This window comes from Misgurnus anguillicaudatus, chromosome 7, assembly GCF_027580225.2.
Source record: "Misgurnus anguillicaudatus chromosome 7, ASM2758022v2, whole genome shotgun sequence".
In the NCBI taxonomy this organism is placed as follows: domain Eukaryota; kingdom Metazoa; phylum Chordata; class Actinopteri; order Cypriniformes; family Cobitidae; genus Misgurnus; species Misgurnus anguillicaudatus.
Window position 1 is genome coordinate 15,330,288 of NC_073343.2, and position 71,589 is coordinate 15,401,876.

Consider the following 71,589-nt stretch of genomic DNA (forward strand, 5'->3'; position numbering starts at 1 on the left):
TTATGTGGTCATACTTCTTAGATCGAGTAAGTACCCTTGCAGAAACGTTTTGAACTAGCTGAAGCTTGTTTACCTGATTTGCATGGCATCCCCTGAGTAGCGAGTTACAATAGTCTATTCTAGAGGTCATAAAAGCATGGATAAGCTTCTCTGCGTCAGATGTAGACAGTATATGGCGTATTTTTGAGATATTTCTAAGATGGAAGAATGCTGTGCGGCAGACATTGGCGATATGACTATCGAAGGATAAGTTGCTGTCGAACATCACACCTAAGTTCCTAACCGTGGAAGATGGCACCACAGTGCAGCCATCTATGTGCAACTTGTAATCTGACATATTATGTTTGTAGCGATTCAGTTCAATAATAAGTATCTCTGTCTTATTGGAGTTGAGCTTATGAAAGTTATGTGCCATCCAGTCACTAACATCACTAATGCAGTCTGTTAGCTTAGAAAACGTGTGTGTTTCGATGGGATGTGAGGAGATGTAAAGCTGGGTATCATCCGCATAGCAGTGAAAACTTATGTTTTCTGATAATGTCTCCTAGGGGTAACATATATAACAAGAGGACCTAAAACTGATCCCTGCGGTACACCGTATTTAACCAGGGAGTGATATGACTCTTCCTCGTTTACATAAACAAAGTGATAGCGATTGGTTAGATACGACCTAAACCAGGCTAGCGCCTGACCACTGATACCAACATAGTTTTCTAGTCTATTGAGTAAGATTGTGTGATCTATTGTGTCAAAGGCTGCACTAAGGTCTAGTAATATAAGGATTGAGATTTCACCACGATCGGATGTTAATAGGAGGTAATTTGTAACTCTAAGCAGCGCTGTCTCTGTGCTATGGTGGGGCCTGAATCCTGATTGGAACTTTTCATATGTACTATTATTTGTCAAGAATGTGCTTGCCACTACCTTTTCTAATATTTTCGAAAGAAAAGGGAGATTTGAGATTGGTCTAAAGTTATTAAGCTCTCCCTGATCAAGCTGTGGTTTTTTAATCAGCGGTTGAATAACTGCTAGTTTGAAAGCTGTTGGAACGTATCCTATTTCTAGCGATGAGTTAAAGATATTTAGTACCGGGGTTGACACTACAGGGAATACCTCTTTAAGTAGTTTTGTGGGAACGGGGTCTAATATACAGGACGATGATTTGGATGATGTGACTTAGTGATGGTCAACCCGGATCTTTTTAAGGATTCGGGTTATTCTGAGTCACTCACTAATATGATCCGGGTTGTGCGAGTCACTTGAGTCACTTGAATCACTTGGTCAAAATCTCCCAGTTCCAATCGCTAATACTAATGCAACTCAGATCACGCATGCAGCTACGAGTCTACGACTCCTCTGCTCGCAAAAAAGGGCTCATGTGACCTGAGGAACTTGTAAAAAAACATGCATGTCCATGGTAACATTATCAATAACATAATTGTAAAAGTTCGGTGTGTGTGTTTAGTTTACTTTCATAACGACAAATATATCAACACCACGTTTAAAAGATGTGAGGCTTTGTTGAATTGGGACGTGAGAGGAACGTGTCCTGTTTCAGATTGACTTACAAGATCCGCAATAGGCTTCGGTTAATGCAGCCACACAGTCACTCATCCGCGCAAGAACATGATCTTGTGAGTGAGTCCCAGACAGAGCCGCTCGCCCGCTCCTGCACGGGTCCTGTGAGTGAACCACTCACGTCACTCTGAGTGACTCAGTCAACAAGAGGAGCCGTGTACGTCTGTCAGTGGTGGATCTTTACAGCAGCACTGCTGCAACAGTCCTCGTATTTAACATTTTTAAACATTTGCAGCTTCTACCCAAAACATTGTGCCAGTCAAATATTGCAACAGATTAGCCTACATGAGCCAGTGGTTTAATAACACGAGCAAGGCTCGTTTCTCCTAGTCCAGGATTCAAGCTCTATGAGTTGAGTCATTCTCTGTGTGAATCCCCGAGCCGCCGACCAACTCATTGTTGCGCGCACGCATCCCTTTGTACTCGGACTCGGAGCTGCAGAAAATTACGAGTGTGCTTTTGGCTCACTCGGTACCCCCAGTCGACATTTGGTGATGTAAATTAACTCGTTGTTGCAAGTTATAGAACATATGGCAGCTTATGTAGAGTTATGTGTTGTATTTCTGTTGTAAACATTTGAAGAGCTTTGTGTTTGATCCAATTTCTCATTTTTAAAGCAAAATCTGAGAGGACTCAACTGACTCGGGTTAATGGTCACTAAGGACTCATGGTTCTCGAGTCATTTTAGGGATCGGGTTAAATGATCCGAGTTTCGAGTGACTCGCTCATCACTAATGTGACTAGTTTAGAAAGCTCATCTATTGTAGTAGGTTTAAATGAATCAAGATGTTTGTATGGTAATCTAGTGTTAAGTGAACTAATGGGTAGAGTGGTGGCTGCTTGGGTAGCTACGATGTTTTCCCTAATAGCCGTAATTTTGTTTGAAAAGAAGTTCATGAAATCGTTACTATTGTGTTGAAGTTTACTACTGGTTTCTGTTTGTTCTTTGTTTCTAGTCAGTTTCGCAACTGTGCTAAAGAGGAAACGAGGGTTATTATGATTCTCATTTATAAGCTTGCTGAGATAGGTAGATCTGGCGGTTTTAATAGCCTGTCTGTAGTGTTTAACACTCTCTTTCCATGCTGCACGCCATACCTCTAACTCTGTGCTTCTATAATTTCTTATATAATTAATAATATATAATTTTTCTAGCTGCCTTTTTAAGGGCTGCGGTGTGATGGTCATACCATGGAGCTGGTGGTTTTTCTTTGATTCTCTTTTTTTGAATGGGAGCAACGGCATCCAATGTGTTAGAACAGACATTGTTCAGGTTTTCTATTCCAATATCTAGATCGTCACAGTTATCTGCTACATGTTTCATTTGGGACAGGTCTGGAAGAGTGCTAATAATCCACCATCTTTAGTGGTGGAAATTATTGTTCTGGCTAGTCGGTAGCATGTTGTAGATTGAGTGATCCTATCTAGAAGTACAGTGTATGACACAAGGTAATGGTCAGAAACTGCATCACTCTGAGGTGATATTTCGATGTCATTAATATTGAGTCCAAGTGACAGAATTAAGTCTAATGTGCTTACGAGTATGCGTTGGCCCTGTCACGTTTTGTCTAATATTGAGAGAATTCAGAACATCCATAAACGCACGTCCTAATGCATCTTTTGGGTTATCCACATGGATATTAAAATCACCAACGATAAGAGCTTTATCTACAGTGACTACAAGCTCAGACAGGAAATCTGCTATTTCTTTAAGGAAATCTGCATGGTGGCCCGGAGGTCTATAGATTGTAGCTAAGGCAAAAGAAGCCTGTTTGTTGTTACGATCAGTTATTTTCATATTTAACAACATTAGTTCAAATGATTTAAATTTTAGTTCAGATTTTTGGTTTGTTGTATATTGTAGCTACATCATCCCCTCTCCCCTTTAAGCGAGGTTCGTGTTTATAATAATAGTCTTGTGGGGTGGATTCATTTAAACTAATGTAGTCGTCTGCTTTAAGCCAGGCTTCTGTTAAACAGAGTGCATCTAAGTTTTGGTCATTTAAATTTTAACATTCGAGGTTCATCTGTTAATGTATTTGTTTTCTAATTTTATGTTAATCAGATTTGTACAAGATGTGGCAAGCGGTGCTCTGTATTTGTTTGTTCGGGGAACAAATACAGTTGAAATGTATTGATATTCTGGTAAGATCGACTCGAAGTGCTGGAGTATAAGTGATCTTGACATATCATGGCAGCTAACAGACAGCTTAAGCCGATCCGTCTGTTTCCTGACCAGGGCCCTGGATAGTCAGACTATATCAGAATTAAGACTATTAATCAGATTTCTAGTGAGTATAGCACTTCCTTCAGATGACGGTTGAAGGCCATCTCGGTTTAGGAGGAATGGTCTCCCCCAGAAATGCTTCCAATTGTCTATAAACCCTACATTATGCTGAGGGCACCACTTTGACATCCAGCCATTGAGAGACACCGATCTACTATGTGTTTCATTTCCCCGGTAGGCGGGGAGGGGACCAGAGCATATTACATTGTCTGACATTGTTTTTGCAATTTCACACATCTCCTTAATAGTATCTTTGGTGATTTCCGACTGGCGGAGCCTGGTGTCATTCGTGCCAGCGTGAATAACAATCTTCTGCTTAGCATTAGCCAGCACTTTAAGTTTGGATCCAATGTCAGACGTTCTGGCTCCCGATATACAGTCAACTATGGTGTTTGGTGCCTCAATGTTAGTGTTCCTGAGTATAGAATCTCCAATGACCAGGGCACATTTAACAGGCGTTTCAGCTGGTGTACTGCTTAGGGGATCGAATCTGTTATAAATTACTGTATGGGTCTTAGAAGGACGCCGTATATGACTATGCCGCCTGACAGTCACCCAGTTAGTCCGCCGACTTGACTCTGATGTCGGAACCGAGCCATGTGTATTTTGATAAACACTATGCGCGCTCGATACAGTATTTGTAATATTTACATTAGCATCTGATGTCGGAACCGAGCCATTAGTCTTTTCGCTCGATACAGTATTTGCAACAGTAACATTAGCGGTTTTGCTATCCTCAACTAGCGTTCAGATGTGCGATTCTAGTTCAGCAACCTTCTCAGTCAACCTTACTACTTCAATACACTTAGTGCATGTAAACCCCTCTATGCTAACGGCAGAAGCTAAACAATACATGTGGCAAGTAGTACATGTTACAATAACAAGCGGAGTCTTACCGCTTTCATGCTGGGCGATGGCGTCTTCGTTTACCCGAACGCGGTCCGCGGAGCTGCATCGCATGGGGTGCTCGCTTGTTGCACCCCTCGGTCGCCTGCGAACGTCTGGGGCCAGGGTGATGTGGGGCACGCTGAATCTGCGAAGGCCAGGCAGCGGCTCCTCCACAGCTTCCCGATTGCTTTCATGCTGGCCGATGGCATCTCCGTTCACGGTCCGTGAAGCTGCATCGCGTGGGGTGCTAGCTTGTTGCACGCCTCTGTCTCTTGTGGACTTCCGGAGCCAGGGTGAAGTGGGCACTGTACCTCGCGTTGGATCTGCTAAAACCGGGTATCAACTCCTCCACAGCTTCCCACTCAGGTGAGGACAGGTCAGAAAATCATATATCAGATGAATCCGCCATTAGTTCGGAAAATGCTAGCTTCAGCCGGCACTGTTTGTTGATGCTAGCAGGCTATATGCTAACACTGGGTGCTTATTAGTGATAAATCGTTTCACGTGGTAGTACTGCTCAATAATCGTCACGGTAAAGTATTCCTAGGATAAATTAATAAGTTATATTATATAAATAGAAATAAGATAGTAAGAAAAAGGATTTAGGTGATGAACTCGATGGAGCTCCGATGCACAATCTGTTGGTGTGTACCCAGCATTAGTGTGTGGTGATTCGACAGCAGCTTATCTTCATGAATTTGGCTGAATTTGGGTCGTTTTCCCCCCTTACGACAATCCTAGGTAAAGTCCCGATCGTCTTTGTGGTTGTACCAATTATCTTGACAGATTTTCCTGTGGTGCGCGGTGCGTTTAGAGTGTCTGAATCTGCTCGGAAGCACGTCAGGGCTGCTCCGATCGCAAATCAATGTGGGGGAAGCCCCAAGGACAAACGCACACACACGCTGTAGATTGCAAAGTGCTATACTCACGTGACAATACACTCACTGGCCACTTGATTAGGTACACCTTACTAGTACTGGGTTGGACCCCCTTTTGCCTTCAGAACTGCCTTAATCCTTTGTGGCATAGATTCAACACGGTACTGGAAACATTCCTCAGAGATTTTGGCCCATATTGACATGATAACATCACCCAGTTACTGCATATTTGTTGGCTGCACGTCCAGGGCACGAAACTCCCGTTTCACCACATCCCAAAGATGGTCCATTGGGTTGAGATCTGGTGACTTTGGGGGCCATTTGAGTACAGTGAACTGATTGTCATGTTCAAGAAACCAGTCTGAGATGATTTGCGCTTTATGACATGGCGTCTTATCTTGATGGAAGTAGCCATCAGAGGATGGGTACACTGTGATCATAAAGGGATGAACATGGTCAGAAACAATACACGATGCTTAATTGGTAATGGGCCCAAAGTGTGCCAAGAAAACATCCCCCACACCATTACACCACCACCACCAGCTTGAACCGTTGATACAAGACAGGATGGATCCATGCTTTCATGTTGTTGATGCCAAATTCTGACTCTACCATCTGAATGTCGCAGCAGACCAGGCAACGTTTTTCCAACTTCTATTGTCCAATTTTGGTGATCCTGTGTAAATTGAAGCCTTAGTTTCCTGTTCTTAGCTGTCAGGAGTGGCACCCGGTGTGTTCTTCTGCTGCAGTAGCCCATCCGCCTCAAGGTTCAACGTGTTGTGCGTTCAGAGATGCTCTTCTGTATATCTCGGTTGTAACGAGTGGTTATTTGAGTTACTGTTGCCTTTCTATCAGCTCTTACCAGGCTGGCCATTCTTCTCTGACCTTTGGCATCAACAAGGCATTTGCGCCCACAGAACTGCCGCTCACTGGATATTTTATCTTTTTCGGACCATTCTCTGTAAATCCTTGAGATGCTTGTGTGTGAAAAGCCCAGTAGATCAACAGTTTCTGAAATACTCAGACCAGCCCGTCTGGCCCCAACAACCATGCCACTTTCAAAGTCACTTAAATAACCTTTCTTCCCCATTCTGACGCTCGGTTTAAACTGCAGCAGATCGTCTTGACCATGTCTACATGCCTAAATGCATTCAGTTGCTGCCATGTGATTGGCTGATTAGAAATTTGCATTAACGCGCAGTTGGACAGGTGTACCTAATAAAGTGGCCGGTAAGTGTATATGTGTACAGTACAGAACCTAACCACTAGATGTCAGTAGCATTACATTTATCTGTAGAGTATACAGCTGAAGAGTGAGAAGACTACAAGAGCACCTGTGTTGTGATTAATGTGTGCCTGCTGAGTGAGCCTCACATGAATAAAAAGATATTTGATTACGCAATGTTTTCTTAATTAAAATAAGAAACATTACACATGTGTTCTTACTACATTCAAACGAATCTGCAACTCAGTGAACTCTAGTGGCGAAACTCCGTTGCATTTTTGACAACAATCACTAGATGGCGCTGCTGTCGTGCTGACGCCATTTTGGACTGAATCAACGAAATCCATCATATATTACAAATCCAAAAGCAACAAATAGCCCAAACACAACATTTTTTTTTTAAAGCTAAGTGAGTCATCTGTAAATCTGTACATTAACTTTCTCTTTCTCTATCAAATGTAACGTGTTGTACAAAGTTTTTATCAGTCAAGTTTAATTAAATTATAATGAAACTAAACACAAAAACAGCTAACTTACTTCCATTCTATTCCCATATGGCCAAAATATATTTTAAATATATGCTAAATACATTTTGTAGAAAGTATGCTCAATTGAATATTTTTTTGAATTTGGAAATATATTTAGTTTTAACCTTGTATTTAAATATATTTCAAAGTGTATTTCAAAGGCAAGAAAATGCATTTCTAATTTTACACACTATATGGCAAAATGTTTTTTTCCCCTAAATATATATATATATAAATTATGCTAAATACAAGTTAATGTTATAAAGTATATTTTTTTAAGTTAAAACACATTTAATTTTGACCTTTTAAAACCTTTTTTATTTACATAACATAAACATTTTTCTTCCAATACAACATGAATATATTTAATGCTTTAAAATGTATTTAGCCTACTTTTAAATATGTTTCAAAATATACAAAAAGTGGCCAAAAATATGTATATATATTTATCTATATATATATATATATATATTAGGGGTGTCCTCGACTAAGGATTTACATATTCGAATCAGAATTGTCGAATCTTTCCATAGTCGACCGATAGTCGAATCATATCTATGTTTGTCTGCATGGGTTGGGAGGGGGTCAGACCAGGTACAAATGGGTAACTTTAATTTTCTTTCACAAGCAGCACACACAAACAACTTTCTGATAAAGTGACCAAAACTGTCTTTCAAGTGATGACCAAAGATAAAACTGACGATGCATTTATATATATATTTTAAGGTTAAATGTATGGCAACATTTGTTTAATTTTTTCTCATAACATTTTAAAGCCACCCAGCAAACATTGGTCCGACCGCAACGTCGTGTCCCTGGCCAAAAATAGTCGCGGGATGACGGCACAAATCGGTGAAAATATGTAACACAGAACATTTCATAAAAATGCATTCAGATACAATTGTACATGTCTATAGTTCTATGGGCTGTAGCGGAGTGGCCTTCGGGAGAGTCTGGACATTTCCCGGTGGGCCGGTAGTGTTTTGAGGCTGCGAGGGCCGGTCTGATAATGGATAATAGTTATACATTGCAAGTTATATAGCAACCCCGTCTGGCGGCCTGATGTGCGTCCGCTTCCCGCTGGTCAAACTGTGCAGCCTCTTTGCTCAACACAGTAGGCTATATTAAAGTGTTCAGCAGGTCCAACCATATTTAGGATTTTTTTTAAATATAGGGCGATTATTGAACGGCCCCTCTCCAAATTGCATAGCCTGTCGGCCTTTGATGTGAAAAGCCGCGTCGCCGAATGCCTGTTTATTTGAGTACATATGCGGTCGGATTGATCAATCAAGCAGAGACTATTTGATATAAAGTGTGGATTAAGGATGTTTAAAATCTCTAGCCTGGTGGTCAGTAGGCTACTTGAATGGATAAAATCAGCACATTTGCAAAGGTTTATCTCCATATGGCTATATATAATAAATAAAATTTAGAAGGGTAACTTTGCAGTATCACATTTTATATTTCCTACTATTAGATTTCTATTAGATTTCCATATTAATAGACGAGATCATTCAACTGAAATATATAAATATCCTCACAACCTTATTATTTCTCAAAACTTTGACAAAATTATTTTCAAATGAACTGTATTCTTATAGTTATTCAAAGATGCACACATTATTCCGGACATGATTTGAATATTAGACGAGATAATATAACGGCAATGAACGTCTCATATGCCATTAAATATCCACATATAAATTAACATTACAGCATAATGAAATTAATAAAAAGACAAGGAAGCAGGATTGGCATGTAAATTGTATTATTATTACAATTATTATTTTAAAAAAAGCAATATTACTGAAATTAACTCTGAGGTAATGCGCCAAACACGTTAAAACAAATAAGCAATAACCGTGGAAAAAACATTATTATCTCTCAAAACTTTATATGACAAAAATTTAAAGGAAATATTCTTACAGTTATTCAAAGATGCACACATTATTCCATATTACTCCCGTTTATGAGCACATTCATCTCTGGTCTCGCTCTGTTATGTAATAGCTGATTGACAGGTGCGCATCTCCGTCTTTCAAACAGGTATCATTTTGTATAGTTACTCATTTAGGAAAATTAGCCATGATTTAATGATTTTATTAATATTATGAAAATGTTTTTGGTTTTTTTTTGGCAAATTGATTACGATTTGTATTACCCTAGTTTTACAAATAGACTACGAGACATTTTTTTACCACGCAGGGCCGGTGGTATACGAAATTTCCCGGTAGATTTTTTGGTCCCACTCCGCCCCTGTCTATGGGGTTGCATGTATAATTGTTACTTTGACTTTTACTACGTGTGCTTCAATATTTATACCCTGTTGTGAATCGGTTGTAAGAGGACGTCACTAGGTGATGTCTTTTACACGTGCATTTATAGTCCATCATGACCCTCTATAAAAAATCATAAACCTATAAAGTCATTGTGAAACATGCAAATGCTGTGCCTACACCTTGGTTAATACTGTAATAATTAATTTAAGTGCAAAAAGTATTTTTTTAAGAGGTTGTGAATAGACGTCCACTGACGTCTTTTACACGTCTAGACTAGACTAGTAGGAAAAAAACAGAATTATCTTTATGAAATACACGATTTGTATACAAAGTAAATATATTAATTTTATCTTGTTTAAAAAAATTATAATCACAAAGTGCCCAGTGTGATTGCAAAGCCACAATACATTTTAGTCATTATTTCAACCTGCTTTATTATTAAATGTATGCATATAAATGTAAAGAAAGTATATATCCGGTTACCATTTAGGTCTGAGTTGGATGTAATTTCAAAACTGCGCTGCCAAGAATGTTTTAACAAAATATTTTACAAAATCGCGCGATAGGATAGATTTTCTCGCGAGATAGTTGTCACGTCACACGTTCTCCCGGAAGTACGTAGTGTGCAGCCAGCAAGCCACGAGGAGAGGGTGAATTTATGAAGGAGTTGTGTCTATATATTATATAAAACCTACTATTGGGTAAGTACATTTTGTATTATTTGATTAACGTGCTTAAGGTTTACTTGTTGACGAAGGAACCGAAATAAACGTTGCCAGAATTGTCCACACGTAAAATTAGCTAACGTAGTAGGCTTAAAGTTACTCTGAACTTATACATGGTATACCATATAAAGTATGTTTAATGATAGTCAAAGTTATTACTTTAACTTATTTATGTAGCCTTTTGAGAGTTTCTTTCAGAAAGTAAATTATCTGAAAGAGAAAAGTAATTTGGCATGATGGTAATGATTAACATTGCAGATGTAAAATGTTAAATACTGTTCTGTATTAAAAGCTCAGTGTAAGTGTTTGATTAACTTCCTTTGCTTTTGTTTTGTACAAAGGAAAAGCAGAACCTAATCCAAATAAAAATAAACAAGCTGTTAAAAGGACTGTGTCCTACCCAGATCCTCCTCCAAAATATAACCATTCAAAATCCAATCCATTTGAAAATACACTTAAACAAATGTGAGATGTTATTTGTGGTGTAAATATCATTACAATTTCATTTTATTTACAGTTGAAGATCAACACAAACCAAATGAAGATGTTGTAGATTCTACAAACAATAAAAAAGAAGGTATGACAAACTGTAGATATGAATTGTGTAGATATAGCTTAAACAGTTTACACATTTGTTAATGTTCTAATTTGTCATATGTCCTTGTTTGTTCTAAAGATCAAGTTTTGTGTCCAACACACTTGGATGAGACGTGCCTGACTTTGACTACTCCTGTAAGTTGTAAGTTTTTGACTGCTTTGCTTAATACTACGGATAATAATCATGCTTTCAAAAAAGAATTGTATATATTTTGATATGAAACTAAAAAATGTATATAAATTGTTTTGGTGTTTTATTTTTGTTTACACAGGTGATGGCACACATCATGACAGTAAACATCGGTATCAAGATGGTGTGATTGATCTATACCCTAGAATAAGCTGTGACACTGATGCTGTGAACGTGCTACTGATGCTTTTTTTGTGCATTCCCACACTATACAAACACATTGCTTGGCTCCATATTGCATACAGTTCCATCTTTATAATGTCATTCTCATTTATAGGTAAAAATGTGTTCCATGAGTCAGGGTTTTGCCTAAATGTCAACATAATATCCCAAACTTTCATATAAAAAGTGATTTATTTTAATATTTTACACTACTATGTATTTTTTAAAATACATTGTGCATGTGTATGTTTATTGTACTTAATGAAATTACATGCAAGGTGTCGTTTGTTTCGCAGGGTCACATAATGAACAGCCATCTTACAAAAAACCGAAAGAGGCATAGTATTGTTTTCTTGTGTATTGTCATACACCTAAAGCGGATTTTTTGTAATCGTACAGTTATGGTGTTATTCATTCATGTCCTTTCTTACCTTAAATAACTTATCATTTTTTACACCTTTTGTTTTTATTGTCTATATAGTATTGTCTACAATCCCAAATTCTGGATTGACGATCCAGTACCAGTGGGCACCCCAATCCCAGAGAGCATCCATCTGAAACCAGGTGATGGTGATTTACTACTAATCAAGGAACCGGCTTTACTGACGAGATGCGCATGATATCACATGCGATTTATCGTGCATCACAAGATTTCACATTAGTGGCAACACAGCTTAGAGTATAAACATTTACATTTCTCTGAATCTGAGTTAATAGTTAGAAATACAGAGCTTATAATGTCTGTCATTGCAACCACAAAGACCTAAAAGTACAGCCAGCTGATTTCATAACTAATGCAGTATACTGTGAAGTTATTTACTGTTAAAATATTACACTACCATAACATTAACTCTATTTGTACAGGTGAGGTAACACAACGAAAAAATTACCGGATGGAGACTATACCTGATTCTTCACCTATGGCCTTAGCTTCAAATGCAAGAAGTAAGAAATGCTATATGACTGTCTATTTTGCATTATGAATACATTATGAATACATCAAAGATGTTGATAACAAGTTGATCTGCGTAAATTGTGACATAAAGAATATGTATATATATTTCCATCTATCTTTCTATAACATTATTTCCATTGTTTTCACATTTAGGTCCAGCAACTGTCTGAGTTGGTGGATATTCTGTCAGAGACTGCGTGAACAACGTTATGAATAGGTATGTATTTCTCTTGATTTGTGTAATCCTGCATAATATTTAAGGAATATATATTGATTACCACCATAATTAACCCAGCTATTTATATTACTTCAATTCAGGATTTAATCCGTCACACATCACTTGTTCAGAAGTTTTAATGTTCGTAGTGACTTAAACAGTTAGCCATACTGAAAACAAGAAATCAAAACATAATTTCAGTATAAGCCGTTACTTGTCACCCAAACTTATGGATGAGGATATAGTTCATAGCACTTGTTACATGGTAGATGAAACAAGTGAAGTTGTGAAGTGTTAACACATAGTGTATCCCAGATAGCACACGTACGTCGCGGAGACGTCTGCTAAATATCGCTTCATCTTCTGTAGATCGGCCGCGAACATTGAAAAGTAAGACGTCTGCAATATCTCTGCAAGACGTCTTGGCGATGTCTTGAAACATTTGAAATTTTTACGAGCTGCATACATCTTCTGGAGATCTTGAATCCGAGCAAACGCAGACGAATCAGCTGACCGAAATGCTCAACTCATTTCATTGTTTACACTCATTTTTTGTTTAATTGTATTGAACACAAACAAAACGATTGAAAAAAAACCCCCTCAGCTGCATATAATTAGCCAGTTTTTTAAGAGTTTTGCATTTAATTTGCATTCATAAAATATAATTATTATATACTCTACCTCGTATCACGTGTAATATAGAAACATGAAATCATAGCCTTATTTGCGTTTAGTCCAGTTTCACTTGCATATTTTGCAGTTCTGACGAGACGCCTGCATATAAATTGCGTTCATGTTTTAAGTGCAGAATAAGACACATAAAGGTACTCAAAGTACCTTGTACACAGAAATAATCTTACTGGCAACATTTTAACAAATACACTGTAACCAATAATGGACAGCAGTCTCTGCACCGTTCTTTAACATATATCTATATAGATGAAGAAACCTTATACAATGTTAAAACACATTATACATGTATTCATTTGACCAGGTATTATCCAGCATCACAGCATGAATTGTTTCGACAAGTTTGTTTATCAAATTCAATTTATGAAACCTATGTGCTGAATGTTCATTACATCCAGAACTTAAAGCTATGACATTTACTACCTGCTCATTTAATCACTGCACAAGACCCAGAGCTGATCATGACACTTTACATTTTAGACTTTGCATGTTCTACATAAAGAAGTAATTCTTTAAAAATGAATGAATCTATAATAACCCTAAAAATGAAAGCATTAAAAACACTGTGATGTAGTAAGTGCTGAAAGTACCATGTGACACTATGAATATAATCACAAATAATGGAGACTGTTACACAAGACTTAGATGCAACTTTAATTACAATACAACATTCGGTACACCAGGGGATTTTAAATTGTGTGTCAGGAGGACCCACTTGTCTGTCACACAGTAGGTTAAGGTGTGTTGCACACCGTAATGATGCAACAACAGTTTGGCCAAATTAATAATTAACAATGACAATGGTTTTGAAAGAATATACCATAAAATATTTGGTATTGCAAATAAACTTATATTTACTTTACATTATGAAATATTATGAAAATAAAATGACTCCACTGAAAGAGAACAAATGTGTTTTACCCCATTAAAAAATGTATATTTAAAAATATTTTAGTGGGTCTAGAATAGATTACACTTGTCTAATAGGTTTTGAAATGAGAAGTTTGGAAACCCCAGCTTTACACAATACTAGTCTCAATTAAAGTTAAAGGAATAGTCTACCCTTTTGCCATATTAAACTATGTTATTACCTAAACTTAGACAAATTAATACATATCTATTGTTTTCAATGCGTGCACTGTACAGCGCGTCGTGAATGTGTTAGCATTTAGCCTAGCCCCATTCATTCCTATGGTACCAAACAGGGAAGCCACCAAACACTTTCGTGTTTTCCCTATTTTAAGACTGTTACATGAGGAGTTATACCAGTAAGTATGGTGCAACAAAATAAAACTTTTTTTTGTACCATAGGAATGAATGGGGCCAGGCCAAATGCCAACACACCCACAACGCGCTGCACCGTGCACGCACCGAAAAAAGACAGGCATGCACCAATTCATCCAGGCTGAGGCAACAACACAGTTCAACATGGCAAAAGGGTAGACCATTCCCTCAATATTAAGTTGTAATATAACTGAAATAAATACCATTTGCAATTGACAGACATTAAATTAAACTGATGGCAGATGAGGTGTGGGGATGATGCTGGGCCAGAGTTGAATCTGTGCATCTTAGTAGATCAGGGTGGTTCATCCTTAAGTGCTGCATTAAAAAGAGAAAGGATCTAAAAAGAAAAGAAATTAAATATTTCTCCCAAATCAACATTGGACTATCAACACCAAATTAATAATGCAATTACATGCAAACAAACCTGTCAACCGTCAATATATAACAGATACTACACACCTGTGTCCAATACATCAAGATTCTCACAACATTTTAGGGCTAGCTTATTACCACAGTTCTGGCTATTCTTCATATTCTGTGTGGTGGTTAGTTTGCAACAGTGACAAAAATGAACTTTTCATTAACATTACCATTTGTTCACTTAAGCTGACTTCCAAGAGCACAGTTATCTAACATAGTCTACTGTAAGTGTTTTTTAACATTAAATATAGATTAATTTTTTTGACAGAGATACAAAGGACAAATGTCTCTGCTTGCTGCCTTCATCCGTGTGACCAATCAATGGTTGTGTTAAAAACATGATAATCAGGTGCTAACAATTAGGTGAAATATTGTGCAGTGTTACAGACAACTCTGATTTCTGATGTTATGTCATTAAATATCCTACCTCCGACCTCAGTGCATTCCAGTCAATCACGTATCACATTTGCGTGTTTACCACATAATGAGACGCCAGGAGAAGTTTGTGCTCTTGTGCCAATTATGGCAGAAAACGGTTACTGTATAATTTAACATTCATGTTCATCTATATTACGTGCTGTTTAAAGTTTGTTTGCGGTTCATGTAAGGCTGTGAAAGGCTAGCCACCACCTTGTCTGCAATGTCAAATGACGCATCTCGTTGAGGTCGGTGTTGATCGATCTGTTCCAAGTTGAGAGGTCGGATACTCCACTTTGTTTCCTGTTCCTGACTTCTTACGGGTTTAAGGTCAATAATATCCAACATCCAAGTTGTCTCGAACACAGCATTAGTTCATAGACTCCAGTTCAGTTCTATCTGTAACAAAAGAACACAATGAGACCATCATCACATCAGACAAAGTATTTCATTTATATAAATTGCACCCAAAGAAAAACCAAAATATTAAAAACATGACAGATCAGGGTCTTCATTTAAAACCAAAGGGGACTATCCTGGTAATACCATTCTCTGCTACTTTGCTTGAGCGGAAGTACAAAGTCTGATGTAGTCAGGCTAAAAGGGGACATGGTCTTTAAATAAAACACCCAAAATGCCCCTCTTTTTAAGAGTTTTCAATATCTCCACCACAGTAAGAATTCTTTCTTTCTCAATACTTAAACATTAAAGGTCACGTTTTTCCTGATCCCATTTTTCAAACTTTAGTTAGTGTGTAATGTTGCTGTAATAGCATAAATAATACCTGTAAATGATAAAGCTCAAAGTTCACTGCCAGCCAGGCGATGTATTTTCTTTAACAGAATCCCCCTTCCAATACAGCGAACGGCCGGTTTGTACTACAGCCCTCTACTTCCCGGTTGAATGACGTCAAAGCAAGTGTGTTTGACCAAACTCCGTCCTGGCTAAGATAAGCTGCTATTGAATCACAACACACTAAACAAGCTACACAATCAGAACTCGTTACATATTTCTGAAGGAGGGACTTCATAGGACAAAGAATACATCAGCCCGTTTTTAGGACAGTGAAAGGACTATATAGATATGTAGATTGTGTGAAAAATACCGCATGTGAAACATGTACACATGTTATATTGCGCACTGTAAACACAATCAAATCTTCAAAAAACACAGGAAAAACGGGACCTTTAAAGTTGTTCAGTATTATGGTTGTAATCAAGAAAATGACAATGCAATTTTATTTAAAGATCATATCCCCTTTGGGTTTAAATGCAGATTTTAATCTTTCATGCCATGAAGGCAATAACGCCGAAACATCTGCCCTTGTATTGTTTGATTAGAAAAACAGGTCTAAGCACCTAAAGCTGGGAGAGCATGGTGAGGGTGTTGATTGAACTAGATCTATTGACCCCTAGATAAAATAATTAATAAAAATAAATGTTCTTTTCTTATCTGTCCTGTCCTATTTTGTACTGCAAAATAAACAAAAGCAAGTGACCATAGTATAAAGAGGATAAACTATGGGTAATAAGGTATTTAGCAAGGCTTACATTTAAACATTTTTGTTTTATCTCATAGACTATGTTTACACTGTCAGTTTAAATCTGATTTTTGTGTATATCCAATTTGAATGACTGACTGTACACACTGTGTATGACAACTCTTCGTGTTTGATTTGTGTGACCTGAGGCGCATTGTCTTTTATCCAAAATAGCTGCATTGGTTTTTAGCAATGACGTTGCGTTGATGTGTTTGAAATAAATGTGCTTGAGTTCATGCAGCAACAACCAGTTTTCATAAATGAAAAATAAAATATTGTCTTTTTTTCCAATTCATCCGAGAAATCATTTGGTAATTAAAATAATGTACCCTAAAAAACCTTTCATTAGTAAGACCGCATTCATTACTTAACTAAATATGGGAAGAGACTCACAGGTGGAGGTAGAAGTTTGGTCTGCACTTTCCATAGCTGGTGCACAGGGATTGTGGTAGGCTAGTGACACAATTGAAGAAGACTAGTTAAAAATCTGCTTTACAACAGAGGTTGAATTAAACTTTTTCATTTTGACAGATAAGACTGTAACAAATCTGTCATAATTAATTAGGACTAAAATTAGGGATGCACGATATATCGGCCGACATATCGTTATCGGCCGATAACTGCTTATTTTTAATATTATCGGTTATCGGTCTGATAGCAAAATTAGGCAGATAAATGAAAGCCGATAAATTATGGATTATTTTGGTTTGTTGAACCACTTCACTTGCTCATTGCTGGCCATGTGGAGTTTTGATTGGTGCTTTCTGTGACATAGCACGAAGATGACACGTGTTGCGGGCTTAAGAAGAGTATGCTAGTCTAGCGCAAAGACAAGATGTCCGCAGTCTGGGAGTTTTTCATTGTGAAATTAATAGGAATATTTATCGGCCTATATATATATATATATATCGGTTATCGGCCCCTAACTATAAAGAGTTATCGGTTATCGCTATCGGCCAAAATTTCCATATCGGTGCATCCCTAACTAAAATATCAACAAAACACTTAGAAAATGAACAAAACCAACTATCTGAATCTGTCTGAACTCTAACATTGAGGTCTGGATAGACAAAGTGAGTGTTTATCTGTGTAAAAGTCAGACCAACATTGAAGACTGATGCAGTTGTCATTAAGGCTGATTTTGTCAGACCTACCCCAATGCCTCTACACAGTAGGCTATGCGCCACTTTTCATTTACACGTTTGCGTCGTTGTTCGCATCGATGTGCATTTACACGTGCAGAACGCTAGTAGCCAATGTCCATAGGCATTTACCAATGTAAAATACAACATCAAGGCAAAAGCTGAAAAAAAATAAAAAGTGGCAGAAAAAACGCTTGTTGGGGGCCAATCACACCAAATGCGTTTTAAAGACGTGGAAACACAAGGTGCACCTTTATTTGGTCACTTTATAAAAAACAGTGCAGTGCAGCGCAGCTTTTTATATTGCTAGGCAACCACCGAGGCAGCTGTCCTGTCAATCAAATATCTAAGCGTGAGCGCTCTTTTGCTCTTAACTGTCATATAAGCAGAAACTTTAAAAAGAGGACTCTTGCACTGACTTTGATCGAAGGTGAGAGGTGCATAAACACACAGGAGACAGTAAGTAACTGAAGTATGTTTGTTTCAAAAACTGTAAACATCGGTCCTACAACGAAAGGCCTGCCTCTCCCCATATTCAATTGGACAATGGAAAGACACAAATGACGTCGGGTGCTTTTCTGCTCTTAGCGCTCCTTCAAAAACGCATGTTGCAGTAGGGGGCAAAAATGCAAGGCGTTCAGTGCCATTAACGACGCACATAACGCTCAATGCTGCAGTTAAAAAAGATTTACCTCAAAGTAAAGACAACTGGATCTGAAGCGTAATGATGGTCTTCAGAAGGCCTCTCATGGTGGTCTTGATTCAGAGGTTTGAGAAGACTACCAAGCACCAGAGCCAGCTAACAGGTGGACCAAACATCAAGCCAGAATTCTGCATGAGTCAGGTAAGCAGAATAAAAGACGCTGTAAATAAACAATAATAAAAGATGGTCATTAATGACTTAATGCTTTTATATTCATGTTAATGCTTTGAAAATTATCTTATTTCTTTCAGAATTTATGTCTTTTGATATTATTGCCTAATGCAACAAATGGAAAAAAGCATACTTTATGACAACCTTAGCAGCAGAACACCATGACTTTCTCCTGGGTAGACGAGAAAAAAAGTTTGGTATCAACACCCATCTAACAATTAAGGTAAAAGATAAAGTTTTATGATCCCTGCATTCAGGTTAGAGTATGGGGTAAGTTGACGGTTCTATGGGTGTTTCTCAAATGCAAGGTTGCATCCTATGGAGGCTGCGTCCATCTTAGACCTGTCCTTCTGAGATTTCGAGGTTAGAATCCACCTCAAAAGCCAGAATGAGATGGTTTAGTTTGATGTCCAAGGCAATGTCATAATGGTTTCCGCCCCAGTGGTCATGGCATGAAAACTTTAAAGAGAGAAGTTGAAAATTAGCAATGCATCACCAAAAATAAAAAATAAAGTGAATAAAAGTCATGTATCAACCGTCTTTACAACATGGACAGTTAAACCTTTTGTAATTTAATTAAAACAACAAAAGAGAAAACAAGCAGATTGAGATGTCCTTCAACGATGCTTGATGACGTGGCAGCCGAGACATGCAGCATTCTAGGACGCAGCCTTATTAAAAATAAAAAAAATTGGACACAGCCTTATTTATTTTTATTTTATATATGTATAATGTACCCCCTGACTGAACTTGTATTTCTTATTATTTAAAAAAAATATATTAAAAATATTTTTAAAAGAACGCAGCTGTGCTTTTGAGAAACGACCGGAAACGACTTATATGTCGCGAGGCCATCACGTGACCACAATATTTACCAGAAGACCGTTATTTGCTCGAGTTCCCTCAACTTTTTTGTCGCAAATAACATTATTAATAACCTGTAAATAATAAAATGTGTACACATTAGCCTACGTTCCTTTTCACGTTGTAATAGTATGTTTTTGGTTTAATAGTCGGCTTTAAGTTAGTTTTTCTGTCAGTTTGATCGTCAAAATCTTGGTAAGTAACTTATAGCTTGTCATTCCTGGTTTTATTTGTTAGAAATACGAATTAAAGAACAGATATAACTAATATAACTGAAACAATTAATAAATACAATTATCGAACCACTCCAATAGAAAAACGTTAACGGTTTTGAGTGGTTTTTAGGAAAAGGTCTGACTGAAATGAACGTAATCCGTATAAGGGCCACTTTAACGTAACGTTACAGGGCGGGAAAGGTTTGAGGCATTTAATAACTTTATTAAACTGGCTGGTTTATCCACACCAGTGCGTAACATGTAAAGTTAACGTTGCAACGTGGCTTCGGGACTTTGCAGCGACCTGAATAGCATTGCATTGATAAACGTTAATAAGCTTTTAATAGCGTATAGAACATTAATATAAGACGATGATTCTGTAGATCTACTAACTTACCTGCATTCATTACATATTAACTTACCTTGACACTGAAACTGCCGTCAGCACTGTTGCTTCACCCGTTGGAACTTCCTACTTGTTTAGGGAGTTAAAAATCGAGTTGGAAAAGAACAAAAAATCGTTCTACACGGGACCCAGAAGCTGCAAAAACCGATTGAGGTTACACTCTATTGAATGATCCCAACGTTGAGTGCAGGCAGCCCACACATCTTTCAGATGTGTTTGACTTCATGCTGATCTACTCGCAAACCGATCGTGACATCAAGTACCGCGAGTTCAAACCTTTTCCGGGGCTTTCCCAAACTCTCGCGGTACTTGATGTCATACCACGTGCTGTCTGCGCATCTCGGTGTTAAGTCAAACACACCTGAATGTATTTGTTGGCTGCACTCCCTTGCGCTCAGTGATGTAGGTGTAACGAAATAAATGTATTAAATTGATATTATATAAATAAATATTGTTATAAAAAATCTTTATAAAATGATTAGCTGTCATTAATAAATTAATATTTGATTTGAAAGATCAGTATACGTAAATTTCCCTCAAGTTATGAAATGCCTAAATAAGATCAAAATGGTGAAAATACAACAATGTATATTTGACCAATTTAGCATTTATTAACTTTTGCCTTTTTAAATGAGTAGGGGGAGGCTGCAGACCTGGAGCCGGTAGATCTACGCCCCTGACAGTTTTACGCCCCTGACAGTTTTACGCCCCTGTTGTTCCTCGTGCGTCCAGTAGGGGGAGGCTGTATATTAGTATATGAGCCTAGTCATATATCAGAACAGCAGACAGTATGAAAGCAGCAGACCTTCTTGAAGCGATACGAATTGAGGTATGTTAAATAATCTGCTAAAGTTATTGTTATGATTGTATTATAATGATACATGTATTATTTATAAACGATTGATGCGATATATTGCCATTCATTATAAGTAACCATTGTTTCTAACACTATTCAACCTTTGCTTTATATATTTTTTATCAGTGAGCGAGAACACTTTGTTCAGATAAAAAAACATTCAAAGAAGAGTGAAAAAACATAGGAGAGTCATCTACAGGAGTAATGCTGTTAAGAAATAACCAAGTCATGGTGTTAATAAAAAATTTTGTGAACCACAATATTGTCTCTTTCGTTTAAATGACCCTTGGAATTTTAGAAAAGTTGCATTGTGTTTGGCTTCATAAAATGCTATGTAGGACATGTTTTGTAGCTGTATGACGACCTATTGTGAATTGTACAGTATTTCATTTAGGATCTATACACAGTACTTTATGTCTAATGGCCTAAATATGGTTAATATCTACATGTAACTTAATATAAATTCACAACATCATATATCAGTCAGTCTCTTGTATATAAAAACAGTTTATAAATAAATATAAATAGTTAAGTGTGACGTCATCACGCGCCGCTTCCGGGTCCAATCGATTTCAAATGCCACAGGAAAACACGCTAACATACACTCGTATCATAATGCAAAACTATTTAAATCCATGATCTTGATTTTTATCTCCAATAATAAAAACCAAGATGACCAGACCTGGACTATTTTTCCGTAGTGTGCAGACTGCAGTGTACCTGTAAGTTTATACAATTTTCGTTTAAATGTGTAATATTAATAAATAGTGCTCATAAACGGTTGTTTAAATAGGCTAGTATCCTAGTTGTATTGCCCTCTCTCCTACTGGACGCATGAGGAGCAACAGGGGCGCAAAACTGCCAGGGGCATAAAACTGCCAGGGGCGTAGATCTACCGGCTCCAGGTCTGCAGCCTCCCCATATAGTTTTAAATTGACTTCAGAAAGTTATCTACAGCCACACATCCACTGTATACCAAGTTATGATGATCAATTATGAGAATGCAAAATGATTTATAGATCAGTAAACAATCAACAAAAAGGTAATGTCTTAATTAATATATTTCTGCTTTTGTTACTTATTCATGTATTTGAATTACATCATTCAAAATCAAATGTTAATAATTATAGGGTTTCAACTTGTTGCAGCTTTACAAAAAATGTAGAATTTGTAGGAGCATGGACAACTGAGTAACAAAGTCATATTATGCAGATGGGTGCTCATGGTGGCCTCCAAATAAATACATGGACAGGCTGCTAAAGAGGGTCAGGATGATGGAGATGAAAGAGCCAAAGACAGCACGGACCAAAGACCAGGCCAGAATTCTGCATGAGTCAGGTAAGCAGAATCAGTTACACTGTATAAAATCATTAATTAATAGACAGTACAATTAATAACACATTATTTTTCATAGCTGTAAAAAACAAAAGAATGAAACAGTACCTGCATTTTAGTTTCCAGCCTTTTTCACAAAGTTGCCGACAACTGGAAGAATGTCCCAAATTGCTGAAAAAAGAAATTCAGTAAGTCCTTATAAAAGAGACAGTTTAAAAGGTAAAACGGCTTCATTTAACTTCAAAAATACCCCTAAATCCTTGAAGAACGCGCCCACATTTTGGGAATTTAGCTTATACACCATATCCCCCAGAGTTAGATAAGTCCATACATACCTTTCTCATCCCTGTGCGTGCTGTAACTCTGTCTGATGCAGCCCCCGCTAGCTTAGCTTAGCACAAAGACTGGAAGTGAATGGCTCCATCTAGCATACGGCTTCCAAACATGACAAAATAACGCAAACATTTTCCTATTATGTGTTGTGATTTGTATAGTCAAATTCACTACCAGTCTTTTGTTCTAAGCTAAGCTAGCGGGGGCTGCGTCAGACAGAGTTACAGCATGCACGGATATGAGAATGGTATGTATGGACTTATCTAACTCTGGGGGATACTGTGAATAAGCTAAATTCCCAAAATGTGGGCATGTTCCTTTAAAAATCAGCACCCCTAGTTAATTTGGATGCTAAAACCTAAGGCAGGTTCAAGCCTAGGATTTAGTGTGTTTATTTGTTAATGTAAAAATGCAGCTAACCAATCCCAGCTCCAGTGGGCAGGTTAAAGAGTATTTTTTATATGAGACAGAAAACAGAAACACATTTTTAATGGCATTTAAAGACAACATACCACTTCATAAAACTACATTTTCTGTTTAATCCATAGATTGAGTAATTTTCACTCTAGAGAACCTGGGGTGACCCCCAAGGACGAATGAAAAGTAAGTGACCTACAAAACAAAAAACATTAATATTTTACGACTGTTTCAAGATAAGTACTCTGCATATCTATAGCAATGGACTCTATGCACGGCAGCGCTTGACGTGTTTCCGGGGATATCTCAGGATGCTGGACTACTTCCGCCAGTCATAGAGCGCTATGTTATTTTGGCTGTTTGGTTGCACAAACAGCCAAAATAACACAGCAAATTTTGTTGATGCTTGTTTACTTTACATAGAAATAACTTATACTCCACACTTAATACCATAATGACATTTAAACGTATGAAAGTATATTTTTTAGGACCGAACTTCTAGCCACCACTGCTGTGTCATAGCGTTTACAGCGACTCACTGGAAAGCATGCCAACTTCTACACTGCTACCCTGTATCTGCATTACCAATACTTTTAGATAAAAATTGCACTGATAACAGTGCTATTCATCTGTTGTTGATAAATTGGTATAACTGTTATTATCAGTACTAGGAAAGATAACATCTTTGGTTATACAAGCTAAATGTTAGAACAGTTGAAACTCATATTTTCGATATTTATGTATTCTTTATTAATAACAAATGCAAAAGACAAATGGAAATATAATATCAATGACAACAAGAATAACTTGAGTGAAAGAAAAAAAAAACACACACACATACAACAAACTAAATAAACGGGATAACAAATAATGGGAAAAATATAGATTTCTACAACAGACTTTACAATAGTTAAGCCTTTTTTGCTTTGTTCTTTAGATTCTCAAATGTGTCAGGATACTAACTCAAAAATAACCAAGTAAAAATGTTTTGACAATCGATGTGTACATGAATCTCTTATTTAACCTGACACTTTAACATTACTTTAACATACTTTAACATTACAAAGACGTAATATATTACCAGCGTGATTAGCCTGCTGTTCGAATCGTAAAAATAGCACAATGTAAGCTCTGCTAGTACAGGCTAGCTGAAGATATCTTAATGATTATACAGAGACGACACATAAAACTTGTAACCTTTCTCGAGTTTGCACATCTGGACAATTCTTCACAAACCACAGGTTGTAAATTTGGGTAAATTCAGCAAACAACCGAGTACATTTGAGTGATTCTGCCGTCAATCCGTTTTAAATATCTCGTACCGGAAACTGAATAGCAGCCGTGAGTCAAACGCGGAAGTTAAGCGTGCATAGAGTCCATATGCAGATTCTTGAGTAAGAATTTCTCTCAGACAATATAGACTCAGATGGCTTCATGGTTGACCATATTTGTAGTTTAACAATTTCTATCATGTTAAAGTTCTCACACAAAAATTGCTAGTCTAAGAATTCTACAAGAAACCTTGTTCCCCACAAAGGCTTGATGGGTTGTGCAACTTACCTGCTTCCCTTTACAGCTCCAGTGAGTGTCTCTAAGGTAGATCCTAATGCAGATGGATGGAATGTTGATCCGCCTAACATGCAAGGTAAAAGAGCATTTGATAGCATAGTGGATAAACAAATAGCTTTTTTCATTTTCACAGCATTTTCAAAAACAACATAACACTTGCTATTACATTGTTATATATTACATGACAATGTCTAACTCTGATCCATACAAAAAAGATTTTCTGCACCGAGAACTTTGGATGACCATCAAGACAGTAAGTTTTCAAAAATCTGACCTCAATTTTACTAACCATTTAAAGATTGTTTTTCTTTTAGTTGATTTAAATAATACCCTAAAGTCCTCCGTTCATCTTCGGAAACACTGTTTGGGAGGTTTTGGATGTGGTCCGGGAGCTTGCTGACCCTTCATTAAAGGTGTTTGTGCGGTGTGCTGTTCATGTCCAGTTAGGTAATAAAAACATCATCAAAGTAGTTCATGTGACATCAGTGGGTCAGTTAGAATTGGCATTGTCTTCTCTTTCGGGTCTGTTGTGAACCGTGTGCATGACACTGCTGCCGTACGACGCTGCTGGCGTGTTATCTGGTGCACCCAAGCTTTTTTTTTCGTTTACAGTCTGACGGAGACGCTGTAAAGAAAATCTTCGCAAACAATCTTCGCAAACAAAATCTTCGCAAACATTTCTGAGGATAACACGTCAGCAGCGCCATTGTGCACGCACATTCGCAACAGATCCGGAAGAGAAGACAATGATGAATAAATAGTTATTTTTGGACCAAAATGTATTAATGATGCTTCAACAAATTCTAACTGACCCACTGATGTCACATTAACTACTTTGATGATGTTTTGGTTAACTTTCTGGAAATTGGACAGTGTACAGCGCATACGTTTTTTGGAGGGTCAGAAAGCTCTCGGACTAAATCTAAAACATCTTACACTGTGTTCCGAAGATGAACGGAGGTCTTACAAGTTTGGAACAACATGAGGGTGAGTCATTAATTACATTATTTTCATTTTTGAGTGAACTATCCCTTTGAATGGAAAACACCACCGCTTTCCAAAATGTTGCTATGTTTTTACATTAGACGGATTGGTGCATACCCATCTTTTTTCGATGCGTGCACTTGGTCTTTGTGCGGCGTGTTGTGGATGTGTTGGCGTTTGGCCTGGCCCCATTCATTCCTTAGGATCCAAACAGGGATGAATTTAGAAGCCACCCAACCCTTTCATGTTTTCCCTATTTAAAGACTGTTACATAAGTAGTTACACGAGTAAGTATGGTGGCACAAAATAAAACGTGGCAATTTTTTAAGCGGTTAAAAATGAGAACTATATTGTATGGCAAAAGAGCACTAAGTTTGCAGCACTTCGACCTCGGCGCACAGTAACATCATCACTCCTGATTACTCCACCTCTCGCTCAAACTCAAAAGAGGTGGAGTAGTCAGGAGTGATGATGTTACTGCGCTCTGAAAAATGAATGGGGCTAGGCTACATGCTAACACATTCACGACACGCTGTACAAATATTAAGTGCATGCATTGATAAAAGATAGGGATGTATTAATTTATCTAAGTTGAGGTAAGAACATAGTAAAATATTGAAAAACTGTGGTGTTTTCCTTTAAAAGCATCACCCCTATTTATTTTGGGTGCTAAAATATTTGCCACAGACAGTTTAAGGCCTTATGCTGCATTCACACCGCCAACAACCTAGTCACTGTGTCTCAGCCATTTCTTTTAATGAGTTTATCAGAAGGCGTTCCCAATTCTGGTTGTCCTAGTAAAAACTACAAATAAATGAGTAACAATCCTCTCAGTAAATGACAAAAGAGTGATGACACGAACTTCACTGCTTCACTCTCATTGGTAGTTGCTCCCAAAAGTCCTTCATCAAGTTAAACTTTCCTCAACGTTGTGGCATAGCTGGACATGCCCACTTCCTGTTGTCGATTGTCACAGTTGCTCATGTTGCTGAATGGGGCAAAGCTTCCATTGGAATGAATGAGATTGTGTTGCTAGTCGCTGGCGGTGTACAAGCAGCATTAGTGTGTGTCTTTAAAAATATATCAAATGCAAATTACCTGATCTAACATTCCCAGCTACAGAGGGCATCCTTTATTCAGTCCCTAATGCAGATGGTTGGAGTGTTGATCCACCTAACATGAGGGATAAAAGAGCGTTTGTTAGCATAATGAGAAAGAAAACAGAAACACATTATTAGTGGCATTTAAAGACATAACTTAACACTTGTTTATACTACATTTTCTGTTTAATCCATAGAGCACTCGTTTTGAGTCCTGAGACCCTGGGGTGACCACCGTGAACAAATACAGAGTAAGTTACCTAAAAAAAACAATAATAATATTTATTTATAAAAAGTTCTTATAAAAAAGCATCATCATTTACTCAGATGAAGTGTTACCTTACCAACATGTTCAAGGAAGGTGCAGGTCTGATGATCCATCCAACATAAAAAAAAAACAGTAAATTTATACTTAGTTACATCTGTTGTAAAACAGACAAATGCAGTTATAAGAATTTTACCTAAACTACACACCTATTTGATTCTTAAGTTTAAATAAATCAAAATAGTGCATTTAATAGTAAAAGCATTTTAAAAGCTACACTCCTAATTCATTTATCTTTGCTATTGCAGCTGCAAAAAGGCAGTCTTGACGGTTCTAGGATGAATGCAAGTAAAGACTGACCACCTGACTTCAGCGGTCCAGTCTCTTGTGGGAAGCAGGTGTTTGTTACCCCAAATACGGATGAAGAGTGATGAAGAGGATGATGACTTTTTTCTCAAACATCATCTGAAGGATCTTGACAGGCTGGAGACAAAATTAACAGACTGAGGGTTTATACAAAGAATCTTACTCAGCCAATATTAAAGATAAGATATTTTTACAAAATGTTCTTTTCATTGTTTAGGATGATTTTATGTAGAAATCAATACATCACAAAAAAGACTTTAGCTGGGTTTTCACAGGCAGTGCCTTACACACACACTAACCACAATTATAAACGCAACACTAACACAGATTTAGACAGATTTGTGAATAATATTTGAGAGAAATAGGCCTTTTGGGGACATAGAAAATATTTAAGTTCAGCTCATGAAATGAAAAATGGGGGCAAATTTGTTTTTTAACAAGTGCAATACAAATATCAACCATATTACTGATCGTTTTAAAAAAAGTAAGCCACTATATCTTTCTAGAATCTTACACAAGACCCAGTTACATGAATGATCAAAATAAATTGACGTCAGACAGGTGGGCGAAATATCAATATTAAAGCATGAATAAATCAACCCAATTTCAAGGTATTATTTAAATGATCCCACACAAAACAGTTTATTATTTAAATGCATTATTACTACATACCTTAAGCATGTGTTCCACGCCTTTCTTCTTCTTGGCGTTGCGAGGTCAAGCGGATGTTGTTATGTAGAATCACGACCTTGACGTAAAGACGCACATCCGTAATTTATTTAACAATGACAACACTTTCGGGTAATTTTATCTTCTAGATCCTAATTAAAGCTATAAAGAAAGAGCACCCTATCACGATTTTTTCCTGGTAAGTTTTTGAAATGTTTTATTTTAGAATGGAGATTAATAAAGCACACGAGGAAAGGTTTTGATTATTTTAAATATGTTATGTTTATGTTGTTTCGCATACTGTCATGTAAAAAATATATTTAAAGATAAATGAATGAAAGTTTTCATTGTTTAATTTGAATAAATGTGTTTTATAAAATCAACAACTGCCTGTTTTAAGATCAATTGAAAATGCTGTTTTAATTACTTAATATCGATGACACAGCTTGCGTGTGTAGAAATAATTTGCTGTAGTTTAGGGCAATTCAATTTGTTAATGAGGGATCTTGTAATCTTACAAACATCTGGGAAAGAGCGGCTTACCGTCTTTCTAGGCTCTTCTAAAGATCTGGGAAAGAGCGGCTCCGCATCTTTTAAAGCTCTTCTTAAGATCTGGGAAAGAGCGGCTCCGCATCTTATAAAGCTCTGCTAAAGATCTGTGAAAGAGCGGCTCCGCATCTTTTAAAGCTCTTCTAAAGATCTGGGAAAGAGCGGCTTGCCGTTCTAACATCTTGTAAAGATCTGGGAAACGGCGGCTCGCCATCGTTCTAAATAACATACATCTTATAAAGATCTGCTGGGTGTCTTGCAAACAGCTGGGTCGGACGTCTCGGCGACGCCTTCCAGATGAGCAAACGCCCTAAATAATACGTCTTCCAGACGAAAAACAAGACATCGCGCAGACATCTCCGCGACGTACGTGTGCTATCTGGGTATGTTTGAACATTGTATGCAATTGCTCATTACTGTTAATTGTGATTTATTGACCTTTTAGGTTATTGTCTAAGGTGAAGTAATCTTACATTTCTTTCACAGAATGATGTCAAATTGTCTTATGGCAAAGTTCAATATGAAGGGTGGTGGACATCTGGAAAATAAGTCTTTTAAAGGCACACCTTTGTATCATGTTATTCAAGGTAATTTGGGGAATGTTATTTTGATGTAATTATATTGATGTCATTTTTATTGTTATGCTTGATCTATTCAGGGGACATCACAGCTCACCTGTCTTTATCAGAAATATCCTGTTCATTTTTTGACAGTTACACACCTAGTTAAGGGTCTTTCTCAAGGGCACCCAGTGGTTTTGTAGAGGGAGGGGACAAATGCTGTTTCCCCCACAACTGATCTAACACTTATTTAAAGCAGAACATATTTTGTACAATAATATATATAATATTAATATATCATTTTAGCTGTAGACCATAAAGATTTTGAAAGTAAGTGCATGTCATTCACCTCAAAATTTTAATTGTATTTATTTTAAAAAGAAACATATTCTTCTCTTCCTTCAGATGCTGTGAAGAGGTGGAGCCCAAATGCCACAGACTCGGAAATAGATGCAGCTATGGCAGACCACCTCAAGCACGCTCCAGGAAGAGCTGGGTGGTGGATACAAAAAAGCCTAACAGCTGTGATGTGTTAAAGAGAGAGTTCACCAAAACATGAAAATTGTTATAATTTTCTTATCCACATGTTTCAAACCTGTATACCTTTGTATTTTCTGCTGAACACAAAGATTGAAGAATGTTTGTAACTTCACAACCCATTAACTGTCAATATTTCTTTTACAATTGTAGTAATGGGTTGTGAGATCTGCTTTGTTAAAAACATTCTTTCAGCATAGAAAGGTATACAGGTTTGAAACATGAGAGGGAATAAATGACTAAATATTAATTTTTGTGTGAACTATCCCTTTATAGAAAGTGTTTTGAAATTGTTATTATAGTTAAATGGTTAAAAAATAAAAAGTGCTAAATTAGAACATGCTTCTTTTTTGGTTATGGCCACAAATAATGTGTTCTTTAATGTGTTTGTGAAGTACATGTGGTTAAAACGTTTTATGGACGTTCAGATCTGACTGGACCAATTTTGAACCGATTTTGAACCTTTGTGAATATGTGTTAAACCTCAATACAATTGATTGCCTTTCACGATGTTACACAATGGGTGTATATTCATTTTATATGCATACATTTAAACAATGCAGCAACACATTTAAACATCCAGAAGACGGCACATTTAGACGTCCAGGGACGGGCAGAAAAGACGTGTAATTCACGGCCAAATGATGTCAAAGACGTCCGCTCAACTTTAATTTAGGGTATTTTTCAACCGTGATGGGACGTGACGAAGGGACGTCTTTTCAACGGTCATAAAACGTCCAAATGTTTGCTATATGGGGGCTTAAAACATATATTTAAACTATGCAGGAACACATTTAAACATCCAAAAGACGGTGCATTTAGACGTCCAGGGACGTGCAGAAAAGACGTGAAATTTACGGCCAGATGACGTCAAAGACGTCGGCTCAACTTTCATTTTGGATATATTTTTCAACGCGGACGTGACGTGACGAACGGACGTCTTTTCAATGGTCATCACACGTCCAAATGTTTGTTGGGCACGATCTACAGAACATCAAACAAAAAACATTTTGAAAACTAAACCTAAAAAAACCAACAAAGGTGATCCTGCCTTGGAAACCTCGGCTACAATTCAGTGTTTTTATTTCATTTGGAGATTTAGCGCGTCAAAGCCGTCATGACAAAAAAAACGACAAATGAGAAATGACAAATAATTTGTGATTGTTTCTGTAAATGATAAAAACTAAGCTTTATATATAATTCATTAAACATTAATTTATAACAAGAAAAACACTGAAATTAATGATTTTATAGACACGACGCGTTATTATTTAGCACAGAAATACCTGCTTGGTTGCTTTGACTTCGATCCTCTCTGTATTCACTTTAGATACAGAAAGACCTGATGATTCTTATATTATTTATTTCAGGAATCTCTTTGCTATCATTTTAAAGTGAACAGTGACCATAATATTAAATCGACAGACGTGTCAGGCAAAAATATAGGTTCGGTGCAGATATTTTCCGTTTCATCACCGAAATTTAAAGAAACGGCTAATACTTGTTTTGTAGTTTCACTTTTGACAAGATAATCACTCTGCTTTAAATAAATTTTAAAACTTATACCCCGTCGAAAAACATCAGTTTTTAAATGTTTAGTTTGATGAACTCCTAAATATGAGACGCAGAACACCTAGCCCGTTCGGCTAAATTGCATGCGGAAGCATGGGTAGCACGCAATAGCGCAACATCGATACAACAAAAAGCAATCCAAAATGTACAGACTTAAATTAGATCAGAATTAACGTTTGTAATAAATACTTTTTTTACTAAAATAAGGTCAGAAGTAACAAAGTGCAGAACAAATGTGACCCGTCACGGAAACCAGGGACACAAGTCGGCAGCACAAGTTTCGAGAAAATGAGAAACAAAGGTTTTTTTTCAAAATTTGTGATTTTCGTTTTATTGCAGAATCTGTTAGTTGAGATCACGAAGAAGCCTCTCCATGTTTGAGATAGCAGTTTTTGTATATTTAAAAGGCTTGTTTTTCCGGAGATTCTAGCGTGCAGCGGGGGCGTCATTGTCTGTGTATATTTACATACTGTATAAGCTTGTGTTTTCACCTCTGCCCCCAAAGGGAACAGCGTGACTACTAAATAAGGATAGTTCGCCCAAAAATGAAAATAATGTAATTAATGACTTACCCTTATGTCGTTCTAAACTCGGAAGACCTCCATTCATCTTCGGAACACAGTTTAAGATGTTTTATCGTTAGATTTAGTCCGAGAGCTTTCTATCTCCTTCATTGAAAATCTATGTATGGTTTCCATGTTCAGAAAGGTAATAAAAACATCATCAAAGTAGTCCATGTGACATCAGTGGGTCAGTTAGATTGTGTTGAAGCATCGGAAATACAGTTTGGTCCAAAAATTGCAGAATTACGACTTTATTCAGCATTGTCTTCTCTTCCGGCTCGAGCGTGAAGTCACGTGACTGTAGTGACGCGGCTGCCCTGTTCCTCAGACATGTTTGCTAAGTTTTTTTTTTTCAAATTTATAGCGTGCATCTCCCCAGACTGTAAAGCTCTGGCGCACAAAACAAAAGAAAAATAAAAGAAGCTGGGGCGGAACAAATAACAGTCAGCCGCATCGTACGTCAGCCGCGTCACTGACTTAATGCGGCGCCGCAAACGGATGACGTCAAAGTACCGCGAGAGCTCTTCAAGAAATCTTAATAAGTAGGCTTGTTTGAGATGAGCAAATTCTGCGCAGAATCGATCACCGGTGATCCGCGCAAGATGCATGTCGGTTAGAAAAGTGTCCGACCTACGTCCGACTTGCTCTGATGTCACGCTGACGTGTGCAAAATAACTCTTGCGATGGAGAGGCGGGCTCGTCGGATTCTACAGCCGAGCGCAGTTGCTCTCCACCGACTGCGTTGACGAAAAGCACGATGGGAAAAGACTTGCTGACGACACAGCTTAATGCTCATTGGCCAGGTTATGTCAGCTGATGACTTGTTAATTCAACCTGATCTCACGAATTTCCGTGGCATAGTCACGGAATTTTGTGCTCATTTTTCCGTGGCATTCTCACGGATCTCCGCATTTTTCCGTGGCCCTGCTACGGACTGTCTTTTTCGTGGCATTCTCACGGATTGGTTACTCAACTGTTTTGTCCTATTTTCTTACCATTTTCGATTCGGTTTAGGGTTAGATTTACATGAAATGACATCCCTACCCAATCCCAACTCTAACCCCAACGCCAGGCAACAATTGTTTAAAGTTTAGAAAATATAAAGCAGAAAAAATAGTATAAACCAATAGTTAAAGTGACATATTAACGCAAACACCAAATCTAACCCTAAACCGAAGCGAAAATGGTTTGAAAATAGGAAAAAGCAGTTGAGTAACCAATCCGTGAGAATGCCACGAAAAAGACAGTCCGCAGCAGGGCCACGTAAAAACGCGGAGATCCGCGAGAACGCCACGGAAAAACGAGCACAAAACTCCGCGACCACCCCACGGAACTTCGCGAGATCATGTTGTGTTAATTCTAAAAACTCTAATTCCTGTAGTAGTTTTTATATTAATTCAATTGTTCTTTACTATGACATTTATATTTTTTATGAATTCCTGTAAACTTCTGTATTGGTGTTGATTTATTTTTACTGTGAGCTGTTTATATTTCACACAATAGAAACGAATTTGTATTACCACTAGATTTATTCATCCCAACATTTACTTAGTAACCTTTTCCAGTAACGAACAGTTCACCTTCGTTGATTCTCCTTATAAACATCTTTATTGGTATTTAAATTGCATCTATTTAATCCGCGATAAAATACGCGAATGTGATCTCTGCCTATGCTGATGTTTGTAGTTGACTGGACTGCGAGATTGGTGAAGTGTCTGACTTAAAAGCTCTTTTTTCACTCCTCCCCTTACTGCAGCCGTCTGCTCTCGTCTGAATTTCAGGCAAGGCAAGCTGCATCTCAAACAAGCCTCTTAGTTTAATTTCGACTCGCTCTCGCGGTACTTTGACGTCATCTCTATGTCAGTTCTTGCAGCGCAACATGAGTCTAAACACACAGAAGTTACACAGAGATCGTTGTAGTCTTTATATAATTGGCTACATGCTTTGTCTATCAATATTTTCCATGAAGTTATTGGCTGATGGAGGAACGAGCGAGCGATTGGTAACATCTATAAAGGACGTCACGTTTTCGACGGCGCTGTTTGGATGATCTATGATACTACCTCCCTCCCTATTTTAAATACAAACTTTGAAGGCGGGTTCATGTGTTTAACGGAGTGTAATCTCATATACCCTTACATGTTACGTTGTAAATAGTCTTCAGATTGTATATTATATTGTATTAGCAGACATTCATGCGAAATCTGATGTAAACAATCTATATTTCACCGATTATACGCATTTGTGGACAAAAATGGTCATTGGATAATCTGAAACAGACTGGATTCGACTTGTGATCCCCACAAAGGTAAAAAGAGTCATGTTTATTTTTGCATGTTGTTATTTGGTCATAAAATACTACATATCATGCTAGAACATCTGTATCTCAAAACGGCTTCACAGGGGGTATGGCTTAGCTAAATGAGATGTAAATGAGCCCTATTGTCTCCCTCAGTTGGAAAGAAGAGTGCCTTTCGTCTCGATTTTCTCGGTTTGAGTATTTCTGAGTTCATATATTCAAATGGCCACAACTTCTCCAAATCTTATCAGATTTCCACGTGTTACACATCATTGGAAAGCTTAGATTCTGAAAGTGCAGTTTCTGTGAAAAACTCAAAATGCCCCAGATCCAACTTGTGTCCCTACTTTCCGTGACTGGTCACAAATATGTGCAAAATGCATGAAGAGCACGGAAACAAAACACAAGCCAAATAGATAAATCAGATAACCCAGAGGGATTTATAAATAAATAAAGAAATTATTAAAAGAACGAAAGAATTGCCAGAATTGCCAGCTTTGTCTTTTAAATGTAGAAACAAAGAGGCAATGGTTTATTAACATAGGAACCTCTTATGGACATGTAGCCCGGTCACAGGGGTTGTTGGATAACTGATTTTAAAAATATTTATTAAAAGCTGCTACTTTACATATTATTTGCAGCATTATAATAATATGCTGTATATTAATATTTTGGTTGAAAGCTGTTATATGTGAAATCAGATAATGTGTGCACCCATATACGGACAAAATTGAATTTATTTAGAGGGTATTCACGTTCAAATTGGCTGAAGGATTTAGGAATTACAGCTGTTAAATATGTAGCTCCCCCTTTTTAAAGGGGCCAAAAGTAATGGAAAAGCTGTTACATGGACATTTATTCTCTATTTTTTAAATGATTTCCTCATAAATGAAGCATGTTAAATGTCTGGAGTTGATTGAAGTGTGGAATTTGCATTTGGAAGTGTGGCTGTGAACCCACATCATGTGGTTCAGGGAGATCTCCATACAAGTGATACAGACCATATTTAGGTTTCAAAAACCCCACTAATCTTTTAGAGAGATAGCAGGAACATGAAGAGTGGTCAGATCAACAATTTGGTACATTCTGACTAAAGAAAAACACCCTGGTGTCAGAGCTTGTCTGACTTTTTTTTGGAGTCATAAGAGACATCTTTACCTCCTGTAGAGTGTTCTTCATTTGTCTGGACATTGTGAAGGGGGTTTCCTTAATCATGGAGAGGATACTGTGATCATCCACCACTGTTATCCTATATAGACATACAGGATTTTTATGTTGCTGAGCTAACCAGTGTGTTGTTTTTTAGTCACACTGTAAAAAAATCCAATGAATAAAATGTTGGACAGGCAAAAATGTATAAGTTAAACCAATTTTCTTGTTTGGGCTTAGTTGAGAAGAAACATTATTTTAAGTCTACATAAATCTGTGTTTAAAACATTAAATTAATGGTTATTTTCAAATCCAGTCAACATTCAGAATGGCTGTGTTGACTGAACTAATTAAGACAAATCTGGTAAATATGTGGACTTATGACAGCTGTTTCCTGACAACAAAATGCTCATAATATTACTGTTTTGTGGTCACAAAATGTAATTGTAAGAGTTGTTCAGGCATGAATGTACGTGCTTAAAATTTAAATATGCGGTCGGTCAGTAAAGATGGCGTCTGTTTAAATATGTGCTCTGACACTTTTGGACGGAGATGAGCTCCAGAGAATCACCGGCACTTAAGCGCTCACAAGCCGCCCAGCGCAGCCTCGCCTCGGCAAGCCCATCAGAAATCGACTGCTGTCTCTGATATCTCTGTGGCGTTTAAACTAAATGTGATTTAATTCATTTTAATTTCTTATACTTAATAATGAAAGGGCTATGTTTTTAATTATATTTTAGGATTGCACTTAATTGATATCCCTGTTGACTTTTGAGTGATGTTTCATATATCTTTCACATTTGTTATAACCGTACTGCATCCTGCCTGCAAATTTGAACTTCAGAGCTGAAGGAGCAGGTGGAGAAATAGTCCCAATATCATAACTATCTTAAATAAAACTTCTAATAGTTTTATAATTGGGACATTTTTACAAACAAACCTTATAAAATACAATTCTGGCGTGCATTTTGAGACAAAACAATAGCACTCATATGTTAGGAGATGTCAGTATTTTAGTCAGTGATAACTTAAAGGATAATTCCCGTATTTAACACTTTGAGTCTCATTTCTGGTTTGTTTCGGATGAACTACAGTGATGGACACTGAAATTTTGACAATGGGTCATGTCTTGACTTTTTGACTCGTTTAAAAGCGTCTCTTGACTGCTTCAGAATGGAAGTGAAGGGCCATGCACAAACATGTCATTAAAACAACACTTTATGTTCATTTTCAAAACTGTGCTACTCACCGAGTGGTTTGTGGTGTTCGTTGATGATTAAAAACAAGTAGTGTAGCGAAATACAGTGTCTGTCGTGTTTTATTTGGCATTTTGAAAAATTCCATTGACTTCTCTTGGAAGACTCATTGCTCAGTGTCTGTCGTGTTTTATTTGGCATTTTGAAAAATTCCATTGACTTCTCTTGGAAGACTCATTGCTCGCTGATATATCACTCCGCTGCTGGAAACGGAAAAGGGGTCTGTTTACATGTGGTTGTAGTTTTTTCGCTCGGTTTCTCTCAGAAGGCTAGTGTGACCAGAGCAACTCGTCGCTGCCCGATGAAACTCACGTCTGTCCAAAACGGTTACTTTTCAGAAAGTGAAAAAAACAGCGTATATCAAAAGCAGTTGAATGTAGCGTTGTCATACTTGGTACGGCATATTAACATGTAACCATATTCTTGCCAGTGTAATGATATAATCCACATTTGACCAAAATTGAGTTTAAATGGACATGCGTGCATATTTTACAGTAACTTTGATCGATACGCGTTCTTCCGATCATTAATTAGAATGGCCAAGTCGCGTTTCGTATTGACAGATGAATACGCTCAGTTCATTAAATAGCCTACGTCTTAGTTAAATACGCTTAGCCTACTTTATTTAATATTAATTTACATTTATTAAATGTCTCTTGCAAACTATGAAGGGACAATGAATCAATACACTGACATGGTAATGCTACACAACAGGGGCGTCAGTTTGTGTTGAAAAGTGGTGGGGACAAAAGATCAGATGAAAAAAACATAACAGCAGGACGAGAAAAACATTGAATAACGGCGCATCAAAAATGGGCATAGCATAGGCCATTCAACAACACGAAAAATACTCAGCATAAAACCCTCAACAATGTCGACTGCACATGTAACAGTCCCTGCAACACCAGCTTAACTGAACAGTCCAAAGCACCATACTGTAGAAAACAGCAGCGTGTTTAGTCAATGATTACAATGAATTTCATTACAACATATGTGACACTAGACCACAAAACCAGTCTTAAGCATCGCTTGATTTTTCAGAACATTTTAACCAAATGCTTTCAAAAAGTGGTGGGGACATCCCCAGCATAAATAACACCAATGCTAGACAGATACTTTGTTTGCACAGTCTTACCGTAATTAAGTCACTCCTAGATGTTAGTCTGGCGTCCGGAGGAAACGTTTACTTCGATGAAGGAAAGTCATTGTCATGTTTATTCGGCTATATCCAGTGCTGAGCTTCGATGAAACTTTACGAGACCGGCGAGACGCTTCACAGGCGGAAGATATGCGGCGTGATTGACAGCTTTGACACCAAATGTGTATACGTGAAGTTTTCATTGGCCATTTAGGTATGTGACGCATACTGTATATGGAAATGAACCTGGACATTTAATCTGTCGAAAAATCTCAAAATCGGCAAAATGAACATACGTGATTTTCATCGGACAGCGACGAACTGTGCCCTCGGAGTAGCGAAATAAACATCTAATTTTTCAAAACTCAAAAATCCTTACATTGAATTATTAAAGGTGAATTCTGGATGACCCTTTGATTTTGAGTTTGACGGTCGAGGATATCGTTTCGAACCTGAATATACAGAAGAGGAGCTACGTGTAAGGGAGATGGAGGCACTTCTGGGTACCAAAGATAAACTGGAAGAATCTTAAGAAGAATCGCCCCACACCCGAAGAACCGAATGGACAATTGTCAGAAAGTTAAGCTATATTGATATATTGCATTTTCTAGTCGCTGATGCAGTCTATGCTCTGTTATGTAATCCTCAGGCAATAACGACTTGTGGCTTATCGTGTAATTCTGGAGTGGGCCCTCAAAGGCCAACCACTTGGACGAGGAAGTAATTGCATTGCCCAGCTGTGTTGTGTGGGCTGTCATGGATGCATTCCCATCCCCCACTGGACAGTATGCGGGGTTCAAACCAAGCAAGATAGAGGACCTATTCTGACTTATTCCAACTTACCATTGCATTCAGCTTCTGTTAAAAATGTTAAAATGAAATGCTATTTAACTTGTTTTTGCATTTATTTACAAAGTACAAACCAGTCTGTTACACAAACATTTTCATATAGTATGTGTAAAAGTAACACATGTATGAATTTAATAAAAATTTCATTTATATATCATTTTCTAACATTTATATAAAAATATATAAACGCATATGTTTCTTTAAGGAATACTTCACTTTAAAATGACAATTCTGTCATCATTTACTCACCCTCAAGTTGTTTCAAACCTGTATGAATTTCTTTCTTCTGCTGCACAGAAAGATTAATATTTTGACGAATCTCAGTAACCCAACAGTTAACTGGAGCCATTGACTTCCATAGTAGGAAAAACATTTATATTAAAGTCAATGGTTCCAGTTAACTGTTTGGTTACTGACAATCATCAAAATATTTATCTTTCTGTGCAGCAGAAGAAAGAAACCCACACAGGTCCGAAACAAATAAAGGGGGAGCAAAAGACAAAATTCTCATTACAAAGTGAAGTATCCCTTTAAATACATACATGCATGTAAGTATTTATATTGTATACATACTAATTACACAGAGGACACACACCAACTTTAATCGTTCGTCCAACACTAAGTGAGATTATGAGGCCCTTAGTTTCTCAAGCATCAGTGTGGCGAGAGAATCTGGATTTATGTTTTCTGAAGAGATCTTCTTTGGGGGGGGGGGTCTCTCCTCAGTGGCAATGTTAGGAGGATGCTGGACAAGTGGCATATTTTCAAGTGCTTTTTCCTCCTTTCTCTCCAACACGCGTTCCACGAGGTGTTTCGTGAAGTACTGACTTGTAGGCTCATAGATCTTCTTGACTATCCATTCCTTGCTTTGTTTTGGGAATGTCATACTGTATCTTGGAAGTCCTAGACAGAGATAATCACTTCTTAGTCAACTTGTTACACAAACACAATTAGGGTCTTAAATCTCAATACCTTCATTGTATTTGTTGTCCAGGATGGCTAGTTGTGTTCGAGCTACCATGGTGTCGTATCCAAAGGGCAGTCATTTAGGCAGATACTTTAGAATAACACTGTGCTACACCTCCAAAGCACCTGTAAATTAGACATTGACTACACAGAATGAAAAGTTGCATACTTGTTTCATAAAGCTACATACCTGTATGGTTGAAGTGAGTCAACTGCTCAAAGTCATTCAGAAGTCTTTTATCTTCTACAACAGTCCGTAAAGCCTTGAACACTTCACTCTGGGTGTAGCCATCGCTTTGTCCTTTGCTTGTCTGGGTGTAAAGCAGGGGAAAACATGCCCACTTTCTACTATCTTGCTCCCATGTGTGCTCCCAACAGATGCGGTGAAGGACTGAGGTCCACCGTCGCTTCAGTTTCTACAGAATATATTTGTAACAAGACTATTTGTAACAAGACTATTTGTTCATCTGCTGACTGTATTTCAGTGCCACTTGGTTATCTTTATACATTTGTTATACGTTTGGGTTATTACCTCAGCACTCCCACCACAAGAGGAGCACGAGAACCAAAAGTGATTGAGGATTGACCGAAGCCAGCCAGCAGTTCCCGATTTTCCTTTTTGTTGGCGAGTGCTAGTAGTTTTTTCTTTATGCCTGTGTATAATATTAATGAAAAACATAAAATTAACAAATGAAATGTGGGTGTGCCAAATGTGTATTGAGACATGGCGGGTCTTTATTTATTTGAAAAATAGAGAGAGAGAGAGAATTGCTAGGCTCTTTTTATTTTGGTTATGTGTATGTATATTGGTGTGTATTACGTAATATACACATACATACACACATAACCAAAATAAAAAGAGCGTAGCAATACTCCAATGAAAAATAACAATATCCATTGCTACAAATAATATTAAAAAATAAAAAAATGTGCTATTCCCATTACATTTTCAACAACAACAAAAAATGTCTGAAAGGAAAGGAGCAAGATGATGCCGAAGCTTGTATGTTTCGTCTCTTGATGATAGTAATTGAGTAACTCACAATTTAAACTTTTTTGATAAAACTATTAATTCAATTAAATTTTCTTTATATAGCGCTTTTCACAATAGTTAATTGTTTCAAAGCAGCTTTACATAGAAGCAGTGAAAAGCACAGAAAAACGACAGATAGCACAACATAATACATGATAGCATAAGCAGTCAAATTTGCTGCGGCTATGACTCGACATTATAAGCGAGCGTATAACTAATGTAACGTCTAGAAGAGGAAGCTAAGTTAAGCCCAAGAAGGCTGCCTCCCCGGAGTAAAAAAACCTAAGGAGAAAAAAAACCCCGGGCTTTTAAGCCGAGGAAATAAAAAAAAAGTCCTAGGAGGGAAAAACCCTTGGGAGATATATATGTATATACACACATATAAACGGATAAGGAGATTAAGCGGGTTCTGCCGGTGATCGTTGGTCAGGCATCAGCTGGGCATCACGTTGAAGGATGGCCAGTAGATCAGAGGTGTGCCGACTTTCACATTTACCGGAACTGGGTCTGTTTGTCTCATTGTCCTCGGGGTCGAGGACGAGACAGGGAGAGAAAAACTAAATCATATTAGCTTAGGGGCCGTTCACATGTAATGCAAGTGTCACACAGTGATGTGGTTTAATCAGCTTAGTTCCAGACAGACTAACTATTGCGGCATAATCATATTATCCACAGTTGAGGATTTTGCAAATTGGGGGCCCAATGCGAAGGTAATTAAAAAAGACTAACCAAGGGTAACTAAGGGTCATCTTCTGATCTTTGAGAAAATGAAACCTGTCGACCCGTTTGACTAAGGCCTGTAGCCCCACTGTCGTCGTTAATGCAGGTTCAGTGGCAAACGGGTCTATATTGCATACTTTTACAAGACCACGAGAAAACGGCAACATCCCAACCTGACCATACGTGTCAACCCGTTTGACTAAGGCTGGAGGCCCCACTGTCATCATTAATTCAGGTTCAGTGGCAAATGGGTTTGTATGGCATACTATTCACAAGGCACACGAAAGTTCCAAAATCGCAACCCGACCACACGTGCCAACCCGTTTGACTAAGGCCAGAGGCCCCACTGTCGTCGTTAATGCAGGTTCAGTTGCAAACGGTGGCAAACTATTTAATGCAATTCATTTTGAAGTGTTCATGCAGATAAGGTTTTTATTTATTTATTTATTTGGTTGGTCTGTGTTATGGTCTTTGTTATTTATTTCTCTTTCTGTATCATTTTCTCCCGGCCTCTCTTGCTACACCACCTCCTCACTTTGAGGATCACATGCTTTGATAAAATATTAAACTAAACAAGACAAGACATTTAATATGCAGTAAATGGTTTAAAATGTAAAAAGAATATAAAAAGTTTACAATAAAACATATAATGAAAACAGAATTACACACCAACAGCTATCTAGAAAAATATCTCTACTGACATTTAAAGATGCTGTTTTTCCTGATCCCATTTTTCAAACTATATTTAGTGTGTAATGTTGCTGTTAGATCATAAATAACACACCTGCAAAATTATTAAGGTCAAAGTTCACTGCCAAGCGATTTATTTTCTTTAAAGACACACTATGCAGTTATTTTACCTTAATATAACAGCTTGAAAGTCATTTCGATGTTAAACGAAGTCATAGTATGGCGAATCATCCTCCTGTCGAAGCTCGGGGAGGACGCCGCTAGCAAAACCACCAATGCAAGCTTGAGAGAACCGCCCCTGACAAATCTCGCGAGAATCACGACTTGCTTTACGGCAACGACGTCACACATGTTAGGCTTGTTCGACTTCGTGCAGCGCCGCAAGAACCGGCAGTCGGATGACGCAAAAGCACCGCGAGAATGATCCGAGACGGCACTTTGACGTCATCCGGCTGTCGGTTCCTGCAGCGCTGCATGAAGTCAAACAAGCCTATAACAACAACTGCACGCGCGCATTTGAGACGTGATGCTCGATGAGGGAAACAGCTAAGAAAACCCGTTCGGAAGAGAGTAGAAGCGAAAAAGAGAATCTGACCGAGTTAGGAACCGGACAAGAGTCCCACTCGGTCAGGTTTTTACTCGTTGGCGTGAGCTAATAGACAGCACTGAATGCAAAAGGGCTGCTGATCTGGCGATCTTGTTGATGGACAAGTAAATCTCTTATTTGTAAATTTGTTTGCGGTCTATGTTGTATGTGGTTGCGCTTGCTTGTAGTGTGTATTTTTTTACTATGCTGTTCATTCATCCAGTGTTGATAATTAGACCAGTAAAATAACTTCAACATGGGTCTAGCTAGCTTACGATCATAAGAGCATTTAGCAGACTTGCTAACAAACACTCGTTTCTCTTACATGTTTTTTTTTGCCATCTAAACTCAAGTGTTGTGTTGTGATGTGTACGTAGTCATTTGTCTAATTTAGATTTCTTATGGCCAACGAATAACGGCCAATGTTATGAAATAATGAAACGTATACAATTAACTTTGTCAATGCATTTTGTAATGTTTACAATTAAAAAACAAATGAAATTATACAGTAGACCAGTGCTGGGCAAGCTACTTGGAAAATGTAGTGAGCTAAGCTACCAGTTACTTCACATTAAATGAAGCTTCACTACACTGAAGCTACCCCCCTGGGAAATGTAGCAAGCTAAGCTACATCAATAGTAGCTTGCTACATCCAAGCTACTTTTTTATTTTTAACCAGTTTTATTATGTAATTATTTATTCAGTTTAAATTTATCATTTTGGTAATTATAGGCAATACACGCATAATGTAGGCCTAGGTACTTCACATTTTGGGGCTGTTTGCTGGACTTATCCTACTCCCAGAATAAAATGCATGTTTGAGCTGCCTTTATTTAAAAACACCTGGCCCTGACATATCTTAACACAAGGGTCTCCAACGTGGGCCCGCAGGCAGCAGGTAGCCTGCACAGAGTCTGTGAGGTGCCCGCCAAAGCACATTCTATTAATAATTTCAATTGTAATATATTTATTACATGTTTTTATATTAGCTTGGCTTGATGACATAACCCAATCAGAGGTAGAGCACGAGTCTTCACAGAATGCGAGTGGTAATGTCTTGTGTGAATGAAAGCTGCACAACTCGAAAATACGGAACAAACGACATCCTGTGTCAATTCAAATGACGCGCTTATTCTCAAATTCAGGACGACTTCAGAAATGTTTGGAAAATTGTAGCTTGTGTGGAAGCTACCTCACTACTTGGTCAAAAAAAGAGCTTAGCTACTGAAAAGCTATTTGGTTTAGAAAGCAGCTAAGCTACCACCAAGCTACTGAAAAATGTAGTTAAACTACTAGCTTCGCTACTTGTAGTGAAGCTACTGCCCAGCACTGCAGTAGACATAACGTTAGACTATAGACTGTTTACTTGTGATTAAGCTGCAATCTTGTAAAAACGTAATAAGCCAGCAAACGCTGTAGGCTACTTTATTATTATATGCCTACTCTACACTTGGCATAAACTTCTTATTATCCTATTACCATCATCTGTAGTTTAGTAGACATGCAGTAGCCTAATATTTGTATGAAATTGTGAAACATTACCTGGTCATTATCTTCGGAGTCCATCTCTGCATATTCACGCCCAACACTATCCTTACAGGTACGTACAGAGTGGGGGTGCGAAATTACGACAGTTGCAAGTTTTCCCCAGTGACCCTAGGGGTCGCTGTTTGACAAAAACGTCAAACTGCATGGAATGCCTTTAACAGAATTCACTTTTCAAGGATTACAGAGAATGGGCGGTTTGGACTACAGTCATCTACTTCCGGGAGTATATCATCGGGATTTATAAAAAATAAACTTGCCGTAAATAAGTGCGCACCGTACGGATGCTCTCCACTGTGCGTACGCACTCTTTTTGAGCGGAGTGAAAGAACACAAACTCTGTTCTTGTTTTTATACACATTTAGTTTTAATATTCCTGTTTCATTCATGAAGATCAGCACTTAAACTGCATCTAGGAGTCGCATCTGCCTATGCGTAGGAAATATTTAACAGATGAAAAGTATTTAAAAGACGAAGCCTCTGCGGTGAATGGAGTCCCACACACATCTGTCATGAGGGCGTCTGCGTGTTTGAAACGCAAAAGAACTATATTAAGTATTTTCTTCACTCATCAAACACTAAAGGCTAATGTTTCATGTATTTGAGGAATGATAAGAAGTTTGTTAGTCTTTATCGTCTAATCATAGACAAAACTGTAAAAAAGTAATAGTTTTAATTTTATTAGGCCAATTGACAGAAATAAACCCGAGTGCCTATACAATAAACTTTATAACCTGTAAGATGATGAAAAATAATGTGATGTACTAGGACATTTAATAACGTAGCCCATTTAAAGTTTAGCCTTATATAAAGAGACGTTCTTACAATGCGGGTTTATATAAGAAAAACACTAACACACAAGTTATTTAAACTCATTGGTTTTTATATTCCGGTTTCATCTGCTTACCTGTAAATATGCTTTTTTAGGTTTGTACTGAACTTTTCGTTTGTAGCTACTGAACTTTAGTTTTTTTATATCTTAATGCCTTGTGGCTGCGCCACGTAATACATCATTGTCTTTATGTTTTATTATGGGAAACACTTAACCCGAAACTTATATGCTGGGCTCGTCTACTTGCCTATAGCAGCCTATTCTCTATAAGGTAGGCTATGTAATATTGCAGTCTTAATGCATTAAGTCGCGTTCAATGGTATAATTGATGCGCTTGCCGCCTGAGATAAAGACGAACATGACCCGAAACGATCTCTACCATCCGCTGGTCAAAAACATTTAATCTCCCTCTGAGTTTGTTTTCCATTAAAAATGTTATGAATATAATGACACCTGTCTGGCCATATGTAAAATCAGTATCAACTTTGACAATGCCAGTGTTTAAACAGTGTTTTTATAATTTCATAAAAACCCATAAGGCAAAAAATTATAATTTCTCTGGCCAAAAGTATATTTTAAACATATGATAATAAGTTAATTTTATATATTATATTTTTTAAGTTGAAACTATTTGATTTTAATCTTTTTAAAACTGTTTTGTTTACAGGTTCGTAACAAAGTTTTTCTTCCAATGCGACGTGAATATATTTCCTTGAATTAAAATATATGAAGGGCTAAATGTATGTTTTAATGCTTTAAAATGTATTTACTTGTGAAAAGTATATTTTTGTAAACATATTTCAAAATATATTTCAGCAAATATATATATTGGCATTTTTTTAATTATTTTGAATTTAAAAATATATTTTTACGATATTTTCCTTGTGTTTTGTAATGTCAATCCATATTAAAATTATATGCAGACCACATTTTGCCCAGTAAAACTAAGGGTTGTACGCTCCATATATGGTTGTTTCGGGGAGGAGATGGTGACGGAACGCACGTACACACAATCTTCCGCTCATTGGGATTTATGAATGGAATTTTGCGCAGTTTCTGGAGAAACTTTTGTGCGTACGCAAATTCTGCCTTATGTGCGTACGCACACTTTAAGGATGGAATCTACGCAAAGTTTTATTTATGAGGCCCCAGGACCGCATGAGGGTCATATTCTATGAAAATGGTGGCTTTTTGAACAGACAACTTTTTAAAAACGGAATTCTTTTTTATACCAAAACCTATAGTCAGATAATAGTTAACCTCTTAACATTATAAATCAACTTAAATGACAGCTTAATGTATTTTTATATTTTTACTACATTACATTAAAAAATTGTGCTACATTACATTAAAAAAAGCTTGTGCTGCTTTTTTGTAACTGATGTTACCTATATTTTAGATGACAATTCAGGCTTCCCAGAATGTATTTTGACTATTTGATTTGCATACATAATCAAAGACAGAAAAAGTTAATGTAATATTAAGAAATTGTCTTGATTAGTAATAATTTACTTTAAACAGGCATGCGTGACCTTTTTCTATTTCTACCATTGTGTTTTTTGTTGCTACATTAGAAATAATTGAGGTTGAGTGATCAAAATTGAATGATGATATCCTTAAAATGCTTACTTATGAAAGCAGCAACAGTAACACCAGTGACAAATCTGCAGACACAATGTCATATCTAAGATTGCGGCCACAGTAGCTCAAACCACACTTCTTAAATTGTAAATAAATCACTTAATCATGCAATTTGAAAAATTATATTAATAAAATTGCCTTTTTCCTTACTATAAACTGTAGAACACCAGTGACACATCTTAAGTCCTCGCATGCAATTATCAAATTATTTATCAAATTGCTAAAAGATGAGGAGAGAGTGCACGCTCACCATGTGGTTCCGTTTCAGTCGGTCACTACGACGTCACGTCGTGACCGACGAATTGGGAACCGCTTTGCGGGTGACCTATCTGCTTCGAGAAACCTTTAAAACGCCAATGAACTTGGCATGCAGATAATTGCATCTGCCGGCGCCGCCCCGCCGCATAGGTATTTAATGAGCGGCAGGTGCAGCCATCAAACCAGCCTTCTAGCTTCGAAAGCTGGCAGTGACACTGCTCACGAGAAGCTGCTCTAAATCTCAAGGAATAGATCTCTGCGTGTCAGTTGGTTGGGCGAAGGCACCACAGCGAGGCTCGCGAGTGTTTCCACCTCTTTCTTTTCACTCTCTTTTATTTGAGTGTGTGCGTTCTCCTCCCTGTGTGCTTCATCAACTCACAGCTAAAAGAGTGATTTCCCCTAAAAGAGCTGCAGTTGAACTTGCGTCTTTTTAAAGACAGCCGTTCACTGCTCACGGGCGTTAAAGCGTCTTTTTAAAGATGTCTTTTCATCCGTGTTCAACTTCTGGATGTGGCAAGTACATGGGTCCTCGCGATGGACACGATCGTTGTCTCTCATGTCTGGGTCTCCAGCATGCTGAGGCGGCTTTCGTGGGAGGGACATGCTCCGCTTGCGAGAGCCTGACTCTTGCGGATCTGCGGGGTTGTGTGGCGTTTCTCCGGGAACGCCGCCCTCCGTTGCTGATCACCGCCAAGAAGGCGGCTGTGAAGCTACGGAGAGACGACCTCCGCCTCACGGTGCTGAATCGGCAAGCTGGTTCGTCCAGCGGCTCTCAGCTACCGGATCCGCAACCATCTGAGGTTCCGATGGAGACGGAGAGCGCGCGTTCTGCGTCGCTTTCTGCCTCTGTTGGACCTCCCGAGGATTCCTTGTCTGTCGTAACATCAGAGGGGGGGCCGTCATTTTCAGACGTGGATCCTGATCCTCTCCCTCCTTCGGGAAGGGTTGCGGTTCCCGATCTCGATCCAGAGATGACGGCCATGCTCGCTCGGGCTGCGGAGACGGTCGGGTTGGAGTGGAGAGCTCCTCCCCCTCCCGTACCGTCCCGCCTGGACGATTGGTACTTTGGGGCTGCACGGGCTTCACAGTCTTCCCCACCGGTACCTTTCTTTCCCGAGGTGCATGATGAGCTGACTCGGACGTGGAAAACCCCGTTTTCCTCCCGGAACCGTCCGTATCAGCCATCACCCCTCACCTCCCTCGATGGGGGGGCCGCTAAAGGGTATGCCGGTATCCCGACAGTGGAGCGTTCGGTAGCGATGCAGTTGTGTCCTGCCAGCGTCTCCTACTGGAAGGACCGTCCTGCCCTTCCCTCACGGGCCTGCAGACATTCGTCAGCTCTGACGGAGTCTGCATACCAGGCTTGTGGGGAGGCGGCCTCAGCCATACATGCCATGGCTTTGTTGCAGGTTCATCAGGCTAAGGCTCTGAAGGATCTGCACGAGGGAGGTCACGATTCGGCGGTCTTTAAAGACCTGCGTGCGGCTACGGATCTGGCGCTACGTGCGACCAAGACCACCGCACAAGCCGTCGGTCGTGCTATGTCCACCTTGGTGGTCCAGGAGCGCCACCTCTGGCTGTGCCTTGCGGACATGCGGGATGCCAACAAAACCTGGCTTCTAAACGCCCCGGTGTCCCAGGCCGGCCTGTTCGGCGAGGCGGTGGAAGACTTCGCACAACAGGTCTCCGCAACCCAGAAGCAGACTGAGGCTCTTGCCAACATCATGCCGCGTCGGAAGAGACCAGCACTTGCCCCGTCGACGTCGGCACCTCAGTCTGCCCCTCGCCGAGGGCGTCCTGCAGCGGCGGCCGCCTCCGTTCCTCATCGGGGCCGTCCAAGGAAGCGAGGAACCGGCCGTCAGCAGCCCGCCCCCCCGCTCAGCCCCCTAAGCCTGGTGGAAAGCGAAAATCTAATCGGCCCTGAGAAGGGCGACCTGGAGGTGCAGGGGATCGCTCTTCGTGAGATGGTGAACGCAACACACCCCACCCCCGAGGAGGACCGGGTGGGGAATCTTTGGTTTTCATTAATTTACCTTCCGCCGGCTTTTCAGCCGGCACCCACAAAACCACAAAAAGAGCGAATGCCTCTTCCTCCTCCAGGTCATCAGAGGCAGTCGGGTGTGACGGATGGGCTCATAACCCTACGTCCTCCCCCTCCTCTCTCGCCAACGGATGTGTTAAGCGCACCGAGATATCTTCATCAGAGTCTTCCCCGCGCAGCCATTCATCAGCGGAGTCAGGTGAGTGCTCATTCTCACAATACACATGTCAACGCAGCCCAAGAGAGCGCGTCATCGAGCACCGCCGTTCCGCTCGCCGCGGGTACTACGATTGTGCCGTTAATTCCCCTCGCCCGGTATCTGGAAGCTTGGCAGCAACTTCCCAGTCCGTCGCGCTGGCTTTTACGCACGATCCGTCTTGGCTATGCGATACAATTCGCCCGGCGACCTCCCAAATTTACAGGCATCCGTTTAACTATAGTGAAACCCGCCAATGCGCACGTACTACGTGCAGAGATTGCTGTCTTATTGGCGAAAGACGCGATTCAGCCGGTTCCTCCAGCCGAGATGAGGTCAGGGTTTTACAGCCCTTACTTTATCGTACCCAAGAAAAGCAGCGGGTTGCGACCGATCCTGGATCTGCGTGTTCTGAATCGAGCACTTCACAAGATGCCGTTCAAAATGCTTACGCAGAAAACCATATTTCAATGCATTCGCCCACAGGATTGGTTTGCAGCCATCGACCTGAAGGACGCGTACTTTCATGTCTCAATACTTCCCCAACACAGGCCGTTTCTCCGCTTTGCGTTCGAGGGTCGAGCATATCAGTACAAAGTCTTACCGTTCGGGCTCTCTCTCTCCCCGCGGCTTCACAAAAGTCGCAGAGGGGTCTTTAAAGCCCCTCAGAGAGAGCGGTGTTCACATCTTGGCATATCTCGACGATTGGCTCATTATAGCACAGTCGCGTCAAATGCTTTGCACTCACTAGATCGGGTGCTCAAACACCTCGTCCGTCTTGGTCTTCAGGTCAACCGAGAGAAGAGCAAACTGTGCCCGACACAGAAGATCTCTTTTCTCGGCATGGAATTGGATTCGGTCAATCTTACAGCACGCCTCACGGAGGCACGCCTTCAGTCGATTCTGGCTTGCTTGAATACGTTTTCGGGCAAGACTGCGGTCCCTCTGAAACAATTTCAGAAATTACTGGGGCATATGGCTGCAGCCGCGGCTGTAACACCGCTCGGTTTGCTGCATATGAGACCGCTTCAGCATTGGCTTCATGACCGAGTCCCGAGGAGAGCGTGGCTCACCGGCTTTCACCGTGTCACGATCACACCGAAATGCCGTCTCACTTTCACCCCGTGGTCAGACCCAGCGTTTCTCAGGGCGGGGGTGCCACTGAGACAGGTCTCCAGACATGCAATAGTATGCACAGATGCCTCCAACACGGGGTGGGGAGCCACATATGGCGAGCTTGCAGCTTCAGGAGTATGGACATCACCCCAGCTGCATTGGCACATAAATTGCCGAGAACTGTGGGCTGTATATCTTGCGCTCGTCCGCTTCAGCAGCGAGATGAGAGGCAAAGATGTATTAGTTTGCACAGACAACATTGCGACTGTTGCGTATATCAATCGCCAAGGCGGAGTGCGCTCTCGTCACATGTCGCATCTCGCCCGCCATCTCCTTTTTTGGAGTCAGAAGAATCTGAGGTCTCTTCGTGCCATTCACATCCCGGGGTCGCTCAACGCAGCGGCAGACGCGCTTTCCCGAGCAGCGCGCCCCGGCGAATGGCGACTCCACCCTCAATCGATCCAGCTGATTTGGAGACGTTTCGGCAGAGCGCAGATAGATCTGTTTGCATCTTCAGAAACAACCCACTGTCGCCTATTTTATTCACTGAACGAGGGATCACTCGGCGTGGATGCATTGGCGCACAGTTGGCCGAGAGGTCTTCGCAAATACGCATTTCCCCCAGTGCGCCTCATTGCACAGACATTGTGCAAAGTCAGGGAGGACGAGGAGAAAATTCTTTTAGTTGCTCCATATTGGGCCACCAGGAGTTGGTTTCCAGAGCTCACTCTCCTCGCGACAGCCCCTCCCTGGAGGATTCCCCTGAGGAGGGACCTTCTGTCTCAAGAAGGGGGCACATTATGGCACCCCCGTCCCGATCTGTGGAACCTCCATGTGTGGTCTCTGGACGGGGCGCGGAGGTTGTAGGTGATTTACCCCAGGCGTTATCTAACACCATCGCTGCAGCGCGAGCGCCGTCTACGAGACAGGCGTATACGCTGAAATGGAACCTGTTTGTTGTTTGGTGTACTTCTCAACGAGAGGACCCCCGAGAATGCCCGATCAGTATTGTGCTTTCATATCTCCAGCACCGCTTGGAGAAGAGGCTGTCACCATCCACTATTAAAGTGGATATCGCGGCAATATCCGCGTATCACGCACCCATAGACGGTAGATCTGTGGGTCAGCACGATCTGGTCATTAGGTTTTTAAGAGGTGCACGGAGGCTGAATCCTTCGCGTCCTCCCTCTATTCCTCCTTGGGACCTGTCCATGGTGCTGAATGCTCTCAGGGACTGCCCGTTCGAGCCTCTGCAGATGGTGAGTGTCAAGTTTCTCACTATGAAAACTTTGATGCTCCTCGCACTGGCTTCTATTAAAAGGATAGGGGATCTTCATGCATTTTCGGTCAACGATTCGTGCCTTCAGTTCGGGCCGGCTGAATCCAGCGTTACACTGAGACCCCGGCCGGGCTACGTGCCTAAAGTTCCCACCACTCCCTTTAGGGATCAAGTGGTGAACGTACAAGCACTGCCTTTGGAAGAGGCAGACCCAGCTATGGCTTTGTTATGTCCTGTACGTGCACTACGTGTGTATGTGGATCGCACTCAAAGCTTTCGGACCTCAGAGCAGCTCTTTGTCTGTTACGGTGGTCAGCAGAAAGGGAGAGCTGTCACTAAACAGAGGATGTCTTACTGGATTGTAGACACAATCGCCCTGGCTTATGAGAAACAGGGCATTCCTTGCCCTTTTGGTTTGAGAGCCCATTCAACCAGAAGTGTGGCTTCATCTTGGGCTTTGGCTCGTGGTTCCTCGCTTTCAAATATTTGTAGAGCTGCTGGCTGGGCGACACCTAATACGTTCACTAGATTCTACAGTGTTCGTGTTGAGCCGGTATCCTCTCGAGTTCTCTCGTCAGATCAGTGAGAACATCGAGGAACGGCTCCTGTGTCGGCTTGGAGCCTTTCTTTTTGGCTGCGCAGAAACCGCACCATTATGGAAGGCCATTAAGGCAAAAACGTTACAAAAAATGTTTTTTGTCTTTTTCCACCACTTGGTGGCCGATGTTGCGGAGCATCGGCTGCCAGCCTCTCACTGGATGTATTCTTGACTATCTGGGTGAGGCTAGCGCCCACATTGCGCCCCCTAGTGGTTTCTTTGTGAGTATTTACGTGGTAAGTTTATGATTTAACACGTTTCCCTTAGGGGAGTTCGTTCCGCGCCTCTAGTGTTGCTAAGAGAGTGTATTTTTTAGAGACTTCGTGTCTTTTTTTCTATCACCTTAGTGGTAGACCCCTAGAGGGTTTTTCTTCCACAGGGATCTTAGTTCCGCCTGACGAGTTCGCTTCCCAGTTCGCCTAGTCACTATCGTGGGTTAAGGAACAAGTAGTGACCGGCCTCTGCTTCAACCCCATTTCCGTTCCCTTAAAGAGGAGAGTCGGAGGGTTTATGCAGGCACTGGAAGGGTCAGCTTCAGTGGCGCTTTGGTAGGGATTCCCAATTCGTCGGTCACGACGTGACGTTGTAGTGACCGACTGAAAGGGAACGTCTCGGTTACATATGTAACCCTCGTTCCCTGAAGGAAGGGAACGGAGACGTCACGTCCCGTCGCCACAGTTTGCTGTTCCACTGCTGATATCGGCCGGACCCTTTCCTTCTGTCCAGCTTTCTCAGCAAAAAATAGCTGATTTGATAACTGCACCTGCCGCTCATTAAATACCTATGCGGCGGGGCGGCGCCGGCAGATGCAATTATCTGCATGCCAAGTTCATTGGCGTTTTAAAGGTTTCTCGAAGCAGATAGGTCACCCGCGAAGCGGTTCCCAATTCGTCGGTCACGACGTGACGTCTCCGTTCCCTTCCTTCAGGGAACGAGGGTTACATATGTAACCGAGACGTTTTCAAAACAGCCATGCCTACAATAAATGTTTGACCCAGGAAGAAGTTGGCAAGGATGTTGATTGTGGTGGTTTTTATAAATTGTAACACCAGTGACATGAAATTGGGGGACAGGTATTCCCTGTAAATTATTTATAATATTTAGTTGATATTTTAGTTTTTTAAGTAGTCCACTAAATAACTGTACTACTTCCCTTTGTATTATGACATTTAAAGGGGGAGAATATTATATTTTTAACTCAAAATGTGTCACTGAACCACGACTCCTGACCCGAGGGACAAGCCAATTTCATGGTACTGACCGTGTTTTACAATATATATAAAAAATGGTTTGCAATATAACTGTCTTACATATGTTTTATTAATAATAAAACACTTCAATTAAAACAAAAAACATATTTTGTGTCATTATCCGACAATTTTAACCACTGGCAGCTCAAAGGGGCACTGGAGCTGGTCCGTCCACTTTCTGTTTTGTGGTCTGTACTTTCCCCACAGCAGAAGGGGGAAAGTACCCAAGGGCCTTTAGTTTCTCCACCTTAACAAAGAAAAGCATATAAGATTTCCAAGGCGTACATGGCAAGAAACACATTATTATTATACAACATACAAGCTGTAAGAGAGTGAACAAGTCCAGTATTCTTAGCATGTGTTTGAGTGAACCAACTCCAGGAAGAAATCAACACCTACTCTATTCTAATGCAAAACCAGTGAACCAAAAGAAAAACCTCAGTGCGAATTACCCTTGGATAAAGAGGCCAAATGTATACAGACAGGGTTAAATTCTGTATGTTGCTTTGATATTAAACTTAGACTAGCTCATTATTATCTAAAATATTGCAAATGCAGTTGGTTTGAGGACATCATGACAAAACAACTAAAAGACATTACAATAGTTGTTGTTTCCCTGCACACTGTAAATTAAATTCTATATTTCTGTAATGTTGACAGGAACCTGAAATTTCGGACTAAAACAAAAATACAAATGCGTATTACCAGCAGGGCACTGTTATCAAATTTTTTTGCCTGATTGCGGGACTTTTTGTGCCCATTCCTTGGCTCTGGTCCGGAAAAAATGCAATAGTTAAGATGATCCTATTTTCTTATATTTATATGGATAAGCTAATGACATTAGCTTAATTTTGAGTTTCTTTGTTCACTACATTAACACTGCTTTTATTATTATGGTCCAACCACAATCTCAGACCTGCCAACCTTGGAATTTTTTTTTGAGTACAGTAGCATCGGCCGAAAGGACAGAACACGGGTTTTTAACATATAATTTAACACATGCACGCGCAAACGCACGCACACACACACACACCTCTTGGTAACTTTCAAGGTAACATGCTGCACATTGCACTCACTTTTTTCCCATCCAGCCATAATCTGCTTTAAAAATAATTATAAATGTGAATAAAATCATGTTTAACAAAATTTGCCATAACTTACATGGTGATTAATAACATTATTAATGTTAAATACTGTATTCTCCAAAGTTCAGCATGTCTGCATAAACACTGTTAAAGTGATATTCCTGTTAAATAGTGGGTGATAGTTCACCCATAAATGACATTCTGTTATCATTTACTCATATTGTTCCAAACCGTCATGATTTCGTTCTTAAGTGAAACACAAAAATATTTTGTTTTTCCCTGACTAGCAAAAAATACAATGGAGAGCAGTGGGAACCAGACACTGTTTGGTTACCAACACTTTTCAAAATAACTTGTGTTCCACACAATAAAGAAACTCAAACCCAGGTCAAAAAGACGTAGTATTTAATGTATTAAAAATATACTTAAAATACAAATTGTATGTTTATAATACATTTGTATTTCCAACATACTTATTTGAAGTGTATTAAAAAAACGTTAAATTGCATTTAACCGTACTTTTTAAAAGTATACTAGAAGTACACTGGTAATAAATATATACTTAATTACATTTTTAAGAAATATGCTAAACTTAAGAATATTTTTAATGTATTTATATTAAGTGTACTAGAAGTACATTAGTAATAAATATATGCTTTATTACATTTTAAAGAAATATGCTAAACTTAATAATACTTTTAATGTATTTATATTAAGTGTACTAGAAGTACATTGGTAATAAATATATGCTTTATTACATTTTAAAGAAATATGCTAAACTTAAGAATACTTTTAATGTATTTATATTAAGTGTACTAGAAGTATGCTGGTAATAAATATATGCATAATTACACCTTTAAGAAATATGCTAAACACAAATGTACTTCTAGTGAAGTTTTAGTATATTTGGATAAAACATACTTTTTTCAAAACATGATTCATTAATTGTAATAAGCTAACATTGAAATTTCCTCAAGCATTTAAACATCATATCATTCCGATTGCATAATAAACTATTTTTTCAAAGATTTGCTTAAAATCTTACGTTTGCTAGTAGGCTTGTTCGACTTCATGCGGCGCCGTAAGAACCTTCAGCCGGATGACGTCAAAGTACCGCAAGAGCGATTTGCGAACTCATACAGAGGAATCTCCTTTAAATCGCTCTCGCGGTACTTTGACGTCATCCGGCTGAAGGTTCTTACGGCGCCGCATGAAGTCGAACAAGCTTAATGTTTATTTTCAAACAACACACGTGACAGACGTGACTAAACCTGATTGGTTGTTGTCATAGTAACACGTCACGGTGCTATTTGAAAGCTGTTGTTGTTCAGTTCAGTTCACGAGGTGCATGCGGTTGCTTGCATTAAACGTATAAACTGTTAAATTAGATGGCGACTCTGCATTAAACGTATTTATTTAATTAATCGGCAATCATGTTTCACCAGAGGACTTAGATAAAACAACTCGATTTAAAATGTGAGCAGTTTTAGTGCATCTGACGTCGCTTTTTGTTTGGAGATGAACGAGACAACACGAGGGTAAGCGATGACAGATTTTCGCATGTCTTTATTTAGTTAACTATTAAATAAGTAAAACATTACAGTTGTCCTTATTTTAACCCGGCTTCTTTAAGTAACGTTATGTCGGTGTCACGTGTGGTAATTGGAACATCGTTATTGTGTGACTAAGCATTTCTCTTAAGCATTTCAGAAATCATTAAAACCTTTCTTTTTTTTAGCACAGCGACATAAATATGCCCAACCAGAGCCAAGTAGACGGGAACAAATGAAGATACAGCGCATGGAAATACTTATTATTGGTGGTAAGTTTGTTGTTTCTATTTGAATAAGATTAAGTTCACGTTTAAGTTTTTCTAATGTTTCTCTTGCAATGCTAACGTTAGTTTAAAATGAATGTTTGACCTGTCTTACCTGAAAAAAACATGATATGACCATATGGTTATTATAACTCCAGTAATGTTCAATGGCTAATGTATAGCAGTTCAATCTTGACAACCTTATTGTCTTTTTATTTATTATTAACTGTATTTCTAATTACATATGGACACAAAAATTACATTGTAAGAAGGGATACTTTTATGAGAGATTGTAAAACTGCCGAGGCTGGGTTTGATTATATTATATTGTCTTAAATATATTGTACTCAGGGTAAGTAATTCTTAAAAAGAAAACAAATTATTAATCATCATTTACTTGCCTGTTGTTTTTCAGTTCAACTGCTATTCACATTTTTGAATCGGGACAAATGTGGAGTGATTCAGAAGAAAAACGTTTGCAACACATCCATTCCAGGTGGCTAATTTCTGTCCTTTTGAGTTATTCATGTAAAAAAATGTTTTTTTTTTTTAATTGTAAAGCTGTAAGGGACTTGGCCTAGCCATCCTTGCATATACCATTTGGCAGGGCTCCAGACTAACTTTTTTTTACTAGAGGCACACATGGTACATCAACATGCTAAACAAATATTCACATGTCTACTAATTTCCACTGTATCACTAATAAATACTTTAATTATAGATTCAGAAAGTACAATGTGCTGTTTCAAATTCAGTGTCATATCACAAAAAAAAGGTCAAATTTGCTGGTTGCACATGTGCGACTGGATGTAAAATTCAGTGGCACACTCTCAAATTTAGGTGGCAAAATGCCACCATTTGATGGCAGTCTGGAGCCCTGTTTGGCATCATTTCTGATTTCCTTAAAGGAATAGTCTACTCATTTTCAATATTAAACTATGTTATTACCTTAACTAAGAAGAGTTGATACGTCCCTCTATCATCTTAGTGCGTGCACGTAAGCGCTGGAGCGCGTTGCAACGCTTCAATAGCATTTAGCTTAGCCCCATTCATTCAATGGTACCAATCAGAGATAAAGTTAGAAGTGACCAAACACATCAACGTTTTTCCTATTTAAGACAAGTAGTTATACGAGCAAGTTTGATGGTACAAAACAAAAAGCAGCGCCTTCCCAAGCGGATTCAAAAGAGGAACCATACTCCACGGCGCAACAGCACCCTTGGGAGCACTTCGATTCGGAGCAGTAACACCCTCCCTCTCCCATTATGAGAGGGAGAAGGGGAGCGGACCCCTCAGGTGTGTCGAAGTACTCCCAAAAGTGCTATTACGCCATAAAATATAGTTCCTCTTTTAAATTCGCTTAGAAAAGCGCTACGTTTTATTTTGTACCACCAAACTTGCTCGTATAACTACTCGTCTTAAATAGGAAAAAGTTGATGTGTTTGGTCACTTCTAACTTTATCTCTGAATGGTACCATTGAATGAACGGGGCCAAGCCAAACGCCATCGAAGTGTCGCAGCGCGCTCCAGCGCTTACGTGCACGCACCAAGATGATAGAGGGATGTATCAACAATTCTTAGTTAAGGTTGAAGGATCCTACCTTAGATCCTCACGTGCAGAATGTTTTAATTATAGTGTTTTTTATCTTTAATCATTTATTTACATAATCATTTTATAATCATTAGTTTTTATCCATTTAATTATTGTATTTGATTATTTAATATTATTTTATCATTATCAATTTTATTATTATCATTTTTATTATTACATTATTGTTTATTAATTCATTTATTCATTATTCATTTATTATTATATTTCTGTATTTTATTATATCATTCATTAATTCATTGTATTTCTATATTTTATATGTCTCTTTGTGGTTCAGTTTCACATTTGGGAAGTTTCATAGAGCTGTTCTGTCTGTGTGTAAACAAGATAGATAAAGAGAATGTTTATGGAAGCCCAAGGTCTAAGGGATGATGCAGCTGAGTAATTTGGATATAACAAGTGCATGCTGTATTCCTGGGTAGACGAGGTGGACGAGGTTTGAACATTGAGGCATATGCAACTGAAACTAACTGTCCATCAATAAAACTCTGTTCTATTTTATCATCTAAAACCTCCGTCTCACGACTCTGTTTATGCTCTCCTCTAGCAACGATTGATCAGCCTTGTATCTGACAGATGCTTTAACAAAGTAAACTTATATTTTCTGACGTGATCTGGTGTCCGGGGCTGGATCGTTTTTTATTTTGTCTGTGGTGTGGAGACCAGATAAAAGTAAAAACAAGGTAAAAACATAGTTTAATATTGAAAATGAGTAGACTATTCCTTTAAATCTCCTTAAACAGATGTGAACCTTAAGTTTGCAAGACCACAATAGACAAACAATGGAAAATGATCCAGGTTCAAATAAAACACAATTATCAATGTAAAACATATCCTGTAATACACACAGGTTGCTTTATACCATGAGCCTGTTCTAATCCTATCTTCATTCCCACTTGTAGAGTGCTGTGACAGATAAAACTGACACGGTTGATGAGGACACAGTCAAAGCTTTAAAAGGTAAACTGAGAAGTAGACAAAACTTCCATACATGCATATCTATGCCAATTTATTTTAAACATGGATTGCCAAATGTTCATTCATTATTGGTTAATTGGTATATTCTGTTTCCTTTTCACAGACCGTGCGATAAAGCAGTCTTCAATTACTAAGGTGTCTAAATTGCAAGAAGAAGTGACCCTCCACTTAAACATGTGACATCTAAACTGTTTTGTGTTTTGGTTCAGCTTTTTATAGGTTTATCTTAAGTTGGTTAAAGGCGCAGTGCACAATTTTTGAAAGCCAATGTTAACATTTGAAATTACCTAAACAAATATGCCTCTACCCCAGTGTTTCTCAAACTTTTTCACCCCAAGGACCACTTTATCTTCTAAATTTTTTCTGAGGATCACCTAACAGAATCCCACTCTAACACTCCCCCAAAAAACAACAAAATAGGAAGGATAAGCTAAGTTTAAGTTTAATATGCAACTGTTTCAAGTCAAAAACTAATTTAAAAACAAATGCAATGCTATGTTCAGAAATTATTATATGAATTTTATTTCATTTGAAAAAGTAAATGTGAAATGAGTTGCAGCTTAATATGAACAACAAACTGCACATGTGAAAAAAAATGCAATTAAACATACTAAAACTGAGGTGGTGGGTATATGAAGTGTATGGTTGTTACTATGGTAACAATAAAATACAGAAAAAAAATCCCCTTAATGTCCAAAATCACTGAAATTACAGGGATTTTACACATGAACAAAAACTAGTACATTACAAAGCTAATAGATCTGTGGATTTTAGCTGCTTTCAGTTGACGCTTGATCTTTTATTTTGACTCCTCTTTGGTTTAGCCAACCAATCCATTTTTATGTTATTAAAACAGAAAGGCAATAACTGATATCACAGTTTCGCAAGTGCAATAAAAACGACTTAAATAAGTGGCGATTGTAATAAACATTTGCCTAGTTTAGGTCATCTTTTGGCGGACCACTGGGGGGGTTTGGCGGACCACTAGTGGTCCGCGGATCACACTTTGAGAATTACTGCTCTACCCCAATAGAATCTGGACCTTCTTTTGATAGACCCACCACACACATACGCAACCCCGACAAGGATGTCGGTTAGTAGACACGCCCCTTACTGCTGGTTGGCTACAAGTGTGTTTTGGTAGTCGCCCCATTTCTTTTTCCAAAGTGTTTTTCAAACATTGTGCACTCTGCCTTTAATTGCACTTAAACATTTTTTTTCAGTAACTTTTTAAGCAGAAAATTTCATTATGATTATTATATAATCATTGCTTATGCCTATTTAGTGATTGCATATTCATAGTGTACTTTTCATTAATACATTTAATGTTAATGTTGTACAATTTGATAGAAGAAGCTCTGTAATTGCATTTCTCTGATATTTGTTTTATATTGTTTCTGTTTGGTCAATAGATTATGTATGTATGTCTCTGTGCTTGATTAATTTACTTTAGATATTTTTGTAATGTACACAACACAATATGAAGTATATTAAATTGTTCTGTATTCAAAATCTTTGTATGTGTCTTAATATTTAATGATTTTAATAGAAGATTTTAAATATTAAAAACAGCTTTATAATAAAATAGTAGTGTAATGCTAATACATTTCTATTAATGTAATGCTAGTATATTTCTAATATGCTGAAGTACTATTAAAGTGTTCTTAAAGCACAGTTAAATTAAGCTTTAAATGTATTCTAACTGTATTTTTAAGTGTATGGAAAGTGCATTTCAAATGAATTTTAAAGAAGTACACTTAAATTGCACTAAATATATTTGAAGTTGTTCCAATTTAACACAATTTCAATATATTAAATATAATGCAAATAGATTAAAATTGACTTTAAATATATCTCGAAATGCATTTAATATATTTGAAGTGGGTTCAATATAATACATTTAATATGCATTTAGTATAGTAGCATTTAAATATATTAAGTATGTCCCAAAAAATACTATTTAAATATATTTCTTTTTCACCTGGGAAGTGGGTGCTCGAGACACGAGATATTCTCCATGTATAAAACTTTATTTGATGTGGTTTGTATATGACGTTTTATTTTATTGACAATTATCAAGAGCGCGTTATTGTAGAGCGCATTTAATCCACTTCACTCGGATGTCAGGTGGATTCCCTTCATAGGATTAAGCTAAATCATTATTTCAACTTTGCACATCCACCCTGACCAGTTTACCTTAGGGGGTCAGACGTCTACTCTTGACTCTCCGTTGAAAAAGATTATCAGAAACAGCGGGTGGAGGACAGAGATCACACGGGATTTTAAGGTTCCGTCGATAGCAGACTCTTGTTACTGATTGGCCATACGACTTGTCAATCATCCCCACTTTCTATGTGGTGGATGAGCCCAGTGCTATGATTGGACATATTTTTATTTTTTCTGTTGCTTGTTTCGAGTACTTCACGCGGCAGAGGCGTCATCAGGTTTTTGGGTAGTTTAGAGTGACAAATCGTACCACCGTACATTGAGGTCAAAATGAGTACCTGCTACGCAAAATGCGTACAGGTTGGCAGGTCTGCAATCTTAGGGGCTGTCCACACGAAGACGCGTATCACTGTATACGTATAAATTTGTTATCGTATTGGCGTTTCATCCACATGGATCCGGCGTTTTGGGAGACTGAATCCGCTATTTTTTGAAACCGGGTCCTAAAGTGGATAAATCTGAAACCGACACCCTTGCGGTTTCGTCTGTACAGCCAATCCGTATATTTTGTGAAGTGAAAACGTCATCACATCACGTGTCGGAAGCGTCACACGTAACAGCAACAACAATAAAGGCGGACTACGTGATTGTGTTCGTGCTACAGAAGCTACTAAAGCCTACTATCTTAATTACAGCAAAATCTATTGCTTCTATGCAATTGTGGTGACCAACAAGCGATAATGGACAACACCATACGTTAGTTATGCGCATGCTCAAAGTCTTCTTCTCCGTGTATAGTGTATATCTGTGGCAGAATTACAGTGCCCCATACTGGTCCAGCATATATACTACACCGCTTTCAGTCAGTTTCAGTGGTTTCGTGTTTACGGATTATTTTTTTAGAGCAAGGAAAAAAAATGATCGGATAGGGAATGCACCGGCTTCGTGTGGACATAGCCTTAAAGTTTTCACAACTACACTTATTAATTATACACTTGATTTTGCCTTGACACTTTAATATACCCATATAGGAATGCATGATAAATTGCATGCGATGGTGGCAATTTCAATTCAATTCAATTCAATTTTATTTATATAGCGCTTTTCACAATTGGTGATTGTTTCAAAGCAGCTTTACATTAATAGAAGCAGTGGAAAGCACAGAAAAACGACAGATAGCACAACATAATACACGATAGCACAAGCAGCTAAATTTGATGCGGCTATGAATCAACATTATAAGCGTGCGTATTGCTAATGTAACGTAAAGAAGAGGGTGCTAAGTTAAGCCCAAGAGGGCTGCCTCCCCGGGTTGAAAAACCCCCTAGGAGAAAAAAAACCCCAGGCTCAGCCGGGGAAGTAAAAAAAAGTCATAGGAGGGAAAAACCCTTGGGAGATATATTTATATTGAAACGATTAAGGAGATTAGGCGGAGGTTAAGCGGGTTCTGCCGGTGGTCGTTGGTCATGCATCAGCTGGGCATCATGTTGAAGGTCTGCCGGTGGGTCAGAGATGTGCCGACTTTCACATTTACCGGAACTGGGTCTGTTTGTCTCATTGTCCTCGGAGAGGAGGACGAGACATAAAGAAAGAAAAACAAAACCCAATTAGCGTAGGGGCCATTCATATGTATACACATGTACATATACACAAACATATATCCATATATATCCACACATATCCATATATACATATATACACATATATATACATACACATACACACACATACACATACACATACACACATACATATACACATATATATATATATACACATACACATACACATACATACACACATACACACATATACACATACATACACACACATGTACATATACGTATTGAAGATACAACGTCATCCTAGTGAAAGACTCTGCACAGTTTGGTTTAGGGAGAATGAGAAAAATGCACGGGACGGCGAATGTTTTGGAAATGGGTGCCGCCCCCGACTAGTGGGCTTAACACCACAAATCTATACCCATCGTGCTTTATTGAAGTCCGGACGAGCAAGGGAGTAAAGGGGAGACGGGGACGTGACTTCGCCAGCCATCTCCCTGATGCCTGTCTGGGCTTCACAGTACTCCCCTACTCGACTCAGAAACCTCAGGAGAAGGGCCGAGCAAGTGAACATAATTCCATACATAGCTTTCAATCACTCCTCTGCGCTTGGCAATTAATGGCCCGATTCGGGGATTTAGTGGTGTAGTTTTAAAGTTTTGGCCTTGTATTGTGGTTTGTATGTGCACAGAGTAGCGTTTCTTTTCCTTGTATGTAGCCTTTTCTATTTTATACGTGACCTTTGTTTTTAAAAGTTTATGCCCGGCTCATGGTTTGCTGCACATATGTAAACGAGTAAGGAGAGATTAAACATTTTCTTAAGAATATTTAGTTTATTTATTTATTAGGTTGTTCAAGCTATCTATTGTGAGATGAGTACCATTAATAAAACAATTATGTGAATGCCTTGTTGAACAGAAAAGTTTTAAGTCTAGATTTAAAATTATCGACTGTGTCTGATTCTCGGACATCGGTTGGTAAATCATTCCAGAGCTTAGGGGCTAAGTAGGAAAATGACCTTCCACTTTTAGACACTTTTGATAGTCTAGGGATAATCAAGAGACCAGAATTTTGCGACCGTAGTGTGCGTGATGGATTGTATTCTGATAGTAATTCTCTAAGATATGAGGGTGCTAGGCCATTTAAAGCTTTGTAGGTGATTAGTGATATTTTAAATTGTATGCGGTATTTAACTGGTAGCCAGTGTAAAGATGCCAGAATTGGGCTTATGTGGTCATACTTTTTAGATCGAGTGAGTACCCTTGCGGAAGCGTTTTGAACTAGCTGAAGCCTGTTTACTTAATTTGCATGGCATCCCCCGAGTAGCGAGTTACAATAGTCTATTCTAGAGGTCATAAAAGCATGGATAAGCTTCTCTGCGTCAGATGTAGACAGTATATGGCGTATTTTCGAGATATTTCTAAGATGGAAGAATGCTGTGCGGCAGACGTTGGCGATATGACTATCGAAGGATAAGTTGCTGTCGAACATCACACCTAAGTTCCTAACCGTGGAAGATGGCACCACAGCGCAGCCATCTATGTGCAACTTGTAATCTGACATATTATGTTTGTAGCGATTCGGTTCAATAATAAGTATCTCTGTCTTATTGGAGTTCAGCTTAAGAAAGTTATGTGCCATCCAGTCACTAACATCGCTAAGGCAGTCTGTTAGCTTAGAAAACGTGTGTGTTTCGCTGGGATGTGAGGAGATGTAAAGCTGGGTATCATCCGCATAGCAGTGAAAACTTATGTTATGTTTCCTGATAATGTCTCCTAGAGGTAACATGTATAACGAGAACAGGATAGGACCTAAAACCGATCCCTGCGGTACACCGTATTTAACAAGGGAGTGATATGACTCTTCCTCGTTTACATAAACAAAGTGATAGCGATTGGTTAGATACGACCTAAACCAGGCTAGCGCCTGACCACTGATACCAACATATGCACGTCCTATAATTTCTTTCCATTTTCCTAGTTGCCTTTTTGAGTGCTGCGGTGTGATGATCATACCATGGAGCTGGCGGTTTTTCTTTGATTCTCTTTTTTCGAATGGGAGCAACGGCATCCAATGTGTTAGAACAGACATTGTTTAGGTTTTCTATTACAATATCTAGATCGTCAGAGTTATCTGCTACATGTTTAATTTGGGACAGGTCTGGAAGAGTGCTAATAAATCTATCTTTAGTGGTGGAAATTATTGTTCTGGCTAATCTGTAGCATGTTGTGGATTGACTGATCCTATCTAGAAGTACAGTGTATGACACGAGGTAATGGTCAGAAACTGCATCACTCTGAGGCAGAGGTGGGTAGAGTACCCAAAATCTGTACTCAAGTAAAAGTACAAGTACTTATACAAAAATGTACTCAAGTAAAAGTAAAAGTAACAATCTAATTATTTACTTGAGTAAGAGTAAAAAAGTATTAGATGAAAAAACTACTCAAGTAGTTAGTTACTCGTTACTTCCGATCTGATTGAAAAGAAGCGTAAAATCCCTGAATTTCAGACTACTTGGAGGGCTTTCACAAACCTCTCTTTAAAAGTCTCATTGTTTTGCTTATATACTACTTATAAACCTAGGTTAAAGTAAAGCAGTCTATCTCAGTCCTCCAACATCACATAACGTGTCATTAAAAAAAAATCTTAAACACACACTGACTGTTTTCTGACAGTTAACTGTGTATTTATTTTCAAGTTCACAACAAAATTTGGCTGCATCTGCCTTTAAACAAGCTTACAGTAAGAAAAAAAGAATGTGTGTGTCTGTTTGTTATCATGTTTTTATATGACTAGGTTATTTTCATTGCCATTAATGTGCAATTAATGAACATAAGGAGCTTGATAAAATGCTTATTTTAGAATTTCAAATGGAACTTATCTGTTTTTGCAAATCAACTCTACATTTATTATAATATATAAAACATGTTTCTTTAAAAACATACTTTATTCTTTTATTTTTATAAGTATATAGATTCGTTAGGAAGGAATTAAATAAAATACAATACAGTTTTTATTCGTATGTATTTTCTACATTTAAGTAAGGTGTCCGGTTATGTGTAAGGAAGAACAGGCGAAAAGTACAATTTTTCAGAATTTTTTTATTTTAAGTTTTTTTAAATTTTTAAAGATAATGTTTCAGACAGAGATATATTTTTGCTGTGGTCAGTAACTCACAAGTGTGGTCTATCAATACCAGGTGGAATTTTGAACAAATGTAAAATGACTAGTATAATTTCACTTTGTACATAAGTGGTGAATTGTTACTTTTTTTAACACAACAAAACAATGTAGATTTTCGTGTTACACTTGTTTTTATTAACTATACATGACTATGACCTCTTTAATATGTAACTGCAAACATATTTTGTAATTTATCTTTGTAAAAAATAATGAAATTATATTTTCATTTTAAATTTCAGTTTTATCAAATGTTTCAAAAGCAACCAACAGTACAAACTTAAATTCAACAGTTTGAACGATATGAAAATTAAATTAAATAAAATTTGAATAATATAAATGGTACAAAAGTAAGTGTTACTTTCGTCCCGACAGGATCTCCTCACATTTAAACCCGATTTACTTTTATTTTGAAAAACTCTTGAGAAGTCAAACTTCAGGATGTGTTAGAGCACTAAATAACCTGAGGATTGATGAAACGAGAAACACAACGCGTTATAAGAAAACAATGACCGCTTTTGGAATTTACTTATGGTGAAAACACCTTTCTGGATCTACACCCGGAAAATGGTGAGTAAATAACGCGATATTTGTCAGCTCCTCTGTCAAGGGTTGCAAAGATGCTGTCATAGTTTGGGATGCAAATGTTATCAGTCCTCTTAGAAAATCGCTTTGTTACTTTCGTCCAGCGTTACTTTAGCCCCGGTTCTCCCGTATTATTAATGCAAGACTTAACATGCTGTTCAATTTGTTTAGTTTTATGAGGAAATGATATGGAAATGTACAGATGTGAACGTGTGTTGTTTGTAAGGTTAGAGTAATTTTCATTGCTTGCACAAGAGCGCATATGACAAAAACAGTGCGTGAAATAATATTATAATAAGGCACTGCAGAAAGTGACACCTACCGCCGTGTTGTTTCATGTTGGAGCTTGAATTCCTGTATGCTGAGATGTCAGTTCGTTTTGGTGCACAAAGCATACATTGCATTATGAAACTATTCTTTTTGACCTTTTGTAGTGTAAACATAGACCAAACTTGAGGCCACGCGTGATCTGCCTCCGATAGCTTGCATAGGTCATCCTCCGCTTCAGTCATCTTCTTTCATCTACGCGCGCTAAAGGGTGAAACGTAGCCACCCCTCGCAACGCACGCTGCCTCTCTAACGTCTCGCGAGACTTTCGAGCAAGCCATATAAACTTAATAAAAATAAAATATATTCATTAATTATTACCATTTGAAAGTAGCGTAGTAACGCCACCGAATGTAGCGAAGTAAAAGTACAGTTTTTTCATTAGAAATGTACTTGAGTAAGAGTAAAAAGTACCCATCCTTAATTTTACTCTAAAAGTACTAGTTACCCAAAAAAATTACTCAAGTAAATGTAACGAAGTAAATGTAATTCGTTACTACCCACCTCTGCTCTGAGGTGATATTTTGATGTCATTAATATTGAGCCCGAGTGACAGAATTAAGTCTAATGTGTGCTTACGAGTATGCGTTGGCCCTGTCACGTTTTGTCTAATATTGAGAGAATTTAGAACATCCATAAATGCACGTCCTAGTGCATCTTTTGGGTTATCCACATGAATATTAAAATCACCAACGATAAGAGCTTTATCTACAGTGACTACAAGCTCAGACAGGAAATCTGCTATTTCTTTAAGGAAATCTGCATGGTGGCCCGGAGGTCTATATATTGTAGCTAAGGCAAAAGAGAGCTGTTTGTGGTTACGATCGGTTATTTCCATATTTAACAACATTAGTTCGAATGATTTAAATTTTACTTCAGATTTTTGGTTTACTTTAAAAATTTTGTTGTATATTGTAGCTACACCACCCCCTCTCCCCTTTAAACGAGGTTCGTGTTTATAGTAATAGTCTTGTGGGGTGGATTCGTTTAAACTAATGTAGTCGTCTGCTTTAAGCCAGGTTTCTGTTAAACAGAGTGCATCTAAGTTTTGGTCTGTAACTATTTCATTGACAATAGGTTCTTTATTGGTAAGCGATCTAATGTTAAGAAGGCCGAATTTTAACATTCGAGGTTCATCTGTTAAAGTATTGTTGTCTAATTTTATATTAATCAGATTTGTACCAGATGTGGCAAGCCGTGCTCTGTATTTATTTGTTCGGGGAACAGATACAGTTGAAATGTGTTGATATTCTGGTAAGATTGACTCGAAGTGCTGGGATATAAGTGATCTTGACATATCACGGCAGCTAACAGATGGACGGTTAAGCCGATCCGTCTGTTGTCTGACTTGTACCCTGGATAGTCAGACTGTATTCGAAGTAAGACTATTGGTCAGATTTATAGAGAGAATCGCACTTCCTTCCTGAGATGGATGGAGGCCATCTCTCTTTAGCAGGTCAGGTCTCCCCCGAAAATGCTTCCAATTGTCTATAAACCCTACGTTATGCTGAGGGCACCATTTTGACATCCAGTCGTGAAGAGACAATAATCTACTGTAAATTTCATCCCCCCGGTAGGCGGGGAGGGGACCAGAGCATATTACATTGTCTGACATTGTTTTAGCAATTTCACATATCTCTTTAATATTATCTTTGGTGATCTCCGACTGGCGGAGTCTGGTGTCATTCGTGCCAGCGTGAATAACAATTTTAAAAAACTTACGCTTAGCATTAGCCAGCACTTTAAGTTTTGATCTAATGTCTGAAGACCTGGTATACAATCGACTATGGTGGCTGGTGCCTCAATGTTTGCGTTCCTAAGTATCGAATCTCCAATGACCAAGGCACTTTTAACAGACGTCTCAGTCGGTGTGTTGCTTAGAATATCGAACCTGTTTGAAATTACCAGGGGGGTCTTGGGTGGGCACCGGAAACGACTTTGCCGCCTGACAGTCACCCAGTTAGTCGGCCCCCTTGACTCAGATGATGGAACCGAGCTATGTGTATTACGTTTAACACTAGGCGCACCCGAAACAGTGTTTGTAGCATAAGCGGTATTAGCGTTTGTAGCATTAGCGGTATTAACGTTTGTAGCATTAGCGGTATTAGCGTTTGTAGCATTAGCGGTATTAGCGTTTGTAGCATTAGCGGTATTGCTGTCATCAACTAGCGTTTGGATGCGCGCTTCTAGTTCTGCAATCTTCTCCGTCAGCCTTACTACTTCAATACACTTAGCACAAGTAAACCCCTCTGTGCTGATGGAAGAAGCTAAACTGTACATGTGGCAAGTAATGCAGGTTACAATAACAAGCGGAGTCTTACCGCTTTCATGTTGGGTGATGGCGTCTTCGGTCACCTGGACGCGGTCCGTGAAGCTACATCGCGAGGGAAGCTCACTCGCAGCACGCCCCGATCGCCTGCGGACGTCTGTAGCCAGTGTGATGTGAGGCAAGCTGAATCTGCGATGGCCGGGCAGCGGCTCCTCCACGGCTTCCCGATCGCTTTCATTCTGGGCGATGACGTCTCCGTTCCCTCGAGCGCGATCCGTGAAGCTGCACCGCGTAGGGTGTTCGCTTTTTGCACTTCTCGGCCGCTTGTGGATGTGTGGAGCCTGGGTGAACTGGGCGCTGTACTTCGCGTAGGATCTGCGATAACCGGGTATCAACTGCTCCACAGCTTCCCGCTCAGGTGAGGACAGGTCTGAATAGCATGCACTGGATGAGTCCGCCATTAGATCGGCTGTTTGTTGATGCTAGCGGGCTATATGCTAACACTGGGTGTTTAGCAGTGATAAATCGTTTCACGTGGTAGTACTGCTCAATAGTCGTCACGGTAAAGTATTCTTGAGATAAACGAATATGTTATATTATATAAATAGGAACAAGGTAGTCAGAAAATAGGATTTGGATGATAAACTCGACGGAGCTCTGATGCACGACGCTCACTCTGACTCTCACTCTGACGTAATCCTCTGACGTATATCATATGAAACAAAAGGTTGTTTGCACACTCATCATCGTGGACAAGTACATGGTGTTTACAAATTAAGGCAGCACAAACATGCATTTTAGTCTGGGACTAGGATGAGCCCTGTCCGAAAAACCGCCTGAAGGATTGGATTCCTGATATTTGCCTCCTCTTCATCATATCCTCATAAATGATGGATCAAATACTAATCAATATTTATCATCCCATATATTAAAGTGATTGAAGTTGTAAGGTGGTGCCAAATCCTGACAAAAGGTATTTCTAAAGCCAGCAGCAAATGGCTGAATCCACAGGGAACTGCTTCCTAATTCATGTTGAATTATCATCTCAAACCTCTTTTAAAGAATTCACATCTACCCCCCAAGACAGTTACCCCATGGTGTAGGACAGAAGAGTCACACCCTACCACACTTTCTTGTCCCCCTCTTCTCATGTTCTCAAAGCAAACTGTATATGAAATGCTACATTCTACACGCACAAATAATCTGAGACTGGTCTTGTTTGGTGTCATATGAAGTGTTTTAATGCAAGTGGTACATTTGGGTTTATTAATATGACAACAGGATTCAATGTTAATCTGTAAACTTAACCTAATGTTGGGAGACAATTCCTACCTTAGACATGTTGATCAATCACCCACTGTATGCAAATTAAGGCAGCCCTGAGTTTTACAACAACCAATCAGTACTAAATTCCTATATGCTTTGTCTCTCTGGATATTTAAGGGAATGATGTAAAATGGTTCAGCGGGTCTTTCTGTACTTGAAAATTCACCCCCATGATGCTGTATCTTTGATTTCATTTTACTTTGAGAAATCTGTAACCAGATATTCATCATTTGCCAGGTATGCATTATTCTCATTTGATTATATTTGTTTCTTCGTATTTGAATTGGAATGTAAATTGGCTTCTGAATTATGTTTTTCCTACCTGGTTAATAAATTGTTATGTTGGATTTTATTCTGTGTTGCTCGGTAAATGTTGACACTGCAAGTAATATCGTTGTATCCGTAGTTACCGTAAGGACTGAAATCAGGCTAGGATCGGCCCAATCCCAGTTAGATAGTGAATAATACATTAGCTGAGGATTTGTGAGATACGAATAGCAATTGGCGTTAGTTTAAGCAGTCCCTCCAGAAAAACATGATTGTGCGATCGCGCGATATATTGCATAATCAGCCAAAGTCTGCATATTTATGCGGGGCTGCATTTTTTCCAAATACGACGCACTTTCGCCGCATTAATTACATATTTCCGCGCACAAAATATGCGGGGCTTGCATGATTTCATAATCTCCGTATTTTCGTAGCAAAAAGTCACATAGCAGAAAGTTGAAAAATGTTGCATTTACTTCCCAAAAGCGCAACCGTGTCCTCTATTGCCATGGGAACGTTATGAAGTGACGTGATTATGTTACATGAACATCATTGCAGCTTTTGCAAGTTTCCGCAAATATACAGCATAATCCATCGCATTTTTTTAAGAAAATGTACCGCAAAATCAAGGAATTTTGCCTGCAACAATCACAAAAAACTGTTTAAGTCCAACCTCTGGCAGCGACCAATACTGATTCGCTTATGACCGTTGACCAGTATATTAATTATGAGGCCCGTACTAGGATCATGTGCGACTGTGAGAACCGAATGAACGAGTGTAATACCAGAGCTTTATCAGAATAAACAAACATTCATCTAAATTCTGTAAGTTTTAAAAGTAATAATCAATTCCGATTTGTACTATAATATAAACTAAATCTTTGTGTTTGGAGTCAGATAAGAGATAAATATAACTAAATTATGTAACGCCAAAACGTCATC

General features: G+C 38.7%; 4 long non-coding RNA genes across 10 annotated transcripts; 2 read left to right on the forward strand and 2 right to left on the reverse strand.

The window, feature by feature from the left end:
* The first annotated feature begins 9,660 nt into the window (after positions 1 to 9,660).
* On the forward strand, positions 9,661 to 32,259 carry LOC129418306 (uncharacterized). Of its 4 annotated transcripts, none has more exons than XR_012370509.1 (14): positions 9,661 to 10,360; positions 10,902 to 10,961; positions 11,254 to 11,448; positions 11,630 to 11,670; positions 11,815 to 11,897; positions 12,198 to 12,278; positions 12,442 to 12,505; positions 22,429 to 22,554; positions 22,631 to 22,770; positions 23,433 to 23,487; positions 24,878 to 24,946; positions 25,086 to 25,123; positions 27,152 to 27,205; positions 27,528 to 28,264. It is a non-coding gene; the product is annotated as an uncharacterized lncRNA (long non-coding RNA). The 4 variants fall into 4 exon arrangements; XR_008636084.2 differs by having other exon boundaries at positions 9,668 to 10,360; positions 22,671 to 22,739; XR_012370510.1 differs by lacking the exon at positions 22,631 to 22,770 and having other exon boundaries at positions 9,668 to 10,360.
* On the reverse strand, positions 14,355 to 20,463 carry LOC129445812 (uncharacterized). Of its 3 annotated transcripts, XR_012370508.1 has the most exons (6): positions 20,377 to 20,463; positions 19,009 to 19,334; positions 18,694 to 18,864; positions 17,253 to 17,312; positions 15,533 to 15,718; positions 14,360 to 14,819 (listed from the first exon to the last, which is right to left on the reverse strand). It is a non-coding gene; the product is annotated as an uncharacterized lncRNA (long non-coding RNA). The 3 variants fall into 3 exon arrangements; XR_012370506.1 differs by having other exon boundaries at positions 14,355 to 15,718; XR_012370507.1 differs by lacking the exon at positions 20,377 to 20,463 and adding an exon at positions 19,474 to 19,492 and having other exon boundaries at positions 14,355 to 15,718.
* Positions 32,260 to 39,285: 7,026 nt separating the features above from the next.
* On the reverse strand, positions 39,286 to 45,008 carry LOC141365279 (uncharacterized). The gene is made up of 5 exons (XR_012370516.1): positions 41,105 to 45,008; positions 40,225 to 40,345; positions 39,883 to 40,108; positions 39,699 to 39,818; positions 39,286 to 39,629 (listed from the first exon to the last, which is right to left on the reverse strand). It is a non-coding gene; the product is annotated as an uncharacterized lncRNA (long non-coding RNA).
* A 10,674-nt stretch (positions 45,009 to 55,682) lies between these two features.
* LOC129418302 (uncharacterized) lies at positions 55,683 to 59,556 on the forward strand. 2 transcript variants are annotated; one of them, XR_008636079.2, is made up of 5 exons: positions 55,683 to 56,100; positions 56,301 to 56,384; positions 56,794 to 56,874; positions 58,890 to 58,947; positions 59,069 to 59,556. It is a non-coding gene; the product is annotated as an uncharacterized lncRNA (long non-coding RNA). The 2 variants fall into 2 exon arrangements; XR_008636078.2 differs by having other exon boundaries at positions 56,087 to 56,384.
* Positions 59,557 to 71,589: the final 12,033 nt, after the last annotated feature.